Source organism: Magnolia sinica, chromosome 9 (genome assembly GCF_029962835.1).
Source record: "Magnolia sinica isolate HGM2019 chromosome 9, MsV1, whole genome shotgun sequence".
Lineage (NCBI taxonomy): Eukaryota > Viridiplantae > Streptophyta > Magnoliopsida > Magnoliales > Magnoliaceae > Magnolia > Magnolia sinica.
In genome coordinates, this window is record NC_080581.1 from 7,043,844 (window position 1) to 7,115,932 (window position 72,089).

Here is a 72,089-nt window from a genome sequence, read left to right on the forward strand (position 1 = left end):
TGTGAGACCGTCCAACTGATGACGGGCATTCGACTGCTCGATTCTAGCGAGCAACGTTCGCACATGTGCCAAAGCGTGGCAGATCCTAGCCTCTCATCTGTTTGCCTTTCGTATATTTGTCTTTCTTGAGGTGGGCCGGATGGGGATTTGAAAACATTGACAGATAAAATGAAGCTGATCAGTCCACGTTCAAGAAAGACGCACAGCCCACATTAGACGAGGCGTGATTTTTGGGCCATCATACATATACGGCGAGGCCCACCTGGTGAAAGGGATTGATGGATGGTAACCCATCTTCGAGCGAGTGCCCCTCAACCTTAAAATAAAAATACAAAAAAATTTTAAAGGACCGTCTGTTTGTTGAACACTAATTGAACGGTCAGGACCAACCCACAAGAGACGCCTTTGGCATGAACAATCTAACATGCTTGCATGAGATCAACGCTTTGGATCGTTGCTGGTGAGACATTCCCATCTGATCTTTGATACACGTGACAATCTTGCACACGTGTGCAAGATCCATGATACTCATGAGAAAATGGATGGTTAGGATACTCATGATACACGTGACAATCTTGCACAGGATACTCATGAGAAAATGGTTGCCCCGGATCCTTCACACGTGAATTCAAGAAAATCAAGAAACGGAGAAATCAAGAAAAACAACCAAACACGCCTAGATGAATAAAAAATAAAAATAAAAATAAAAAGAAAGGAAGAAAACCATACTTGGAGAGTGATCGAAGAGAACCCTCTCGACACTGGCATGAAGGGCGACCCTGATATTCGACATTGCGGCGTAACCAAGAAGATCGGCAGCGCTGTGCCGCCGCCCGCTCGGGTCGAATGTAGTGGCCCCGATCTTCGTCCCCACCACGTGTTCGACGGTGAAACCATTGTAGGGTGTGAAGTTGGCCTCGAGGAGCCCGTCACGGACGGCAGACTGCCAGATCCCAACGTTGGGTTGGAATGCTACGGCCCGCTCGACCCACTCGTAGGAGGCATTGACGAGAGACATGTCCCAGTTGATGGGGCCAGATCCGGCAAGGAAGAAGGTGGAGTCGGCGCGGCTGTAGAAGCCGGCGTTGATGGAGCTGCTGCCGCCAAGGATGCGGCCTCGGGCGTTGGGGACGCCGTCTTCGGAGATGAAGGACTGGGCGGGGGAGGAGTAGAGGTCGGTCTGCAGGAGGGTGGGGAGGAAGCCTTGTTGGGTGAGGACGGTGGGGAAGGAGGTGCTGCCGCCGCCGCGTTCGAGGAGCAAGACGCGGTGGTCTTCGGAGAGGGTGGCGGCGAGGGGGCAGCCAGCGGTGCCGCCGCCGACAACGATGTAGTCGTATTCCTCCTCGGGAGGGAATTCGGTGGCATTGAAGATGTAGTTGGTGGACTCTGCGAAGAATCAAAGAAGAGATGTGAGAAAGAAAGAACCGAAGGAACAAAGAAAGAAAGATGAGAGAGAGAGAGAGAGAGAGAGAGAGAGAGAGAGAGAGTATACCTAGATGAGGGGATTGGGAGGAGATAGGGAGGAAGAGGAGGGTTAGGAGGAGGAGAGATTGGACAGTGGTGATTGCCATTTGCGTGAGAGAGAGAGAGAGAGAGAGAGAGAGAGAGAGAGAGAGGGAGGGAGGGAGGGAGGGATGGATGAAAAGCTGTTGTTGTTAAGGAGAGAAGAGAAGCGGGTGAAACAGGCTTGGGCTTTGGTTTTGTTGGTTTGAATATATCAAGAAATGACGCCAGTGCCCTTTATGCAGTGTTGAGAGAGAGAGAGAGAGAGAGAGAGTTTGCTAATTCCACACGTTTGCACGCTTGCAGGTATGAAATACGTGTGAGAGACCTGAGCTTTCTATATGTTTGGAAATAAATGCTTAGATGGGCGACAACAGTACGTATCCAAGGAGTGGATCAGCTTGGACGCGGTTTGGCTGGTGACCCCACACCAGCCGGCTAGCTTGTGTCAAAGCCCCATGAGCCTCACCATTATGTATATGTTTTTATCTACGCCGTCCATCTAATTTTCCAGCTCATTTTAGGCCGTTAACTTAAAATTGAGGGATATCCAAAGACCAAGTGAACCACACCACAGAGAACAGTAGCGATAACGACGTCAACCTTTCAATTGACGGTATGCAAAAAGACTCGCAGGAAAAGAAATGCAGCAAGGGCGTAAGATTTGTGCAAATGGACACCATGGTCTGATGATCTAGACTGTCCATAAATGGGCCTCATTTCGATAGTCCGTGGAATTGCACAATCTACGAGAAATTTTACCAGAGACGCCCATCAGGCGAGGACATTTAGGATTTCAAGGGCATTTTTGTGGTATAGTTGGGAAAATAAGTTGGATATACCAAAAAATGAAAAATAATTCAATAAGCTGAATGAATCACGTGAAAATATATGCTTTCCTTAGAGTATGATGCACCCCTTATCAATTGCTGATGGGTTACTGGCGAATTGATTCTAGGATAAGGGCCCGTTTGACTGGGTGGATTGGAAGGGATTGGATGGTATTGGAAGTTAAATCCTGGGATTGGTCGGGCGTGCCAAACAAATTGGGTGATCTAATCCCAAGAAATAGCAATCCCATAGATCTTAAGACAATCCATTGATAACACCGTCATTACCTTTAAATCTCATACAATCCACCCTATTCCGTTCAAATTTGCCTGGGACATGTTTGGTTCGAGGGATTGGAAGGGATAGGAAGGTTTAATCTCAGGATTGGCCGGGCGTGCCAAACAGACTCGATATAGCAATCCTATGGATCCGAAGACAATCCACTGACAACACCACCATTACCTTGAAATCCATGCCATCCACCCTAATACCATTCAATCCCTTCCAATCCACCCGGCCAAACGGGCCCTAAGATAAGCCTGTTTGGATCCAGCGTGTAGCAATCACAATGGGTCTACTTAGAAACAATTCAATGCAGCAGATCTTCTAGCAGAATCATATAGTGGATGCATTTACAATATTCTATGAAGGAAATGTTATATGGAGAATTGATGAAAGGAAAAATATTTATGTTCGAGTTAATGAAATTTGGACTGGAATAGTCTAGTTTATATAGGCACAAGGGAGTGGATCATTGGTTGATGATCATCAATAGTTCAAAACATTTAAAAAATGTTTCTGAACATTGATGGTTAATTTCAGCCGTTTCTGGTCGTCGAATTGGAAGATCTGACTGTTGGATCATCATGGCCCGTCCATTTTCGGATCTTTATAGCTTTTTAGGCAGCTAACCATTTAAAAAAATGGCTTTCCGTTTCGGATTAAAAATCCAACCGTTCTCAGTCACCTATAAAGCCATGTCTCATTTCAAATCCATCGCGACTAGGCTCAACTAGCACCACTATAGCGACACTGCCCACGCCCGAGCGTCATGCATGTGTTACCACGCTCTTATTAATTTATATAAGTTAAAAAAAGCTACTTATTTGCTGGTATCCAAACGAGCCGATGAACAGCCCAGATCTTGCGGATAATTGGTGGTTTGGCAGCAGTCATGCATAAGCGTCATGATCCCTGATCCGGCTATTTGTTTTGGCCCATCATGGCCCAGACACTCTGTACTATGTTTATGACTTTGTCAACCAGACGTGGACGGACTTCAGCCCCGCCCATTGGCAGCCCTAATGATTAGGCCTGTTTGTGTGTCGGACGAGAGAAAACCTCTTCTTAAAAAAAAAAATAAATAAATAAACCATATGCGTGGCAAAATGAGAACAGATCTGGACCGTTCATCAGATGGGCCCTTTCAAGGAGTCTGTATCTCCAAAATCACGTCAATGGAACACGATCTGATGGATAATTTCCCATATGTTCACGTGTCAGCCAACGTGGACCTATCAATGATAAGCTGTAGAGCTCTTCATGGTGGGGCCCACCCAATGAATTGTAGATGTCATCAATGCGTGCCACCTGTAAGGTTTTGATCGGGAAACGGATTGGCTACTCCCCCTGCCACCAGCCGATGGCTGGTTGTCAGTGATTCGTGGGCCCCACCATGATGTATATGTTTCATCCATGCCGTCCATCTATTTTTTTTAGATCATTTTATGGTATTAGAAAAATCATTAGGTATATCCCAATATCAGGTGGACCACATTACAGAAAACAGTGTTGAATGAACGTCAATCATTAAAAACTTTTTTAAGGGCCATAAAAGATTGGATCAAGTTGATATTTATTTTTTCCCTTTATCTGGGTCTTTATGACCTAATCAACAGATTGGATTTCAAATAAACAGTACAGTGGGCCTTAGGAGGATTTAAATGATGGATATCCAATCACTATTGTTTTCCTGTGGTGTGGTCCACTGAGATTTATATCCCACTAATTTTTGGGATTTAGACCTAAAATGATCTTTAAAAATGGATGAACGGAATGGATGAAATACAAACATCATGGTGGGGCCCACAGAGCACCGACCATCAGCCACGGGGCTGGTGTCAGGGGGAGTACCCAATCCGTTTCCTTTGTAAAATGGCGGTGAACATGAACTTTTTTAAATTCAACTCCTTGCTCCCATGCTAAATCGTCGCCATTTCTCTGCAAAGCTTGTTCACCTGGCCGTGCAACTAAGGAGTTCTGTGGGGTCACCATTATTAAATCCACTCCATCCATCAATTGCAGCACATCAATTTAGTCAGTCGCACCAAAATCTGTCTAGGCCCAAAACTCAAGTTCATCACGTAGAAACAAGTATCTACATGATCCAAAACTTACACCAGCCCCAACAAGGTCTTGATGGTGGGCATTTAATTCCTACTGTTGCCTGCGCTTTCACCCAGCTGAGTATTGGATCAGCTTGTTTTTTCAGTTACTGTCCTAAACTAGTCTGGATCAACTGATGCACGGAGTGGATGTGATACAGACATCGTAGTGGGCCCACAGGCCTTTTCCTTGCACGGGTTCTCAACTGCAAGGTTGTGGGAAATTCATATCCTGCCCTATTTTAAATGCACGCGGATTAGATACTGACAGGTTGAGTAGCGAGTCCACTGCTGAAGTGACGTCACCGAGTTATGTGGGCCCCACTATGATGTATGTGTTGAATCCACACTGTCCATCCATTTTGAGATATCATTTTAGGGCATGAGCCAAAGAATGAGGTAGAAAAAATCTGTATTGGACCCCACCAGAAAACAATGGGGAGAGTGATTTCCACCGTTGAAACTGTCATAAGGCCCACCATAATGTTTATTTGAAATCCAACCTGTTCAAAAGTTAAAAAAGACATGAAAGAAGAGAAAGCACAAATATCAGATTGATCTAAAACTCTCGTGGCCTTTAGAGGTTTTTAATGGTGGGCGTCAGTCCCACTGTTTTCTGTGCTGTGGTCCACTTGATAGTTAGGTCCGTCTTAATTTTTTGTCTCAAGCCTTAGTACGAGCTCGAAAAATGGATGGACGGTTTTGATATAACAGATACCTCATGATCAGACCCACGGAACTTGCTGACGTCAATCGAGCATCTATATAGTCAGTCCGCTTTCCACCCGACCCACCGCTCTCAAGAAACTCTCGTCTCTCTCCTCAAGAATCTCTCCCTCCCTCACCACATTTTCCTTCGCTCTCAAGAAACTCTCGTCTCTCCGCTCTCAAGAAACTCCCGTCTCCTCAAGAATCTCTCCCTCCCTCACCACATTTTCCTTCGCTGTCCTCATTCCCTGCTCAGCCATGTCGTCTTCATCGGCATCGTCCATCAAAGAGGCCAACCTACAGTTTGTCAAGATCATCAGCAACAGTCAAAGAGCCATTATCCGTCAACTCCGCGACCGCTGCACTGGCGAATTCCACGCCGTCAAGGAATTCGTTGATCGCCCCATTTCAGCAATCGGCCGTCTCCAAATCTACCGCGAGAACGAGTACCTCCGCGATTCTAATAGCCCCTTCATCGTCAAGCACCGTGGTAATTTTGGAGAGGGGGACGAATTCAAAATCGTCCTCGAATACGTGGACGGCAGCAACATTGGCTCCTGCGGTCCCATCCCTGAGCCAACACTCTCCAGGTACGCCCACCAGATCCTTCAAGGGCTCAACTACCTTCACAGCAAAAGGATCGTCCACGGCGACGTCAACCCTGAGAATATCCTCATCAATGGTGAGGATCAGGTCAAGATTTGTGGTCTTGGTAATAGCAAGAAGCTGCCCGGGGAGACGGTCACCTTTGAGAGATGGAAAGGGACGTCGTATGGATACAGGTGCCCAGACAAGCTCCGCGAATACCCTTGTGATGGATATGCCAGTGACATATGGGGCTTCGGAATGACTATTCTGCATGGCCATATTGGGAGACATCCGATCATGGGCCCATATGCCAACCAAAATCCCGAGTTAATGTACCAACTGTACGTGTGGGAAGAAAAACAGAGGCCGCTGACGCGAGAAGACTCATCAGAGGATTTCAAGAAATTTATATCGCATTGCATGCATAAAGAACCGTCTGATCGGTGGAAACCAATAAAACTGTTGGAGCATGCATTCATTACTAAGCACCAGGACGGTAACAATGCCCAGCATTTGAATGATCAGAATCCACATGAAGAACCTTCTTCGTCATCTCACACTGCTCAGTGAATTTTTCTATCTGATTCCGTTTTTACCCTTTTCTTCGATCTATCCTTCTCTTTGCTGCATTTTCTTTTGTTTGTTTTTCTACCCTTTTCGTGGCTAAATTTTTCTCTCTCTTTTCTTTTTACTGATTTGCCCTTTTGCTGCTGGATTGTTGGTGTATGATAAGATGATGTGAAACGTGGATATATTGGGAAATTAGAAATGTCGAAATGGGAATTCTCTTTCTTGTTATTGTTTTCTTTGTATCTTTGACGGTTTCGTTCGTTTGGTTACCGTTATTTCTTTTTTAGAAACACTTTAATACTCTGGCGGACTATGATAGTTCATACTCATGCAGTTAGAAATTGTTGATCTGGGACTCGCTGATATCAAATGTAACCGTTCATTTTGTGGTCCCAGTCGTAAGAAGATTATTACAATGGATTGATGTGGCCAATAGGCTATTGGTGAACATTCAACTAACCGGTGCGTATTAATCAACGGTTGAGATCATCCGATTGATACGATCTTAGGATTATATACTAATCTATGGAGGGTCCCCCGGTCGAACTCCGTTGGCGTTGAGGCATTTCTTGATATGATCTTCAACAGGAGAAGATGCACACGTGTGCTCGGGCTTTTAGTTTGTACAAGTGAAGCCCATCATCCAGTGATCCAGACCATTGATCTGTTGGGAGCCACTGTGAATAAACCATTCCCTAAATATATCATCGACGAGACAATCCCAGCCCTTCCATTTGTGGGTTATACAATTGATGTAGAGAGGGTCATGAAAAGTTACATGGCCAAGATGGATCAGAAGGAAGGGGAGGGTTAGGAGGAGGAGAGATTGGACAGTGGTGATTGTCATTTGCGTGAGAGAGAGAGAGAGAGAGAGAGAGAGAGAGAGAGAGAGGGAGGGGTGAAAAGCTGTTGTTGTGAAGGAGAGAAAGAGAAGCGGGTGAAAGAGGCTGGGGCTTTGGTTTTGGTGGTTTGAATATATCAAGAAATGACGCCAATGCCCTTTATGTAGTGTTGAGAGAGAGAGAGAGAGAGAGAGAGAGAGAGAACAACCCCGTCTAATGAAAGTTTGTTAATTCCACACGTTTGCACGCTTCCAGGTATGAAATACGTGTGAGAGATCTGAGCTTTCTATATGTTTGGAAATAAATGCTTCGATGGGCCACAACAGTACATATCCATGGAGTGGATCAGCCTCGACGTGGTTTGGCTAGTGACCCAGCACCAGCCAGCTAGCTTGTGCCAAAGCTCCGTGAGCCCCACCATGATGTATATGTTTTATCCAAGCCGTCCATCTAATTTTCCAGCTCATTTTAGGGCATGAACTCAAAATTGAGGGAGATTCAAAGACCAAGCAGACCACACTACAGGAAACAGTTGGGATAATGACGTCCACCTTTCAATTGACGGGTTGCAAAAAGACTCGCAAGAAGAGAAATGCAGCAAGGGTCCACGTTCAATCTGCTAAGGGCCTAAGATTTGTGCAAGTGGACACCATGGTTTGATGATCTAGACTGTCCATAAATGGGGATCATTTCTATAGCCCGTGGAATTGCACAATCTACGAGAAATTTTATGAGAGACGCCAGTCAGGCGAGGACATTTAGGATATCGAGGGCATTTTTGTCATATGTCATGCATGGTGGGGTACACTCAATGAACAGCCCAGATCTTGCAGATAAGTGGTGGTTGGGCTGCGGCAGTGCATAAGTATCACAGGCCATGATCTGGCTTGTCATGTGTCATGCATGGTAGGGTAGGGGGTGTTTAGCCCATAAAAGTTGCTTTACATTATCTTGATTTCTACTTAATCAGGAGATCCACTACCAAGAAAAGAGGGCTTTAGCCTCTGTTCAAAACTGTGGCTAAAAATGTAAACAGGCTAGAGCCTTTAGTCTCAATTATCCAAACCGATGTTGAAACCCCCGTGGCTAAAGGCTTTCCTCAGTTTTAGCAACCGAGGCTAAAATGACTTTTATAGCCTCCGTTCTTCAAGTGATGCTAAAAGAATCTTTTTAGCTTCAGTCTTCTCAAAATGAGGCTAAATCAAAATTTTAGCCTCCATTGTTTTCGACTATGACTAAATCCAAATTTTAGCCTCAATTGCCTCCAATCGAAGCTAAATCTATTTTTAACCTCGGTTCTCAACAACCGAGGCTAAAGCCTTTAGCCATGAGAGTTGTAGTCTCAGTTTAGGTAACTAAGGCAAAACTGAAACTAAAGATAGATTTAGCCTTTGTTGGCATCAACTAATGCTAAATTCAATTTTTAACATCATTTATCAATAATCAAGGCTAAATCTAGTTTCTATCAACAAAAGCTAACAATATTATAATCAACCAATGATTGAACCTGTGCATGTTTCACCCATTTAACATCCATCAAGACAACAATCAACAAAACAATTACTGGTGTATTTAGAGTTTTCAAAACAAACAAACTGCTACATAGCCTTCCACATGAACTGTTTCAGTAAGGTCCCCTTCCACACGACTATTTTCTCTCGGATCGGATCAATCAGTGGGTTTGTAACCTGAGCAAACATCTACTTGAAATACTCAAATGTAAGTTTATCTCTGTTGGACATCACAGCCAAAGGAGCATCATTTCCCATTGAGCCAAGAGCCTCAGTACCATCTTTTGCCATGGGCAACAACAGCATCTCCAGGGCTTCTACAGTGTACCTGAATAAGGAAACTCAACATAAGCAATTTCACTCATTGTCAACAATAGAATAATGAGAAAACATTTTCCCATGATGCTAAAGCAGCTAAGAATTGTTGCTATTTTAATGAGAAGAGAGAACTAACTCACAATGTCGAGAGACCAGTTAGTTGTCCACCAAATTGGCCACCCAATTCGCCCTGAAGTTGATTGCAACTCACGTTTCTACACTCACCACCAATACCACTGCTTAATTCTCAGGTTTCCGATATAAATTCATAATAGAAGTAAACAAAAAAGGTGTCAAACTTACAATCAGTGTTCGAAGTATTAACAAATCTTCCAAGACAATTGTTTAGTCATGCTAAAATGATGTTGAAGAGAAAATACTAACAAATCTTCCTTCCAAACATAGCGATTTTCTCTATCAGTTTTGCCCGATCATATCTGCAGTAGTGCCAGTCCCTGCCCTTCTGGTACAAGAAAGATCATGAATTCATCTTTTCTAGGCCATCGCTACCTATAAATAGTAACATACAGATCAAGCACAGAAATATGTAGCCATCATACCAATCGCTACCTATAAATAGTAACATACAGATCAAGCACAGAAATATGTAGCCATCATACCAATCAACTAACTGCATTTTGCACAAACATAGAAATATCATAGAAAGTAACATTTAGGTGAATGCCAACAGAACACCCAACTGCAGTTAAATTGCGTCGTATGACATTGAACCAACCAATTTAGGTAAGAAAATATCCATTAGGCAACATGCATTCGAATTACATTTCAGCAACTGCCATTATGACAAGAAAATCCAATGAAACATTCAATCTGCCATTTGTCAATTGATAGTCACTGAGACTTTACCCTGATTTGAGTTTAACAGCTATACTTAAGTACTGATACATTCTGGTTTACTAAAATAACAGGAATGGAAAATGAAAGAAATGTTAGAAGAACTCACAATAATCTCAAAGAAACAACAACATACCTGCAAGAGAGACCCCTCAGCACTCAAACAGACATGCCTTCTTTGCAGTAACACCGCTCGGGCTAGAAGCACCCGTTCCCAGTGCCCTGCAATTCTATGCACCCTCCACCTAGGTTGTTCCGTTGCCATCCCGAAACCAGGATCACAGGGATTTTTCGCAAGCCTCTTCACCCAATCCACCATTCCCAAATCAGCTGCAAGAACTGAAATCAGCAACTCTGACCAAGACAGCAGCGTCCTGTGGACCTCAGAAGATGGAAAGGGCGTGTGGAGGAACCATCCAATTTCATTTTGCTGTTATACTCCTTCAGGAATTTTGGAAGAAACATGAGATGGTAATCATGGCACCAAACAACATCCCCATCTTCATAATGCCTGGCCACCATATCAGCAAACATTTGGTTTGCCTTTTTATATGAATCAAACTGAGGCTGGAGACTGTGGGTCGTTGCAGGCCTACAATCTTCATGTGGAAGCCCAAGGTAATTGAAAAGATGCCACAAGATATGGTTACAATAGCCGTCATAGTACAGATTAACTGTCTCCTTACCAAGGAAGATCGGAACGCATTTCTGTTTGCAATGAGTGAAACACACTTCATAAGGCAATCCAAAACCAAAAATGTTAACATTGACTCTTCACAGAGGAAAATCTATGTCAACCCATAAAACTAAGGTATCAAACTCTTAATGCTAGATCTAAAGGGAAACAGCCAATATATTTATAAATTCAAAGCCAAAAACAAGTTAATAATGAAAATTACATCTCACAAACCTTTTCTGCTAGTGCTTTGGTAAGTGATTGCTGCCCAATTTCATCCGGTACATATAGACCAGCCCATCCAATCCATTTTGCCTCAAGCTCCTTCACACCTTTGACAAAATGTGAGAAAAGTGAAGTGATGCTCTGTATTATCCCATTATGTAAAAAGGTATACTGGGAAGACTAAATTCTTCTCTTAGCATATATTCCTAATTGATCAGTTTAAAACATATCAAGAGACCATCCTTAAACACTGACAGCCAGCAGTTGGAAAAGGGGGAGTTTAGCATTAAACCTTGCCACCACGAAAAGATTTTATTTTCCAGTGCAACGCATCATTTTCAGGTTATGCTGCAGAACCCATGGAAGTCCTTATATTGGGGGTTGTTGCATCTGCAGGTACAGGTAGCTCAATCTCCACATTTGTAGCTGTGCTGTATAATGAAGCAGAGCAAAATCAGGAGAGTAACAAATCAAATTTCCCCTATTGACACTAAGAAGAAAGTGTCCAGCAGCAAAAAACCATTGGCCAGTGACAATATAAATGCACCTGCGCTCCTTGAACTGACTCCTCGCCTTTACCATGATCTCTATATGACTTCTCGAATGCCTTTCAACTTGAGCTTCGACCTAGATCAAAGGTTTGACCTGAAACCAAAGATGGAATTAGCCTCAATAAACATTATAAGTTCTGAAACTGGGTTGGCGGTAGTAGCAGCATTAGCCAATATACATTGCGGAAGCAAAACATAAACCTGAGTACTGAGTCTGTAGGTCATCAAATCAAGGATCCATCGGGCGGAATGAAGGATATTGTCCTGTCATTTTCAAAACGGGCCAAACACACACACCTAGACCAAAAGTGAGCAGTCAGAATGCAAGTTGCCACAGAACACAACAAGTAGTCTCTCATTGCGATGGTTGATAAACAATCAGAAAGAATCAAACTAAAACAACGAGTTCACAACATACTGATGAAACTTGATATCATCCAGATCAATGGCTTTTCCCTTTGTTGTTCGACCTTGAGCCTCCAAAAGGACTCTGTCATTCAGTCCAAGCTTACACTCTGGCATACCACTGTCATAAACGATGCATTAATAGTCTCCATGAACGAAAACCAAGGAAAAAATATCATATTCTCAACCCAAAAAATGAAGAATCTTGAAAGGGGAAAAAAAAAAAAGCTTCACGCAAACCCTTTACCCTAACACCAACTCCCATTGTGCATGATTTAACAAGAAATACATTACTCAATTTCTATAAGAATATTAGTATTATAGTTGCATGAAGCATGGAGCAAAGTGGCAACAGATTCTGGTACAAGAGAAGGGAAGTGTCCCTTTTAAACTGTTAGCAAGTATGAAACAGCTAGCAAGTGGGAGGAGTGTGAGTATGAAGCCTGATTCGAAGCGGGACCAGCACCTTCATAGAAGGATCGTGCATCTAAGATTAGTAGCTGCAACTCTTTCATCAAGTCAAAATGCTATGTTTTAGAATTGTGTGCTATAGAACCCGAAAGGCATTTCTCTGCTCAAAGGCCAAATCATAGAGATATGAAATAATGACATAATTTCAACATGTAGAGATTACTGGAGGATGATACATTGTTCTTGATTTTTTATTTTTTATTTTTGAATTATCTATATTTCTAATTCTCAAAAAAAGAAAAGAAGTGAACAACATCTAACTGAGTGATTGATTTTAAAAGAGACTACACAGAGAATGACAATCCACCTCAAATATGTCCTCATTTCAGCTATAATCATCCTATACTGGTGAAAAATCAGCAATCCAGACAGCCAAGATTGTATTCTTGGATTGGAGATGTGATTTTTGTGTCTTACTGTGAATTTGAACTGATAGTTGCTGAATTCTGAACAGATTCCACACGTCAGAGCTTGTAAATAGATTTAGTACAAAAACTAATGCATTATTGATGCGGACTTAGATATGTAATGCCTGGTCCAATGCAGTTCCCTAGTTGGTGCACTCCCAAAAGGGCACAACAATTAAACCATATGCCAAAAGATAATGACATTTGAATCCTTTTTCTGTTTTCTACTTCCACACTATTTCAATTTTCACATCTCCCCAAAGAAAAGAAAAGTAACTATTTCACGTCTCGCTAAAGAAAAAAATAACTTTCTCATGTCGCCTTATTGATCAGCAGCAATTCATCATTTCTTCTAAACAAGATATTTAAGAATCTAGAAGAGATGGAACACAAAATAAAAAGGTGGGACTGCTCACCTTTACTCGAAGTTCCTTCATTGGATGAGGTATCAGTAAAGCTCGGATTGTGGTAACAATAGGCCCCTAACATGGAAGAAGGGAATATATGTAACAATCTAGAAGCATTGTACAATACTTTTTCTTTCAAGAAAAGGAAAGAGAAAAAATAAAATATAATCTAAAACACATGAAGGTTTAATCGTCTACATCATGTCTAAAACAAAAATCCCCCATATAAATAGCAGATCTGAATGCAATGTAGTTTCCACGAGTACGAATTAGCCATGCAACCCATATAAATATACAATTTTGTGTTGAGTGAAAGCAGAGAAAGAAGGGATTCTGTAGTTCTTACCATTTGGGTAATCCTCTTATAGCACTAGTGCCCATGGACGACAAGTAGTCGCTCCAGAAACCGGAACTGAGCAATAGAGAAGTCACTAGGTGGTTGTTCTTGGCATTGTCATGGCCTTGGATTGATCTCAGCATGCAAAAGAGAGTCAGCTCTTGGATTCTTTTGTGTGTCAAACACATAAATACACATAAATATGACTTTGACCTGAAAAAAATAAAAATAAAAATCTTCTATGTAATTACTGAGAACCATCGTATCCGCAAGGCAGATTGAACCCAGATCATCACAGTCAAGATCATTTGCTGTGAGTATCTCCATGATGTGGTTTCTGTTGTCCCGAAACTGGATCACTTCCATGTCTTCTTCCAGTTGGGATTTCCAGTTGAGAAGGTGGGTCTCATCTTCAGGTGGCTTGATCTCAATGTTGTAAGGGAATAGAAGAGTCATCCACAACTCTATAATCATTCCCTGGATCCAACATCCTTGAACCAAGGATCAATATTGGTCCTGATAGTTTGCTCAGAATTTTCCAGAATAAAGTGTATATCCTTTGCGATCTAAATAGAAACTCTTCAACATTCCTGATGTAGAGGAGAATGAGATTGGTTTTCGATACTGAAATCAGAACCTGTACAGTGAAATCAACATTTATATGCACCCATCAACCACTCTTTGAACTGCTAAACACACCCTGGAACCTACATTTCATGAATAGTTTCTAACATCTTACATTAGAAAGTCATTCAGGCTGCATTTGGCTCATGAGCATTTCACAGGCATGGAAAAACAAATTTATGACTTTGGAATTTCTACTCTTAGGCTCTTAGTAGGTTTCTGTAAATTGTGAAATAAGAAGAAAAATCTCTTTAGTGGCAACCAAATGTACTCTAAAACTAATCACCAGTCCGTAATAAACTGCAATTCCAATCATTTAAAACAAGGTTTTCCCGAAATGTGGCATGGACCACAAATGTACTCTAAGACTAATAACCAGTCCGTAATAAAAGTTGCTTTACATTATCTTGATTTCTACTTAATCAGGAGATCAGTACGTTTGGTAATCTAAAAAGTAGAAAAGCATATTTGATTTTCAACATCACAAGTAATTACCTCGAGAGACTATTTAGTTCCCTCACATTCATCATGGAGGGTGCACCTTGGTTGTGGGCCATTCATCATTAGGAACTAACCTTTTAACCTGCACAGTTCATTAGGTATATAGGACCTACATTTGATGTTAGTCATTCATCATGTGAGGCCCACCACCAATGTTATTGTCCATCATGTGTAATCCATCTTCAATATCCACTAGCCATCATGTCAGGCCCACCTTTGATATTGACCATCCATCATGTGGGCCTGCCTCCAATGTGGGCCATCTATCATGTGGGACCCGCCTTGGATACGGGCTACTCATCATTAGGCCGACCTTTGATGTGTATTGTCCATCATGTGGGGCCTACCTTGATGTGGATCATCCATCATGTGGGGCCCACCATTATTAATTGCCTTGCCCATCATGTGGAGCTCACCCTTGATGTGGATAGCTCATCATGTGGGTCCCACGTTGTATGTGAGTTTCTCATCATGTGGGGCTTGCCTTGGATGCAAGCCATTAATCATTAGGGCAGACCTTTTTTATATGGATTGTATGTGGGACCACCTTGCCATGGGCTATCATCATGTAATGCTCACTAGATCATTTACTCATTCGTTGGATGATTTTCAATCTTATGAACTCAGAAAAAAGGGTTTGTAGTCACAAAAAGCATATTCTCTTAAATAATTTTTCACCCGCCAAAACATAAGAAATAAGTTACTTTTGAAAATTGAAAAGCAATAATTAAAATAAATTTATTTTTTTTTTTTTAAAAAAAACCTTATAAAAATAAGTTAATTTTCCTAGAAAATAATCAAAGTACACTAACTTATTTAAGAAAAGTAACTTATTAACTTATATAAGTTAAAAAAGCTACTTATTTGCTAGTATCCAAACGGACCCTTAATGAACAGCCCATATCTGGCAGATAATTGGTGGTTGGGCAGCAGTCATGCATAAGCATCATGGTCCATGCTCCGGCCATTTGTTTTGGCCCATCATGGCCTAGACACTCGGTACTATGTTTTTCACTTTGTCAGTCAGGCGTGGACGGACTTCAGCCCTGACCTTTGACAGCCTTAGGGGGTGTTTGGTGCATGGGATTAGATAGGTTTTGGTGGGATGGAATTAGCACAATGTAATAATTACATGGTGCCAGGATTTTTGTGTAATACCATGGCTTGGAGGCCATCCCACTCCATGTTTGGAAGAGAAATGAAAATGTAGATCCTGGTTTTACCAACAAACGTGTTTGGGTTAAATTGCGGGGAAGCTGTGGATCCACCGCCCCTAGCGCGTGTGGAATAGAAACAGATTAGCTACTCACCCTGCCACTAGCAGTCGTTGCTCTGTGGGCCCGATTTCTCCATAGGAACCGAGGAGAAAAGTCTACATTTTAGCCTCAGTTGCATAGGAACTGAGGCGAAAGGTCTACTTTTAAGCAGACGAAGAAGCTTGTAGACGACAAATTCACAACGCTTGGTGGCTATGGTTGCACTTAGGTTTTCTCATCCAAGTCAATCCAGACCTGGGATGTTTAAGGCAGTTACAAGGTCATGGAAAGAAAGGAATTTCTTTGAAATCTCCTCAACTAATTTTATTTTTTTTTAAATACACTAAAAAATAAGTATGATGAGGGAGATGGTAATGTGGAAAGAACTTCTAATTACCATAGCTTGTCACACTGGAAGATATCTCCAAACAAGGTAGCTGTCCCACTGTAGCTCCAGTAAATCCATACACTGAGTTCGCACTTATCTGAAAAATCAACACACATTCCAGAAGGAACAGAGCATCAGAATATCACAAGGGTAGATTCACATGAAAAGAATGGTTGAATAGAAAACAAAAGGATGGTGGTGAGTTTTACTTTCAGAGCCAGCTGACGACCATTCAGTACAGCCTTCTCAAATGGATCCTTTGCTTCCTGAAACATGATATAACTTGTAATTAACCATCTAAAGAATGCAAGATTAACACAACCAGAAAGGGTTTAATCATTGATCATCAACAATAAGCATGCAAGAAACGATGAAATAAAGACGTGTGCACAGGCGCGCGCACATATATAAAAGTAAATTGTACAGTGCTCAATAACAGCTAGAAATGTAAAATACATTCATCATAATAAAATAAACTAAAACACCTTAAGATCTGCTTTAGCCCTTTTACGAGCAGCCAATAATTCTTCGAGAATTTCTGGAAGTATGCCCTGAAAGAGAAATGACCTCTATGTCATTATCTGAGAGCATATGTATTTACATGTCCATGGCTCTGCACAAAATGTACAAGCCTTCATCTAACAGCTGGCCATGGCTTCAGAGAACGAATTGAAACATTTAGTGACAGATTAGTAACAGAACCTTCTGTAAATTTGGTTTAACAAAAGTTTCACCAGATGGAGTTTTATTGACACATTCTGGGGGCAAGTTGAACTTATGAACATCCTCAGGTGTTACCTTCACATAGACCGCAGGACGTAAACATCACATAGTATATAGGCGATACAACTGCTGTGTTGAATGTGTCAAGGGCCTGCAGTTAAATATTAGAATATTTAAATACATTTACACAGCACAATCATACAAACGCCAAGGAGAACAAATAACTAAAAGCCAAGCCCATAAAGAATAGCAGGCATTTAGGAAATAACTCTGTATTTAGTCATGTATTCAGGAAATAACTAACATTGATTTATTCCAAAAAAAATAAATCTGTTGAATGCTGGAATTTATATTTTTGGAGGTTGAATTATTGTCCTAGCTGCCGGAAAATGACATATCACTGCTGAAGACAGTTATAAGGATTCCTAGTTGCACAAAATCAATTCCCAGTTATAAAAAATTTATCTGCATTCTGGAAATTATTTAAATTGCTGGAGATTGAGAAGTTCAGGTTGCATCTCACCTCTCTTCCTGTAAGAATGCCTAGATCTTCCAAGTTTGCTCTCTATTTTCTCCAAAACCTGCATTACATCTATCATGTCCAGTCTCTAGAAACAACTAATCAAGCTATACAAGATGTACTTGGGACGCAGTCCACCAATACAATCAAAACATACAGTCCAAAAAGGTGACAAAGCAGTTTTAAATTGTTCCCACTAGATGAGATCATAACCCTGCATTTGCAAAATCATATTCTTGAAATTTAACCAAACTAAAAAGAAAGTGACGAAGCAAGATCAAAACAAACCTAACTCTGAAATTTTCTGTGCCAGCTAGAACTCCAAAAAAAACGTTTACAGCAATCATACAAATGGAATTAGATAGAATAAGATATATAATCCATAAATGGCATAGCACCATATAAGGTTATCAAGTGTAATCACACAACAGGAGGAAGGGCATCTCACCCAGAAATTCCCCATCGCGGGAACCAGGCAATAAACTGCAGCTATATTTCATAAAAAATCATCATAACATCATGCATATGGATCTGCAATTTATAGCACAGCCTTCCAGTACATTCTGGAATGTCTGTCTTTCTATCACAAGCTGAACAACTCCAAAAATCCAAATATAGAAATAAATTCTACAGAACAACCAAATATTTATCTCTACTAACGGGGTTGGCTATACAAATTGATTCCACCATCACTACAACAAAACTGCCCTTTTTAGGATAGTTAGGACCATTGATCATAGAATAGATATTACAGGCTGAAATTTTCAAATCAATTAGTTCAGAAGAAACATTGTTCGATACTGACTAATGGATAAGTTGATCATACCTCTAACATCCCTCACTAGTTCTCTTTGTTCAGTTCCTGATGCTTGATTTGAAACTCAACCATAGAGGTGAAGCCCACCACTATGCGATTGTGGGGACCTGTTCAGACTGTTTGAATTCCACGCCCTTCTCATCATTGATAATGGATCAGATCTTGCTCATGTTTTGCGAGTGTTGTGAATGGCTCTAGATCATTTTAACCTACAGCTGGTTACAGGTAATGTTAATCTTCCTGCCATCCCATGCATAAACTTTTGGAAAAACATGCAGAGGGTCAGACCAACCTGATGGATGGTTTGGATCTGGCACCTAGCTATGTGCCATGTGCCATGTTTGTGGTGTGAAAATGAGCTTCATTGAACATGCCAGGTGCACTTAGCAAAGCTCTAGAAAATATCTATTAAAAAGGAAGAGAAATAGAGCAATACCTGAATTGTGTGCAAATATAGAAAAATCTCCAGTCCAATTTCCAGCCGCATCCTCTTCAAGGAACTTGACATTCATGGGACTAAAACGGCCTGAAATGGAAAGAGGCGTAGAGATAAACAATTAGTCTATGATAAAATTAGAAAGCAGGGTAATCCCTGTTCAAGATAAATAAAAACTGGACGATAGCAAAAATATAGTGTTTACCTTTTCAAGAGGTCTTGTCGACGAACTAATAGTGAATGAATCAAACATAGAGAAAGATGGAGCAGTTATGCTCTTTCATAGGTTGTATAACCAACCATAAAACATTTGCTTATGTGCCATTTAACAACCAAGCCCAAATGGCTGGAAGGAAAACTAAGATAACAATGATGAATGAGGTAGAATATAAGTTTAAGATGGGTAAGATATACTTGAAAGGCGTAATAACAACTGTAATTACCTGATATGCAGCAATCGGTAAAGCAGAGTTCTCTCGAAGAAGTAAATATGACATGACTGGTTTCACCTGTTAGTAAGACCAAATTAAATTTTAGTATATAAAAGAAGATTAATTCAAATGCATGGCAAAATAGTGATATTTGTACTTAACCAAGGGCAAGACTGACTTTTTCTGTTGACTGCTTAAGGATCTATTAGTGTAAGCACCTCCAAGTCATGCATAAAATAAGGAGGTGGAGTTTGGGAAATAGTATAAAACCAAGAGGTTTCTATTCCATATCCCAAAAGCAAGCAGCCATGTGAAAAAAAAAAAAAACTACAAAACATACCTTCTCCTTCGTAAACTTCTTTTTCTTTTCCTTTGGCAGCACGGGTGACTTCAAAGAGGTTAGAGACACCTTCAAACTTCTTTTTTTAATTTATAATTGACTGTATATTTTGGTCCATTCAAAATTTGAATTTGTATTGTTGGAATTCCAATTAATCCTTACAATTAGTATTCTATCAATCAATTTTTTGAAAATAAATATATTCAGACCATTATATTTATAAATGCTTACTGTGTGAATGAAAAACATATACACTGAAAATTTCATATTAAAAAATTTCACATGAGATCAATTTAACATACATTAAAAAATAAATAAAATGCATCCTCCCTTTCTTTCTCATGGCTAAACCAGGGACCTCAATCACGACTAGTAATTGGATTCTTGAGAATTTCAGTGCATTATTTGTGTTTGACAACTTCAAATTTGAATCCAATCTATAAGAATTTGAGAAGTAGCCTTTTAGAAAGGATAGTAAATGGCTTAAAATCAGGAATTGAATTCCAGCCAAATTCTAAATTGCCAATAGTGAAACTTAGCTTAGGAATTAAATTATTATATATTCCAAAGACGATGCTTGGAAGAAAAAATAACTTAGATGCCCTAGAAGAGTGTCATGGATTATAATCAGGCACTTAGCTTATTTGATTATCTGACTATCAGATTGGCGGACATTTATTGGATGATTAAAAATAAAAATTATCCAACATTCTTCTCTCAACAAACAAGTGTACCTGAGTTAGAGTTTAGGACTGCTAGACCAATCAGAAATTTTAGGCTATAACTTAGAGAGACGGGTTCTGCCACATGTACTATGAAGAGGTCTCTGTATCCTATTCTGGTTCCACTAGCTCTGCATGTCAACCACCATAAAAGAAATGAAATATCGTCCAACCCGTTACTGTTGAAAATATAATTTGAAAATTAATATATCCATTGCGGGTGTTATCCACCACTGAATTGTATCTTAGATGATGATCTGAACCGAATCATGTTGTGGATTATATGCTACTAGTGCCATTTGAAGAAAATTGGTTTCGGATGATTGTGCATGAATAGGAACATGGAATATTGAAAAGTAAAATTTTTAATGAGTCATGTTCAAATCCAAGATTCAAAGGTTATAGGATTCAAAGGTTATAGGAACATCAATGATGCATGATTACAAGAAATTAGCAAACATGAACAGTTGAGATCAATATGAGAAAGTACCCTGTGTCTGTTGCAACCTGATAAAAATGCACCCATCATGTCTACTTTCTAATTTAGTATTATTATCTGATAAAAAGCAGAAGGGATGGGGGGTATTTATCAAATCAGTGGGTCTATACAAGAACAGTGATTCCTTACATGTGCGGACATACAAAACATGTGCAGGATTTGTGATGATCAATGAGCAGTAAAGATTAGGTGAATGTATTTCAGCAAAAAATGTTGTGCAAATTGCATGTGACAGATAATTGTAAAAAGAAAGAAAGAAAGAAAAAAAAAAAAAAAACCACCACTACTCACCTCAAGAATAAATCAACAAAACAGTTCGCTCGCTTAAGTTTGTAAAAGTCTGAATTCCATTTGGATTTCAATTCTGAGCTTTAAACCTGCTGCCCCATTTCACGAGAAGCTCTTCAATATCTGCATCCATTCTAGTTCCCTTCCCTCCCCATACCAACATGTGAGCCAGGTCACCCATCGACGAACTGGTAACTTCATGCACGGCCTTGAACCCAATTCTTGTGTAGAACCTAACAAGCTGTGGGACCAGAGTACAAATTGCCAAAACTAGTAAGAAACCAAAGCAGACTCCAACACCCATCTCTGAGAGTTTGAAAATAAATGAAGAGAAAGTAACCATATAGCCTGCTGTGAGAAAGGTTGTCTTCACAGCCAATCTCAACTGTTTGATTTGGTGAGACCCACTGTGGACGGGCCATTGCCTGGCAGCAACATGGGATGCAAGGACAACATCAGCCAAATATCCAGCCCGGCCAAGAAGATCAACAACGCAGCAGTTGGGTAGCAGCTGCTCGCATGGAAGAAAAGAACACCTAGCAGATAAAATCCCAACAATAAGCACCACTGCATGCAATCAAAACTCCAAATGAGACTGAAAACAGATATCATTTACTCCCAGAAGGACATTATACATTAAGAACATAAATGGGTACCTGAGAATTTCACAAATTTCAGGAGAAGAAACCTTCAAAAGAGTTACCTCACTTCTATTATAATAAATAATAAATAAAAACAGAGCTACAGTGAAGAAGAGCCCATGACATCCAACCCCTCGAATAGGTTGGCCCACTACCTCCGATTTTTTTATGTACGTGAGCGTCCTTCTGTCCAGTGAAATGGGTAGCATCTATTATTTTTCTCGTTGAAAAGAATGGTGGCAAAACCTAGCATTGTGAGGCCGTAATGATGTGTTTGTGACATCTAAATCGTCCAATCAGTGCACAGATCTATTCATCGGGTGAGCCATGTAAATTTGGAGTTTTTTTTTTCCCCAATGTTATGGCCCAATTTCCAACTAAGCAAGCCACCAGACAACTACTTCTGGGATGCTTACTGCATCAAGGTTAATTTTCCAAAGCGGTCAAGACAGGTCATCGAATTCAGTGATGTGTTTGTGACATCTAAATCTTTTGGAGCGTCTATCCTCCTTGAAAACCAAGCTTCTAATTCACTCATATGATTCTGCACTAACATGTTAACAACTGGAGGAAATAGAGTCCATATGGTCTTGTTGGTTGAAAACTGTCACCCCATGAAATGTTCATATGCTCCAGACAAGTCAATGTCCAAGATTTGAAACCTTGCTCCCAAGAGGAATTATATAAGACCCCACCATGGCCAATAACCTTTGAATTTCTTATCTACAGATTTATGGCTACGAAAAGGGATTCAGCAAAAGTCAACATTTGACTAAAGGGAGATCCAAGATTCTGGGGCTAAGATATTCCAATCAAGGAAAAAAAAAAATCATAATTGATAACCCAAGTAAGATGTGAAATTGCCTCGCGTTGAAGATCCTACAATTCCTCTGCTCTAGACCAAGGTGATGTTTCAAGATTTACAAGCAAAGCAGCAAGTTAATACTACAAACTACCTGCCTAAGATAAATCAATGCTTGTCTTTGGAAACATCTTTCTCAGGGACCTGAGATTCCAATTCCTTGGGTTTCATCTTCTCTGCAGCCCTAAAAAATAACAATCACAAGGCAATGATGAGTTCTTAAGAGATGTTTATGGTAAAATGATTAACTGATCACAACCACAAGTTCATGCGCAGCATTTGAGAGAGACATGCGCTAGCGTAGCATAGTAGCAATGCAAGGACAGAAAATTGAATCATTGCATGAAAACAATGGTTTCATGAGAATATTGATGTGTCTACAGTTCCCAAACATGGTTAAAAGACTTGGCGACTTGTTCTCAAACTATCTAACTTGAAAGTAACACGATCCAAAGTTGGAGACACTCAATATGGATGCTAAGGGGCCTTTTGATGCATGGGAATCCATGGAATAAAAAGAAGGTAAAGTGTAATCATTAATGTTTCCCCTGGTTTGACTTGAATAGAAAATCATGGATTACATGATATCACTGCACTTTCCCACTTGTACAATCCACAAGCACAAAATTTACGGTGACCATTGTGAGATAAAACAGAAATTTGACTGAATTCCCCTCCTACACATTTCATCGAACAGGTTCCAAGCATGTCATCCAAAGTTCTGTAAGTAATGACATTTGACTAAATTCCCCTCCTACGCATTTCATCGAACAGGTTCCAAGCATCACACAAAGACTTATTCGAACAACAGGCATTTATCAAAACATTGTAAGTATAGGCATTAGGAACTGTGTACCGATCAAGATGCAGATAAAATTCCTGAAAATTTTTGAATTCTCTACAACCCAAGAGTGCACTGAGAAGGAAATTGAGAGATGTGACTATTCTTTGGAAGCCAAAGGAAGGGATTTGGTCGAAGGTGAGGAGGACGGGGCCGGGCATGCAGGAGCAGCCATAGGAGGAGATGACGTGGCAGAAGAGGGATTCTTTGGGGACGAAACGGTGCTGCTACTGCTTCATCTAGAGGAGGATCTGCTCCATGTCGTGGAAGAGCTTGGAGATGATGAGGTTGAACAAGAGGGCGTTGTGGCGGAAGGATTTTGGGGAAGTAAGGTTAGGGTTTTGGATGAGGCAGAGAGCTGGGGCTGAGTTTATATGCTATCCAAACCGTAAGGTCATTCTCAATATGATGAAGTGAAAACGCCAAAAAGAAAGGCTGATACAAAACTCTTATAGCCATGAGAATGTTTCAACAGTTCTCACCGAATCCCCATGGATTCCCTCCGTGTGACCCACTCGAGATTTTTATGCTCCTCATTTTTTGTTTAATGTCCTGAAATAAGCTCGCAAAACGTATGAACGGAATGGATTTCTCATTTACATTGCAGTGGCCCCACCCAGCAATTGCGCTGTAACTGCGAAATGGCTTCGGTAGAAAATCGGCGTACATTGGGTCCTACCCCGCCAGATGATAATCGGTCTAAGAAGGGCTCTGTAGGCACACTGTGATGTAAGCATTTTATCCACACCATTCATCCCCTTTCTCAGATCATTTTACAGTACGATGCCAAAGACGAGGCAGGCCCACAACTCAAGTCGACCACACCAAAGAAAACAACGGTGATAATGACAGCCACCATTGAAAACTTTCAAGGGGCCATCGTGACGTTTATTTACCATCCAGCCTATTCATAAGGTCAAGTAGACCTGGATGAAGTGAAAACACAAATATCAACTAGATCTGAAACTTTTACAGCTCCCAAAAAGTTTTTAATGGTGGGCATTCAATCCATACTTTTGTGGCCCACTTCAACATTGGTTCTACCTCGTTTTCGGAATCATGCCATAAAATCATATAAGAAAATGAATGAACAGCGTGGATAAAACCCTTACATCATAATGGGGCTTATAAAGGGCAGGGGTAGAACGTAGCTTTTATACGAACAGTTACTGATTGGAAACGGTTTACAACCGTTTTTGAACCAAGCACATAGCCGTTCCTAATTAAGATTTTTGGTGTAGTACCCTTTTATTCAACTAAATTGCTTGTAAATGTGGGTTTTGGTAACAGTCCCCACCTTTAGGGACCTTAGCAACATCACTAAGCCTTTTAAACCACACATGAGTGACTTAACGTCAATCCGAACCATTCATTGATTAATACATTTAGGGCAAGCCATGGTACAAGAACTAGACCAATCAAATTATCCTTACCTTTAAAAAAAAAAAAAAAAAAACACACGCACTCACGCTAGTGGAATTTCACCACCTATGGATACTCGAACCCTTGACCGGGTGTTGAAACTCGTGAGAGTCTACCACTCAAGCAAGAGTAAGGATCCAATCCTTACCTTTAAATGGGGCAAATTTGTTACGACCATCCATTGTTTACGAACCATAAATTACATGGTTATAATCATTAAATCAAAGTACTATTTTAAAATAAAGAGAAATACAAAGTGAGATCTATCTACTATGTTTCCATATGATTATTGTATTCGTTTGTTTCTTCGGTTAATCTTGACTCTACATTTTTATGCTACTAATCAAAAGCTTGGGATCATCTAAATTTTGCAACATGGCTTGCTCATAGTAGTATGAATGAATGAATGATTGGAATCAACAATAGATCACCCCATGTACTTACGTTTGATGATGTTGCTAACTCTAGTGATAAGCATGCCCACATCAACAAAACCCTATAAATATATAAAATTCAAATCAGATTATCTGAAAAGCAAGTCAATCCAATTAATGTGGACCATGACATAGAATAAATTAATTACCACTCAAAAACCTTCAGGTGGAGGCTCACATGATGGTTAGATTTTGATGTAGGACGTGGCACCAATACATTCCTAACATGGTTGGACCAAAAGAAGGTAAACCGTAATTTGACCATAACTTTTGATCCGGGTACTGTTACGGCATACCAGACCTAATATCAAGAACCGAAGCAGCACGAGAACTCGAAGACAAGTTTTTTTGAAGTAGAGGGGACTTATGTAGAGTGGGTCACAGACACTTTCATGTCCAAGATGGATCAGAGAAAACCCAACAGAAGGCAGAAGTCATCAAGATTGTAAAACAGACATATCTCACAAATCGGAATGAGCTACTTGACGTACCATATATGATTTTGGTGTAGGATGGGCTACAATAGCCAACCAACTCGAACATCCCAGGTTGCCCACGTTGAATTTGCGAGATTCCATCAGATCGATGGTCAAATTCCATGTTTATTTCCATTTTTACTATTTTTAATAAGTTTTGGTTTGATTATAACTCTTCATCCATTGGGATTTAGATGTTGTGTCCAACATGAAAAGTGCTTAGAAAAATTAGGAGAATAAAGTGGTTAAATAGTAAATTTACTATTTATAATAAGTTACGAATTTTAGGGAGTTTGAGTTGGAGTCTGATGCCGAAACTTCTTTCAAGGTTTGGTATCACTATTTAAAGGGTTGTAAATTCGTTTTTATTATGAATTAATCAATTTATAAATTTTCATGAATATTATTTCTATTTTCTCGTTTTTTCCTCGTGGATTCGAAAAGTCTTTATGAGAAGTCTAGAGAAGCTTCGTGGATTCGAAGTAGTTATCCTTGAGGAAGATGGTGATCGACATCATCACGTTCATCCCTGCGTCAATTGGTATCAGGGCGAGAATTCCTCTCGGGCCAATGGCAAACAACGAATGTATGAGCCAAAATCCTGTGGATGGTGATCCAAGGATTCGTTATCTTTCGAAAAGGATGGAAACTTTCCACCAGGAGAATCAATTGATCATGCAAGGGCTGCAGGCAACCCTCAACTGTATTGCAGATGCGTTAATCTGCCCCGAGCTCAAAGCGATGCTCAACCACCCATAGTCGTTGTACGACACAACCCTGATTTTTGTAGAGCACCATCAGATGATGGTAAATCGCAGGCCACCACTTTGATCATGAGGAAGCCGTTATACATGCCGAAGGTAGAAATAGATCTACAACAAGACAACATCTTTCGAACGAGGTGCATTGTAAGCCAAGGAGTGTAATATGATCATTGATGTCAGGAAGAGTGAGAATCTCATGTCAAAAATAATGGTGGAAAAGCTGCAACTGAAAATAGAAAAGCATCCATCTCCGTATACGATTGGATGGATTAAGGAGGTCAAGAAAACAGAGGTAACCGAATAATGCACTGTCTCATTTTCAATTGGTAAAAATTATAATAATCAAGTACTTTGTTACATAATCAACATGGAAGTTTGTCATATGTTACTTGGTCGACCATGGCAAAATAATATTGATGTTATTACTACGCCTATAGGTCAAGATAACGTATTTAAATTTACTAACGATGATAGAAAGATTGACTTCCTCCCTATGAGAACGGAGAACCAACCCAAGACTTCTAAAGTTGAGGAACAATCTCTCATACCCAAACAGGATTTCATAAAATAATTTGAGAAAACATGAGATGGAAGTGCATTAGTAGAAAAGGAAAAATATATGGAGCCTATGAACATCCCGGAGGATTTAGAACCAATGTTGCAAGAGTTCAAGGTAGTTGTGCTTGATGAACTCCCTAACAAATTGCCTCTCATGCAATATATAAAAAACCACATTGATCTTGTCTCAAGGGCAAGTCTATCTAAATGCCCACATTATTAAAAAGAATATGAGATCTTAAAGGCATAAGTGAAGGAACTAATCGATACTAGTCAAGGAAAGCATGAGTACATGTATTATGTCAACTCAATGCCAAGTACAAGAAAATGGCTAATAAACATCGGCATCAAAGTTATCTTAGAATCATGAGCCAAGTTCCTCGAGTAACTTGAGGACAAGTTTTTTTCAAGTTGAGGGGTTTGATGTAGAACGTTTCATAGATACATTCCTAGCATGGTTGGACCAAAAGAAGGCGGACCGTAAATTGATCATAACTTTTGATCCAGGTATCGTTACGGCGCACCGGACCGAGTATCAAGAACCGAAGCAGCATGAGAACTCGAGGATGAGTTCTTTCGAAGTGGAGGGGACTAATATACAGTAGGTCGCAAACACTTTCATGTCCAAGATGGATCAAAGAAGGCCCAATTAGAGGCAGAAGTTATCAAGACTGTCAGAACCTTAAAACAGACATATCTCGCAAACCGGAATGAGTTACTCGACGTACCATTTATGATTTTGGGGTACAACGAGCTAATTTAGCTAACAAACCTGGCTATATTCCACGTTACCCACGCCAAATTTGCGAGATTCCATCATATTGATGGTCAAATTCTTTGTTTATTTCCGTTTTTACTATTTTTAGTAAGTTTTAATTTGATTATAACTCTTCATCCGTTAGGTTTTAGGAGTTGTGTCCAACATGAAAAGTGTTTATAAAAATTAAGAGAATAACGTGATTAAGCCACATAGGAAACTTAATATAAATAGTAAATTTACTATTTATAGTAAGTTACAAATTTTAGGGAGTTTTAGTTATAGTTTAATTCCTAAACTTATTCCAAATCTTGGTATCCCTATTTAAAGGGTTGTAGACTCATTTATTTCAGTTATTAATATTCAATAAATTTATTTTGAACTTTCTAGAATTATTTCTAGTTTCTATTTTTTCTCATGGATTCAAGAAGTCTCTATGAGGAGTCCAGAGAAGCTTTGTGGATTCGAAGTAGTTACCCCCTAGGAAGATGGTGATCGACCTCATCACATTCATTCCTACATCAGATTTAAAGCAATTGATATAAAAGCTTTATGCTTAAACATTATTGCCAATGTAGGGCCTATAAGACTGAAATTGTATAATGTACGATCGTCAATGCATCAATCATAGATATCATAAAAATGAATCTTAAACGCATACCTAAATAGGGGTAGATTTTTTGGATGTGAATCAATGAACTTGGCCTTTTGCACCTTACACCATTTTAAAAACTCTTTCCAATGGTACTTAGGAGCTTTTTGTACATGCGAGGGAAGGGATACCTATATTCCTCCCTCAAGAGTCTCCACACTGGGTAGAGTTCATGTTCAATTAAAGTATTATGTATATATAATACAGTATGGGCATACTACCCCATTACATATCTAAACCAATCACAACTATTGTGAGGTTACCAGTACGCTTAATCTAAATATCCAATGGTCGAATTATTTAAGTCATTGATCATATATATGAAGCCCACCTAATAGAATTGACCATACTGATCAATTAAAGAAAATAAAATATTAAAAAAACAATTATTTAAAACTTATGAATACTCACTAGATTTTACAAAACACTATCATTGAATAATATGATTAACACTTCTTACATCCCGTCCATCGAGACCATTAATGTTTGATTATGATAGTCATCACAATATTTAGTGTTTTTTTTATTTTTATTTTTATTTTTATGAGAGACAAATTACAGTCACTAATACCAACAACTTTAATGACATATATCATGAACATAAAAGTATAGTAGAAAGATTATATGCCTAATAGAAGTCTAATAAGGCTTACCCTAAAAATCATGCATGTCGAATTGTTAGATTGGTCAATTTAGTATCACATAGAGAAATGACTCTTAGATTTCAAAATTTGTGTTGTGGCTCAAATTTATCTTCCTTATTAGTTACCCATGGGGCTATGGAACCAAATTTAATTAAGGAATGATGTCATCTTACCACCTAATGCCACATGCATTTTACTTTGAGCAAACTTCTTACGCCCATCTCCATGAATTGCAATTTCATGTTTTAATGCTACACATGTATACTAAGTCCTGAATGCCCATCGCATATATAGATCCCAGCATGTGGATGTCCTTATTTAAATATTAGATCAAAATGACATCAAATGGAATTTCCACCATTCATTAAATGAAGTTGCATAGGGTTAATAGTGGTTAACGGGCTACATCCATAAGGGGCAGAGTTAGGGGAGAGACAATCAATACTAGAGTTAGGGGAGAGAGAAAGTCAGCAGCGCTCAAGATTTCTATAAATAAAAATAAGTTATTCATGGACTTTTGTCAGTGAAACTTAAGCCACATTTTAAATTCTTAAAATATGCCTTTTAACTTTAAATGTCTAAACATGTACTTAAATGTTAAGGTGCACCCATTTGGTGTATGCTCTGTAACTTGCTGGAATTTCGGATCCTGTCACATTAGAAACTCATGGTTGCCTAGTCCTCCTACATGTTATTCTACACATCACTATATCTCCTCTTAATCCCCTTTCCTTTTTAGGCTATCTCTGGACGTATACTCTGTGGCTTGCTGAAATTTTTTATCCTATTACATAAAAGTTCAAGTATGGCTAGTTCTATTTTTCATCTTCTAGAAAATCATTAACCACATGAAGTAGAGGTTGTACACCAGTATAGGCAGAAAGGGTGCCTAACACCTTCCCTTTTTGTAACCGAGGTCACTTACTTGGAATCCTAAGTCATATATTAGGAGTCACTTTTAAGTGAGAGTCTCTAGATTCTTTAGCTTGCATATATTTTGCAGGGTATAACCAACTGCGGAATTTTGAGCTAATTGGCTAGTGACGACTCCAAATTAACTACACCACTAATACGAGTTAGCCCACATGCCTAAAAGTAAAGAAAAAACGCATAGGCGCTATTTCCAGCATTCACAAGAACCAACTTGGAGTTGGTTGTGCCTTTTCCCTTACCATATGCAGGAGTGTAATTGTGTCATAGATATGGGATCTTAATATAAGTCCTTAAACACTCATATTGGTGATCGAAGTTCAAGTCAATAATCTAGGAGCCCACTAGCCAAGACCGTGATCATGTGATTAGAGACTTGAGTGCACACATTAATTGATCAATTCTTAGACCTTAGGATGTGAGGGTCTTGGATCTTTACTAGACAATTTTGGCTTATTTTACAAGATTTTATAGATGCTATTGAAAGTGGGTGATGTTAGGTACGCCCATCAAGGTTAATTGATTCTTACATTGACAAAAAAGAATCCAATGGTTTTACCATCATACTTATTTAGGGTTGGAACTAGTTGGATAAGAAAGTCATGCATGAAGTAATTTTTTTGGTAGGCTCAACACTTAAAAGGTTTTAATTGAGTTTTAAAAGTTTTTCAACTATTAAAGGTTTATTTTAACCGTTAAAATACTTTGATTACACTAGATGATAATCTGATGGCCTAGATTTGATAGTCCACTTGATGATCAGTATGTGATTTAAATCATAGGTGGATGGCCTTGATAGTAGAGGGATTAGATAATGACTATGTGCATGACAAATGCAATTTTACAAATTTCCTTCACATTAGGGTAAATTGAACTGTGTAAGCTAGAAGAACACCATAATAAGGGCCTATTTGTTAAATTTGTAGTTTGAAGCTTGAACATGAAATCTGAATCCGAAGTCTGAATCTGAAGTTTGAAAACCTGTTTGGTAACTATCTAAAAGAACTGCAAAAGTCTGAAAATTAAGTATAGAATTTGAAACAATCAGTTTGTTAACAAACGTCTAAAATGTCTAAAATATGTTAATTTAACATATTTGACCCTTTCTAATGCTTGGAGAGGTGGGAGGGATCTATGACTGTGGGGCCCACCATGATTTATGTGCCTTATATTCACATCGTCCATCCATTTTGAAAACTCATTTTAGGGTATGATCCAAAAAATGAAGCACATCCAAATGTCAAGTGGACCATAATACAGGAAACAATGTTTGTGGGAAATTTACCCCGTTCAATAGTTTTGTATGCTCATTTTAGGACAAGAAATTAAATAATAATAATAATAATTGATGTAGGTCCAAAACTCAAGTGAGCCTTATCACAGGAAATAGTGGGAATTGGGTGCCTATGTTGAAAACTTCTTTGGACTGGGGAAGGCTCTAATCAAACTGATAAATGTGTTTTCCCTTTATCTAGTTTGTGTGGCCCTATGAAGAGGTTGGATGGCAAATAAACTTCACAGTGGACCGTAGGAAAGTTTCAACGATAGTCATTCAATTCCCGTTACTTTTTCTAAGTTTGTCCACATGAGCTTTGAATGTGTTTATTTTTTGGGCTCATGCTCTGAAATTAATGATTTGGAAAATTTGATGGATGGTGTGGATCTATCACATAAATCATTATGGGACTACGATAAGTTTTTACATGTTTGGGTCATGTATTGCCCAATTAGAAAGAGAAAATCTACGACAAATTAGGTAATTTTGGAAGTAAAGTTATTTTAAGAGTAATATGCATGGGACAATTCCTTAACGGCAAAAATAAAAAATAAAAAATTCTTAAATTATTAAGAAGCGTCCTGGTGTCGGGCGTTTTTAAGTGTTAACAAACAAGACCTACGTCTCGTGGTAGACTGGGTGAAAGATACTTCGTTTCAAAACTGTGGTCGCACCGTATCCCTAGCAGGGATGGCTAACAGTGAAGTGTGATCTGACCGTGGGTGTACTAGCAAGCTAACAAAAAAACAAAAAAAAAGGTCTCTACCAACCTCCTTGGGGAAAAAGAAAACGAAACTGATCATATCTAATCGAACCAAGTAGATCATGCCATGTGTCAACTGGGAGACCGGGCCACGTCCAGAAAGAATACAGAGATCTTGGAGATACTCCATGTGTCGTTTTCTACCACCTACTCTTTACTGGGAAATAAATCTTCGAAAATTTGAAAATCTCGTGATAGAACCAAACAATAGCATCGCAATAATATCTCGAGATTTTTAAAAATCTCTTATGTTTTAATTTTTCCCCATTTTACTTTTTTTTTTAAAAAAAAAAACAAAAATCATTTAAAAGGCTAAATAAATCATTTACATTTTTATATAAAATTAAATGATTTATTAATTGATAGAGAATATCTTTAGAATTTAATTTGGACTGGTTTTTCTGATAATATCACGAGAAAACATCAAATCTAAAATCACCCGTAAATCACCGACACTACATTAGTACAGTGACTTTTGAAACTCTCCGGTCTCCACCCAACGAACTTTCTTGGAGAAAGGGATTGGTACTCTGGCCAGTTTTATGGTTGATACTCAGGCACTTAGAAATTACTTTAAAAATTACATACGTGGAATAAAAATAATTCAAATCCAAAATAGACAGCGTTTAGATACATCATGAACAAAAGATTAGGCTTATTTGATAACTGAGTGTCCGATCGGTGGACATTTTATTGGACGGTTAAACATGAAAGTCATCAACATTCTGTTTCTAGGATCATTCAACAATCTGATGTTAGGATTGTGACTAAGTAAAAGTGAATCCCACAATTAGTAGGTTGTAAGCTAACCGACGACTTTTCTCGTATCTACAAGATAATCGAGAGTCATGTACTATCATATTATCAAATAAATTGTCCTTTTATGGCAGAATCTTACTGTGACTCTCTCCAATCAAATCTAAATTATGAACAGAGAATTTAGATATATCATGAACCAAAAATTAGGTTTATTTGATAATTGAATATTAGATTGGTGGACATTTTACTCGCAGTTAAAAATTGATGTAGAGCGGGTCACGGATAGTTTCCCGCCAAGATGGACCAAAAGAGGCTTGATTGCAAGCGGAAGTGATTCGGACCAGGACCTTAAATCAGGCGTATCTCGCAAATCAAAATGAGTTATTCGACATATCATATTTGATTATGGGGTAAGACGAGCTAATTTAGCCACCCAACCTAACTATTTTGGATTGCCTACATTGAATTTGCGAAATACCACCAGACCGATAGTCAAAATCTTGTTTTAATTTCATTTTTACTATTTCTAATAAGTTGTCATTTGAATATAACTCTTTATCCATTAAGCTTTAGGAGTTGTGCCCAACATGAAAAATGCTTAAAATAATTAGGGGAATGTCATTATTCGGTCAAATATGACACTTACTATTTTGGCCAAAAATCATACGCACTGTAGAGATCGTGACCACCTATAAATAGTAAGTTTACTATTTATAGCAAGTTGTAAATTGTAGGAGTTGTAGTTTGATTCCCAAACTTCTCCCATGACTTAATATTCCTATTTAAAGGGTTGTCAACTAATTTATTTCATTCATCAATCAAATTATAAATTTCCTCTAAGGAAAATGGTGCTCGACACCATGTCCTTCCTGTGCGGAAAATGAAAGTGACTGATGTTTATGTTTCAAAAAACAAGTGTCCACAAATATAGGACCATTTAGGTTAGCTACCCCCCGAGGGATCGATACCAAGACCTCAAGTGTTGAAACGAGATCTCCACTCAGTCTGCCAGTTGAGCTATTTGGGTGTACATGAATCTTAATGTGCCTCTATTAAGCTAGGAAGAATTTGAATGAAGTTAGTAAGATTCTGTCAAATCCAATCGTCTGCGGTCATCACTGCCATTCTGGTGATGCATGTAAGATATTTTGAAAATCACATTGATTGAGAAATCGTTCTCATTTAATTGGGTTTGCAAGGGCAAATTGGATGATTATTATTATCTTTTTTATTTTAATTTTGAACTATGCAGCATCTACAATTGGATCAACGATTTGATATGGTTCAGATTCCCGTGAAGCAATTCATGTATGGTTTAAAATGGTGGTGAAATATGGACCCATCTTCCTTTAAAAAACGTGACGACATTGATGCTAGTTCACCACCACTTTCAAGATGCGGCTTATGCTCCCTAATTGTGCAAGTATGTATTGTTATCCGGACCATCCAAATTGTGGCATGCACTTCGGATGAGGACCATCTAAAATGCATGATTAAATGGTATTGAATCATTGATTGCATTAGGTTCCCAATGTTTATGCGTCTAGAAATACCGTGGTATTTTGGTCATTCAATCCCATGCTCCGGACTAGAAATACCATGGAAATTTGTGCCTGGTGAGCCATTAAATTGTAATCAACATATCATATTTCACAACTGATGCCCCTTTCCTGTATGCATATGCAATTCAATTGTCATGTGTAAATGGTGCATAGATGAATATACAAATTTTGACCTTATCGATTAAATCGACTCTAATCGAAATTAAGTCAAATCAACATGAGTTAGATTCGATCTATTTTTAACAAATCGAATCGAAAAATTGATTTTTTTAAAATAATTAATAATTTAATGTCCAATTAAGTCTTTTGGACAAGTCTCAACCAATCATTGGCTATCTCCTGATCAATAAGGGAAAGATGTCCATTGATTAGTTGATCTAATCACCCGTGATCCACTTATTCAAAACTACGTAAATTTTGGATAAATGCCATCATCCAATCAGTGCGGCCCACCAGACGGTCATATCGATCTAATAACCTGAATATCAATGTAGTCTGATCCCAAAAATTGGATAAATGGTCTAGATCAGATCGAATCTCACACCTTTGGGTGCTCCAACATGATAGACATTACATGATTCGTTATCTATAATTTCCTTAAATCGATATGACCCATATAATTGTCCGATCGACCTGAAATTTTGAGTCCCAAAATATTTAGTCCTTAGAAATACGATGATCGGTGTGGATCTAATCACACGCATTAGGATAGCCTGGTACGATTTTATGTGCCAAGGCACACTTGTGCTTGCGCAAAGAATTGTAACTTTCTGGTATATAATTTAATCACACCAATTCAATGAATGAAGGATTAGCCTGATCTTCATTATATCAATATGGTAGAAACAACTTCAATTACTAAAAATAAAAGAAGATCCATCAATCCACCAGTCATCAATGTGATTTATCAGATGATCGGATTTGACTCAATCCTTCGGATCCTTGCACATTTCAATCTCAAAAAAAGGATGGACTGTAAGGATCACCTACCTTAAGTTATTAAGGACCAACGTAATTCTCTACCCAAATTCGCAAAAGTAATTGCATAGAGAAGTAGTGCTTATGTATTATATATGTCGAATAGATTGATGCAACGAATGTGCGGCTAATCTAACCCATTCATTGCATAGATCCATCAAAACAACCTTAATTTAGGATAAAAGCAAGGTAAAGAGAATTGATCTACCAACTTGATTAGCTAGGCTTAAGGTTTCATCAAAGATTCTCTCTCTCTCTCTCTCTCTCTCTCTCTCTCTCTCTTAATTTGTAGGATGTTTGTTTTGTTTCTTTGAGTTAGAGTAGAACTCTCTACAAATGTCTCCTTAAGAAGGAAAGTCATTAGAAAATAAGAGATACAAGGGAGGGATGAGAGATAAGAGGGAGAGTTTCGACCTCCAAAATTTAATTTGAATTTAAATTAAATTCCAATTTTATTTATTTATATTTCTAAATGTGTGGTTCTCACTAACTTGATGTATGTGCCTTACATGCACGTCATCCATCAGTTTTCACAACTCATTATAGAGCATGATGCCAAAAATGAAGTGGACCCAAATCTTAATGGGATGAAACAGTGATGACTGACCATTAAAAACTTCCTACCTACCACAAAAGTTTTGGACCAAGCTGATATTTGGGGATAATGATACCCACAGTTGCAACCTTTCTAAACCACTATAATATGTTTATTTGTCAATTGGGAAAAGCACTAATGTCAGCCCAATTCAAAAATTTTGTGGCCTCTAAGAAGTTTTCAATAGTGGGCGTTCAATCACCACAATTACCTGTGGTGTCTGGTGTGGTCCACTTGAGCTTCAAATCTGCTTCATTTCTTGCATCCCATAAATATAAGTCGAAAAAAATGGGATGGATTGCATCGTTGATATAAAGGTACACTGGTTTTATATTTCATGAGTTTTTCACATTCATCACCCTTCCTTTTACCATAAGGCCAAACAACACTCTCTCTTTTTGAATATTACCAAATAACTTGTTCCCTTTTGTATTTAAACATACAGCACCCTGTGCTTAACTTCCATGAGGTTGGAGAAACCAATGACTATTAGATCTTTCTAATAGCATAAACTATTTTTTTCCTTTCATTCTTACTCATAAAGATAAGAGAGAGATTTTCATTTTGCCCTATAAAATTAAAAAATTATGAAAAAGGTTATCCGTGGCATATTGATGATTTTGATCCACTATTTTGACGGTCTAGATCAAATGTCATTGATGGACCACCATTAAATGGTGCAAATCTTATACTCATGATGGAGCTGTTGTAATTAAATAATTTAAATTTTAACTAAAATAAAATTTTATTATTTTATTTGGTTAATTTCAAATTTAATAATCAATGGTCTTTTTTAACGGTTAACTCTAATAAATTAAGTACATAACACATTTGTAACAGAGGAAATGAGCTAACCAACCAGACTCTTGGCCTAGGCACGCGGTCCACATTAATCCGATAAGCTTAGCAATCTTTGCTTGTCCATAGAATTTGGCCCACCTGCTAGAACCGTCCAATTATGCCACCAAGAGCACTCCTAATTAGGGTATACATTGTGAATAGACCTATGGGTAGCAAGTAGGGCTATCATTGGGCTGGACCTATGTTTTTCCAAGCCTGGTCCACATTGTAAATCCTAGGGATGAGCCTGGCCTGGGCCCATGATGGGCAAAGTAATAGACCCAAGCAGGCTCAAGTCATTATGTAGGATCTGAGCGGTTCATTAGTTGTGCCCCCATCATGGACAACAAATGTCAAAATTACCCTTGAAACCCTAAACAGGCTTAATGAACTGGGCTTGGGCTGGAATGAAGAGCTCCTGATGAAATTGGGCCGGGCCATGGGCTTATGTTTTACACCCATCTGTATGTTACTGGTCTAGATCGAAAAGCCCGATGCCCTAGTGGCATCAAGCAGCCTGAGTGTTCTACGGCCAGATTGCGAACTACTTGGGCCGGGCCCATTGCTAGCTCTAGCCATGGATGACATGCCACTAGGAACATATTTGCTCGCAAGCCTCTTCCATAGAGGCTCCTTCTGCCCCACCTTGTAACGATCCAATCCGTTCATGTAACTGTCCCCACCATAAATTGTTCATATGGAAAGAACCCCACTTATCAGAGATCATCACCTTTGATGCCCAGGTGTGTGACGTGTTTCCATATGGACCATATGCTATAAGATCTAGTTGAACGGTCTAGATCATCGGATACTGGAGCAAAAAGTTCATCTGCTGTCGATTTTTCATCTTTCCAAACATAAACACACACAGGTGTTTATCCCGCACGTGTACAAAATCAGGGGCGTTCAAATGGTGCAGACTTGTCTTGGATAGGGAGTCACACCAAATTTCAGGCCAATGACATATGATTTAGACATGCAACCCATCCATTGTGTGTGTCCCACTTGGATGGGGGGTCAGACCAAATTTCAGGTTCCAAAAACTTAGATGTTTTAGGCATTGTTTTCCTTAGTTTTAGATGGTGTGGCCCACTGAGTTTCGGATAGGGTTGATTTTTGGTACATACATAACCTACAGATGACCTACCAAATGTAAGGCATGGATGTCCATCAAAGATCACGGTGGGGCCCATAGAGCTGGACCTCATGGGAAGCTTCCATGAGGTTGACCTGGTATAGTACATTTTCATATATATGATCATGATTGCATGGAAAATAATTTTTGTGATTAGAATTGTCCATGTCACGGGCTCTCTGCCATCTACAGTTTTTTATTAGATTATCAATGCACGGGGAATAGTGTTCATTATCAGATCGGACCTAGGCCCACGTGATGAGTGGTCTAATATCTTTTGACTGGTCTCTCCAAACATCACTAATTAATTAATTATTCATTTATTAATGATGATTGTATATTTTAATTTGCTATTGGTATTTTAACAATCAGAAGTATTATTTTAATGTTGTTATTTAGAGCTGGGCATGGGACGACTTGTCTGGGCAAACTCGACTCGTTCAACTTGTTCAGATATGACTCGATCCAAATTGAGTGAGTAAGTCGATCCGAATCGAGTTGACTTCGTCCAGTCTAAACTTAAACCGATTCGAGTTTGAGTCACCCAATAACTCGACTCGACTCGACTTGAATTCCAACTCGGTACTAAATTGACTCGATTCGAAACTTGACTCATATGTGTGTGTGTGTGTGTGTGTGTGTGTGTGTGTGTGTAACTTAGATATGACGTTTTAGATCTGAGATGTGTAACTGATAAAGAGGCTACAATTTTGGCAAGTGAATCTAAGTTTTGAGTTGTGATTGAAGCATGTGGATACCCACTGCACCCGACTGGACTCGGTGCCGACTTGACCCGACTCGGTACTTGTGACCGGGTTGGATTTGGTCTGGATTAATCCAGGCCAGACCCGGACTCAGATCGAGTCAGGCATGAAGGACTCGGTACCGAGTTCGGCCATGACTATTTCAAAACTGGATAATTCGGTACGACTCGACTCGATGCCCAACTCCATTATTATTATTATTTTTTTTTATGGCTGAATGTTTAATTTTATGTATTAATTTATTGACCAAATGAATTATGTGAACTCAACTCATATTATTTTAGAGTATTCAGAAACTTGGGTTGAATCTAAGATTGGGCATAAGCCTAACCTAACCTCCCGAAGTTGCACCCTACTTACAAGTTACAACTATCTTCTATCAAAAGAGTAATTTAAATGCTTCATCTCCTGCATGCGCCGCATTTGCGGGTTTGTGTGCTTTGATGTGCAATGTTGCTAATGGCAAATCCTTAGCCCACAGATGCTTGTTGGAGAAGGATGGAGTGCGTACTCGACCTAATAATCTCTTGAAAGTTAGTGGGCTCTCTCTGACAAGCCTTTGCAAGCCAATAAAATAATGCCACGTAGGTTCCTCACTAAATTCAGTGTCACTGGGAAACACCTAATCAGCTCGCCTCGTTCCCTCCAAAATTATGGTCCCGTCGTTCTTGTGACATGCTAGAGAAAGAGCCCTCACCTATTTCTGAAGGAGCCCATGATTCACCGCCTCATAGATACGTGAGAATGAATGGCACACATCCAAAATTCAATCAGATCATAGTAAGTTTTATGGCAAGAAATCAGGCCTCTTAAGTGAATGCTTTGAGAGGATCCTTACTCTTGCGCCGGTGGTAGACTCTCAGGAGTTTCAACCCCCGGTCAAGGGTTCGAGTATCCATATGTGGTGAAATTCCACTGGTGTGAGCGTGTGGGGTGTATGTGCGTGTGTAAAAAAAAAAAAGTTAATGCTTTGAGATAATCTTAGCCATTGGTACAAGTTCTAACATGTGACGTTGGTTGGCAGAGAAAAACTAATGAGGCCCATTTTATTATGGCACCTAAAACACACGGCTCTCACATATATTTCCATGATTAACCTGAATATTTGCAATTTAATTCGATTGTGTTATCCAAACACGGCCTTAAGAAGCAAAACATGATCTAGATACACACCACATCAGTATCCTGAGAGCTGCTCTGAGAGCAAAGTGGGGCCGAGCTTGGGTGGGTCCCACCTTGATGTGTATGTGAAATCTGCTCGATGCATCACCTATTTTAGGCATAGGGACAAAAATAGGCTGGTCTGTGATTCAGGTGGGACATATGAGTTGAAATAGTGTATAAGGGACACCCACCCTCCATACCATTGCCTTTGGCGCTGCTTACTGAATTACAGGCCACTCTGATTTTTGGGCCCAGGGCCTAAGTGTGATGACACACCAGATGGCTAGAGTGAATTTCACATACACATCAGAATGGCCCATCAGGTGGGCTCATATTTTAAACCAGTAGAAACGAAATTTTCAGGTTGGGCAAGATGCCCGGTTGTAGAATATTTTCCTGCTCATGAAAACCATGACTACAGTAGTTCTAGCCATAGAACACAAACATCCCATGAAATGTAGGAAACCTCAACAGAACTGTTCTAATACAAACCGGCCTCAAAACTCCTGTTCAAGATTACAACTGGGAACAGACCAGTGGCTTTAAGTACAAACAGATAAAGATAAGAAGCTCAAATCCAAGCCAATGCCCAAAAAAAAAAAAAAAAAAAAGAAAAAAGAAAAAAAAGACAGTAATACATTGAAGAATTATCGATTACAGAAGCACCAACATAATAGAACAACAACATCAGTAAACTTGCAGGGCAATGCCGTCTGCTATAGAACAACAAAATGAACTTCCTCACCTTCTCTACTCTCCAGCATTGATGCGAGCACACCAAACAGCTTCCTAGCTGCATTTTATTGCAACTCACTCGGTTTTTCCCGAATGAATGCAAAAGGAGAATCCTCTTCTTAGTGATTCTTCTACCTCTCGTTATAGCTTGAGGAATGCAAACTCTTCAATGGCCGGTATCTCACCAATCTTCTTGAGGGTCTCCTTGTCAGGTTCCTCATCAACACCAATGGCCATAATAGCTTGCTCCCACCGCGCCGTCCGACCCACACTCATGAAGTTCACATTCACATTCTTCTCTGCAAGGATGTTCCCGACTCGCCCGATCAAGCCGGGCTGGTCGAACTGTCTGCAAAGTATCACATTCCCTTCAAGGCTCACGTCCACACTGAAAGGCCCCACACGGGTGAGGTGCGGAACCCTGTCCTTCACCTTGCCCTCCACTCTGATTTAACCGGATTCGGATAAGGCGCTGGCGAACTTCGACTCCACGTTTGCAATGAGGACCTGGATGGAGTCGAGAGGATACTCGGGAGACCCGTCAACAACTGTCCGCTCCTCGCTGATCCGAAGACCCCTCTCCTTTGCTGTGAAGTCGGCATTGACCAGCTTGACAAACACGCTCGATATCGGTTATAATCCGTAGCCATAGGGATCCCCCAGCTTTATTAAAAAGCCGAAAAACAGGGGCATTTTCGACCTTTGGCAAGTCGTCCGTACAGCTGGGGCTTATTCTTGTAAGGGAAAATGAGGTGGGATTCATCTCGTAAATGGGCCATGAATGGGTCGTACAGTCGTAAATTTCTCTTCTTCGAGAAAGGGATTGGTACTCTGGCCAGTTTTATGGTTGATACTCATGCACTTAAAAATAACTTTAAAAATTACATACGTGGAATAAAAATAATGTAAATCCAAAATAGACAGCGTTTAGATATATCATGAACAAGAGATTAGGCTTATTTGATAACTGAGTATCCGATTGGTGGACATTTTATTGGACGGTTAAACATGAAAGTCATCAACATTCTGTTTCTAGGATCATTCAACAATCTGATGTTAGGATTGTGACTAAGTAACAATGAATCCCACAATTAGTAGGTTGTAAGTTAACGGACGACTTTTCTTGTATTTACAAGAGCCTAAGTATCGGGAGTCGTGCACTATCAGATTATCAAATAAATTGTCCTTTTATGGCACGTGAATCTTAACGTGACTATCTCCAATCAAATCTAAATTATGAACCGAGATTTTAGATATATCATTAACCAAAAATTAGGTTTATTTGATAATTGAATATCAGATTGGTGGACATTTTACTAGCCGTTAAAAATTAATGTAGATTAGGTCACAGATAATTTCCTGGCCAAGATGGACTAGAAGAGGCTTGATTGCAAGCAAAAGTGATTCAGACTAGGACCTTAAATTAGGCGTATCTCGCAAACTGAAATGAGTTATTCGACATGCCATATATGATTATGGGATAGGACGAGCTAATTTAGCTACTCAACCTAGCTATTTTGGGTTGCGTACATTGAATTTGCGAAATACCATTAAACTGATAGTCAAAATCTTGTTTTAATTTTGTTTTTACTATTTATAATAAGTTTTTGTTTAAATATAACTCTTCATCCGCTGAGCTTTAGGAGTTGTGCCCAACATGAAAAGTGCTTAAAGTAATTAGGAAAATGTCATTATTCGGTTAAATATGACACTTACTATTTTTGGCCAAAAATCATATGCACTGGTAGAGATCACGACCATCTATAAATAGTAAGTTTACCATTAATGGTAAGTCGTGATTTCTAGGAGTTGTAGTTTGATTATGAAACTTCTCCCGTGACTTAATATTCCAATTTAAAGGGTTATCAACTAGTTTATTTCATTCATCAATCAAACTATGAATTTTCTAAAATTTATTTTTATTTTTTTCATCAAAGATTTGAGATTTCTCCTTGAGAAGTTTGGAGAAATTTCTTGGAATTGGAACATTTATCCCCCGAGGAAAGGGTGCTCGACCCCATGTCCTTCCTGTGCCAAAAATGAAAGTGACCAATGTTTATGTTTCAAAAAACAAGTGTCCACGAATATAGGATTATTCAATGGTCTGATCTTTGCATTGTGACTAAGTAACAGTGACTCCCACAATTTAGGTGGTTTAGTGTAAGTTTACGGATAACTTTTGTTGTAATTTTGAGTGAGTATAATATCATTTTTATACACCCCAGGTTAGCTACCCCCGCTAGGGATTGATACCAAGAACTCTAAGCGTTGAAACGAGGAATCTCCACTCAGTCCACCAGTTGAGCTATGCATGTGGGTGTACAGGAATCTTAATGTGCCTCTATTAATCTAGGAAGAATTTGAATGGCGTTAGTAAGATTCTGTCAAATCCAATCCTCTGCGGTCATCACCGCCGTTCAGGTGATGGATGTAAGATATTTTGAAAATCAAATTGATTGAGAAATCGTTCTCATTTAATTGGGTGTGCAAGGGCAAATTGGATGATTATTATTAACTTCTTATTTTAATTTTGAATTATGCAGCATCTACAATTGGGTCAACGATTTGAATGGTTCAGATTCACGTGGAGCAATTCATGTATGGTTTAAAATGGTGGTGAAATATGGACCCATCTTCCTTTAAAAAACGTGACGACATTGATGCTAGTTCACCACCACTTTCAAGATGCGGCTTATGCTCCCTAATTGTGCAAGAATGTATTGTTATCCAGACCATCCAAAATGTGGCATGCACTTCGGATGAGGACCATCTAAAATGCATGATTAAATGGTATCGATTGCATTAGGTGCACAATGTTTCTGCGTCTAGAAATACCATGGCATTTTGGTCATTCAATCCCATGCTTAGGTCTAGAAATACCATGGAAATTTGTGTTTGGTGAACCATGAAATTGTAATCAACATATCATATTTCACAACTGATGCCCATCACCTGTATGCATATGCAATTCAATTGTCATGTGTAAATGCCGCATGGATGTGTATATATATATATATATATATATATATATATATATATATATATATATATATATATATATATATATATATATGACCGGCTGACATAGCAGATTTTGAAATTCAAAAAAAAAAAAAAAACGGGGTAGGTTTTATGGGACATGATGATATGATACTTAATTCAATCCTTTTTATCTTTTCCAAACTCTAGGTGAAATTTACATTGGATCAATTGTAATTTTATGCCATCTAATAGCTAATCTCATGCTCTAAATAAGCTCTTAGGATTTTAAATCAGTCCCATTCATTCTCAATTTCATACCTTTATTTACTACCATTTAAACGCATCTCCCAATTCCTCCCAATTGCCCGCATTTACTCCCATATAAATGACCCTTAAGTGCACTTGTGTGTACAACAGGGTTCATGTACAGCCCACACATGTTAGTATGGTACCCTAGTGCAAGATGAGTTTAACGTTGCAGAAGCTACTATGCAAAGATAATTAGGTGGTCCATTTTAGTTGGTGATCCATATTATTCAAAATAATTTGATGGGTTGGTAAACTTGGGATGATTTTTTTTTTTTTTTTCACTACCGGTTCAAGTAACTGGGGCCCAACTTCTTATTAGAGTGTCCTGATTCTTGGGATAGGAAATCTCCATGGTGGCAGCCTTATTTGATATTGCAATTATTTACCTAGCTAGCATATGTGGTGGTGTGTGTATTAGCTGACTTGTACATTCTTATGAGTTACCCAAAATAAGTCCTTCGCTGCATATAAAACAACATGCTATGGATTTATGCAGGTCATGGATGGCCCATGGGCCAAAGATGCCTAGATGGTTGCATTCTAGCTATATGTTGAAATTTTTGCCATATCTTAGATGATTCGGACTATTAGTTATTCTTGCCCACCAATTGACGGATTGAATTCCTTTTCATTTAATCATTATCATCATGTGAATCCTTACTCATGCCTTGGTGGTAGACTCACAAGAGTTTCAACCCAAGGTCATGGGTTGTTAGTACCAATTGTGTTGAAAAACAAAAAAGAAAATCATCATCATCATCTTAACCTTATTCTAGTTTTGAGTTGGCTACACAAATCTTTTTCTACTATTTCACTTTATCAAAGGCCATAACTTCAATTAAGCTATAAGCCATCAATTATTTTCTCACAATCATTCGTTCTTACTTAATCAAGAACTATTTTTTTGGATGGGGATGGGGTAGTACACCCCCTATCCTAAGGTCCACACAAGCTAAGACTTTGAGAGGCCTACCATTATGTACGGGACTCTTAAAGGAGGTGGATTGTGTCCCATGTTTGTCCGACCAAAGCTGCCACAGATTGAAGCAGATTGGCTAGTGTATCGTACACCAGCTATACAGCTGATGTAGGTACGTGTCGTGCGAAGACCAGCACTGATGTTCCTCGAGCTTTGAGTTGTATGAACAGTTCAAAGGAGATCAAAGTTACATGGCCCCCAAAGTGATGTGTTTATTATATCTACACCGTTAATCTATTTAAGGTCATAAAGACTTGAATGAAGAAGAAAAACAAATTTCATATTGATCTAAAACTTTTGTAACCCCAAAAAGGGTTTCAGTTGTAGAGGTTCAATCCTCCACTGCTTTTTGCAGTGTGGTTCAATTAATGGTTAGATCTATCTTATTTTTTGTCTCAAGACTTAAGACGAGCTTGTCAAATGAATGGACAGTGTGGATATAACACAAACTTCATGATCAAACCCACAAAACTTCCTAACACCAATGCAAGGGCTATATAGCTTAGCTGGTGTGAGGTACACTAGCCTATCTGCTTCCCCGTGGGTCACACCATCATGCATTTGTTTACCGATGTCTTCTATTTATTTTCTCATAATATTTTAAGGTATGAGTTGTACAATGTAGTAGTTGGAACTTTCAAGTGGACCACATCAAGTAGTAAACTTAATTTGCATTAAAAGTAAGATGCGTATTAAATGCAAGAGTCATATATTGTTTTATACATCTGAGCATTGAACCTACTTTATTTTAAAGCTTACACCTTAAAATGATAAGAGAAAAAATGAATAAATGGCAGTAATTAGATATATCTCGGTGGACCCTGCAGGAGCTTTGGTAAGATGACTTATTGTCCAAACACAATCCGATTGGATTCTAAAAGAACTTAAGGCAGTAATATTTAATTAGCTACAACTAAACAAAGCATGTTTGAAAGTTGTTGCTGTAATACATTAGCTGAAGTAGTAATAATACGAACCAAATGTCTTGCACCAAACTCAATAATGTTATCTGTCCTCATCCAATCCGCTTGGGTACTTGATCCACCCAACACGTGAGCTGGACCAATCAAATCTTTCAAATTGGATGGACGCTGAAAATAATGGAAGAGATCAGAGCCATTCATTTAGTAGGTCCAATAGTGAATGGACCATATAAGTAAAACAACATTGTTTTCGTGATCCAAGTCCTTTAATCTCTGCTTACATATCAGCAATATCTTACATTCTGTGAAAAAAGTTCATTGGATGGTGAGGATCCTCTGTTTTGTAGCCAGCCAATGGTTGAGCCTTTGGGACGCACGGTTTGGATCGTCACACACGTATGCAACATTTACGGGAAAACGATTTGAGAGCACGAAAATTCCATGTCTCCAGAGGTGCACGATCTCTTTCCTTGGGTCACTGGGTAAAAGGCAGGTAGTCCTCGGACTACTAAAGTCCTGGTCCGAAGTTTTTCCAGCTTACACGTGGGTCAGTATAAAACCGATCTCAGAAGGTGGGCCTTATGCCCTTATCGTTGATCAATGACGGCTCACCCTTTTCCACGACTACGATCCTAACCGTTGAAAAGGCTGTTCTATAATATACGGTACATGGATCGAATGGATGATATTGTTTGTGGCAACTCACAGTTTTCCCTAGCTGTTCGTGGTGGGACCCACTTCTTTAATGGACCAGATCGTCCGTACTCACGTCCAACAAGCGGACTGTGAATTCATTTTAGTAATCCGCGGACCACGAGATCGGGATTCTGTCTTGGTTGGTGGTTTGTGGAAGAGAAAAACCTTGTTACTCTGGCAGAGTGCGCTGCATGATACACAGTCACTTGGAAATTGGCATACTTTGCATATAAGTAGGTTAAATTACGCCTTCCAATTTACTTATCAGTTTAGATGTATCATGAAAAGAAATAAAAACGTATTTTATTATCCTAATAACAGATTTGTGACATTGATTTGAACGGTGAAAATAGGATGATCTTGTTTAAACAAACGAGTGTCGAAGAATCAATGGTATGGATTGTTTAAACAATCTGATTTTGGTATTGTAACTTAGACACAGAAAATTACACAAATTAGTTGGTTTGATTTGATTTAATATGTACCACGTGTACAAGTTCTCAGTGCCTGCGTATCAAGCGTCGTACGATGCCTCGGTATCATTTAACTCTGCTTGCAAGCAGAAGTCGAACCACTCCCACCTTCGCGGCTACGTTCATTCGCTTGCATTCGCGGTCCCGTACATTTAATTCTATCATACGCACGGTGCGTAGTACGCCTCCACTTGCCAGTGTTCAGTGGCTCGCCGGACTACTTAAATTCCGGGATGGGCTACGTTCATATAACTATTTGTCTGCGTGCGTGTGTGTGGGCCCAGCAGATCTTCTTTACTCCCATAGAGAATGTTGAAAATCATGGTTTAAAAAATAATAAAAATGAAAATTCAAAATTTTGAGATTTTCCCACCAAAATACTTTTTTGAATTTTTAAATTAAAAAGTGCGGTATGTGTGCTTTATCCCACATCGAAAATGTAAAGAAAAGTTTTGTGATTTATATGATATGTTGAGAAGGGTATTCTTACTTGGAGCTTTTTGGAGGAGATGTTCGCACTGGAACACATGCATGCGCGCGCTCGGGCATGGGCACAGGCACAGGCGTGGGCAGTGAGGCAGTGTGGCTGTAGTGGCGCTAGATAGCGCACTTTGCACTTCGTGATTCAGCCTAGTCATAATTTTTATTTTTTCTATTTTTTATTTTCGGTGTATCCAAATGAAGTTTTTTTCTAACAATCTTAAAGCATGATTATGGACACCGAAAGTATTGCATCAATCAAACTGATGAACCAGGATCTGATCCGATTGGACCGATTCGATGGTTCAAATTTCACTAGATGGCAGGACAAGCTGAAATTCCTACTGACCGCTCTGAAGATCTTCCACATCCTGGACCCAACTCTCCAGCCTCTGCCTGAAGCAAAGGACACTGACACACCTGAACAGATCGCTGCTAGGATTAAGCGACAAGAAGATGAACTGCTGTGTTGTAGCCACATCCTCAATGCTCTCTCTGATCGATTGTATGATTTGTACACGGGGACCACATCAGCGAAAGAAATTTGGAGCGCACTGGAATACAAATACAAGGTTGAAGAGGAAGGTATACAGAAATTTCTAATTGCCAGGTATTTCGACTTCACGATGGTAGACAATCTACCGCTGCTTGCCCAAATTCAAGAACTGCAGCTTATTGTAAATAAAATAAAAGCTATAAAAATTGATCTTCCTGAATCCTTTCAAGTCGGAGCTATAATCGCAAACTTGCCTCCGAGCTGGAAAGACTACAGGAAGAAACTACTACATAAATTCGAAGAGTTCACCCTAGAACAAATTCAGAAACATCTTCGCATTGAAGAAGAATCTCGTAACCGAGACAAAAAGGATGACGTTAATGGTGCATCCTCATCCAAGGTGAACGCAGTAGAAAAGACATCCCAAAATAATACCTATGAAAAGGCTGATTCCCTTAAGCCTAACAAAGATCAAGGGAAATTTTAAAAAATCCAAAAGAAGAAAAACGACAAACCTAAGGGAGCTTGCTATGTATGCGGCAAGACCGGGCATTTCGCCTGAGTCTGTAGGGAGCGAAAAAAGCCTAAGAAAGAAGCTAATGCGGTAGACGATGAAATCGTAGCCATGGTCATAGAAGTGAACCTAGTTTAAGAGAAAATCTCTGGTTGTTGATATGATACAGGTGCCACAGTCCATGTATGCAATGATCGATCTGCTTTCAAAACCTATGAAGATGAGACCAATGGTCAAGAGGTTCAAATGGGAAATGAAGGACGATCGAAAGTTGTAGGCAAAAGAACCGTGGAATTACTCTTTACCTCTGGAAAGAAAGTAATTCTGACCAACGTACTGCATGTCCCAGACATAAGAAGGATCTTGTCTCAAGGGATCTCTTAAGCAAGACTGGGATTAGGATTGTGTTTAAATCAGGCAAGCTAATCTTGTCTAAAAATGAAAACTTTGTGGGTAAGGGATACGCTTGTAATGGGATGATCAAACTCTCTTTAAATGAAAAGAATTCTTCTGCTTACATGATTGAGTCTGTAACGCTATGGCATGGTAGACTAGCCCATATCGGCTACAGTACCATAAAACTCATGGTTAAAAACGGCCTAATATCATACAATGATAGTGACAAAGATAAATGTGAAGTATGCATACGGTCTAAAATAATCAAGAAACCATTCCCTAGCATTGAGAGATCATCTCAAATATTAGACCTAGTGCATACTGACATATGTGAACTAAATGACGTTCTTACCCGTAGAGGTAAAAGGTACTTTATAACATTTATAAATGATTGTTCGAGATATGTATATATATATATATATATATATCTGTTAAAATCAAAAGATGAAGCATTTAATGCATTCAAGATCTATAAAATTGAAGTAGAAAATCAATTAGATAAAAATATTAAAATCCTTCGTAGTGACCGAGGAAGAGAATATTTCTCTAATAAATTTTCTAATTATTGTGAAGAACACGGCATAATACATCAGTGCACAACACCTTATACACCACAATAAAATGGTGTAGCAGAGAGAAAAAATAGGACGTTAGTAGAAATGGTCAACTCAATGCTAATACAAGTACAGTTGCCATTAAACTTATGGGGAGAAGCACTGTTGGCTGCATGTCATGTTTTAAACCGAATTCCATCTAAAAAAATCAAGACCTCTCCATACGAAATATGGAAAGGAAGAAAACCACACATAGGGTATCTTAAAGTGTGGGGATGTCTTGTATATTGCAGAACTCTAAAACCTAAAAGAACTAAATTAGGACCAAGAACTATCAAGTGCATCCTTGTAGGATATGCACAACATAGACTTAAACTCCTAGACTTAGACTCCAATGTAATCATAGAGTCTAGAGATGTAGAGTTCTTTGAGAATTCTGTATTCACGGAGAAAAAGAATGCTGAGATTCAATCTCCTAATGAAAATATAAAAGAAATACAAATAGAAGAGAAAACTCCTAGTAAACCTCGTAGGAGTCAAAGAGCAAGAGTAGAAAAGAGTCTTGATCCTGATCAAATAGACTCTCAACGACTCTCTTTTCATCTAGTTGAGGGTGATAGAGAGAAGGTGATTAGGAAAATACCTATGGTTTTGACTATATAAGATAAACCTAAAACCTTCAGTGAAGTTATGTCTTCAAGAGACTCCATTTTTTGGAAAGAAGCCATTAATGATGAAATAGATTCCATAATATCTAACCAAACATGAAAATTGGTAGATCTACCTCTAGGTTCTAAACCAATAGGTTGTAAGTGGGTATTTAAGAAAAAATATCACACAGATGGTACAATTCAAACCTTTAAAGCAAGGTTAGTTGCTAAGGGTTTCCGACAGAAAGAAGGAATTGATTATTTTGACACTTATTCACCAGTAGCTCGAATAACATCGATTAGGATCTTATTCGCTCTTGCATCCATACATCATCTTCATATCCATCAAATGGACGTGAAGACAACATTCCTGAATGGTGATCTCGATGAGGAGGTTTACATGGAGCAACCAGAAGGGTTTGTTCTACCAGGAAATGAAAGAAAAGTATGTAGACTTGTTAAGTCTTTGTATGGATTAAAGCAAGCACCAAAACAGTGGCATGATAAATTTGATTCTAAAGTTCTGTCTTATGGTTTTGAACACAATATTGCTGATAAATGCATATATTCAAAAGTATGTAATGATTATGTTGTAATCATATGCTTGTATATAGATGATATGTTAATAATCAGTAATCAAATAGAAGGTGTAACTGAAACTAAAAAGTTTCTCTCTTCAATTTTCAAAATGAAAGATCTTGGACAAGTGGATACCATATTAGGTATCAAAGTTAAAAAATATAGTGGGAGTTTTGCATTATGCCAGTCTCATTATATTGAGAAAATAATAAACAAGTTTAATCACTTGAAAATTAAAGAGGCAAAGACCCCGTTTGATCCAAGTATCAAGTTAAAAGAAAACAGTGGAAGAGCAGTTGCACAACTAGAGTATGCTAGTGCTATAGGTAGTCTTATGTATGCAATGTAATGCACAAGACCGGATATAGCATACGCTATGAGTAAACTAAGTAGGTTTACAAGTAATCCAAGTATTGAACACTGAAAAACAATTAGTAGAGTTCTAGGTTATCTTAAAGAAACCAAAAAACTAGGGTTATTTTACTCAGAATTTCCAGCAGTGTTGGAAGGATATACCGATGCAAGTTGGATATCGAGTGCAGGGAACAACAAGTCTACTAAAAGGTGGATATTCATCCTAGGAGGTGTAGCTATATCTTGGGGATCCAAGAAATAAACTTACATAACACACTCAACTATGGAATCTGAGTTCATAGCTTTAGCTGCTACAGGCAAAGAGGCTGAGTGATTAATGGATCTTTTTTTAGAAATTCCATTTTATGCGAAGCCTATATTGGTTGTTTCACTTCATTGTGATAGTGAAGCTACTCTAGCAAGAGCCTATAGTGGTACCTATAATGGGAAGTCCAGGCACATAAGTTTGCGACATGACTATGTAAGACAATTAATTCAAGATGAAATCATTATAATCTTATATATAAAATCAAGTAATAACTTGGCTGATCCTTTTACTAAACCTCTAACGAGAGAGGTAGTAAGGACAACATCTAGATGGATGGGGTTGAAACTCTTTACTTAAAGTTTCACCAGTGAAAGAAATCCAACCCTAAATTAGAAAATCTCTAAATATTGGGTTTAATGGGTAACAACGATTCACTGATAAGTAAAAAGTTTCAGCACTAAATAAATTGATAACCTCATCCAGGATGATAGTACTGGCCGTTATAAAGAGGGATGAGTATTGAACTCTTAATGAAATCCAGTCAAACAGGACAAGTGTTTTAAACAGAAACACTGGAAGGATTTCACCTATGTGAACGTAGAAGTGGTGCCGCTTCTTATGAGACTTAGAGTTATCTCGGGATTGTTCATGAAACAGGATAAGCACATGGCCATTAAAAGTGCTAAGCAAGATTATAAAGGAACACCTAACGCATAAGCTATTATGTGTATAGTATTTTTGGTTATATCATAAAGGAATAACTGGTTCAATGCAACAGCAATAAAAAATTTCAAAATAACTTTAAAATGCTTACACTAAGAAAAGATTCAAATCGCAAGATATCTTTCTTTATGCATAATAACTGTTATTATTCTGGCAGAGTTTTCATTATTTTAAAAACCAGGGGGGGATTGTTGAAAATCAGTGGTTTTAAAAATAATAAAAATGAAAATTCAAAATTTTCAAAATTTCAGAATTTTTCCGCTAAAATACTTTTTGAATTTTTTGAATTAAAAAGTGCGGTGTGTGTGCTTTGTCCCACATCAGAAATCCAAAGAATAGTTTTGTGGTTTATATGAGATGTTGAGAAAGGTATTCTTACTTGGAGCTTTTTGGAGGAGATGAAACACGGGTTACGTGTTCCAGTGCGAAGCATTAGAACACACGCACGCACACATGCGTGCGCGCACTCGCGCTCGGGCTCAAGCACGGGCATGGGCGTGGGCGAGGGCGAGGGCGTGGGCAGTGAGGTAGTGTGGCTGTAGTGGCGCTAGATGGCGCACTTTGCACTTCGCACACGCACATCATGTCGCAGAGTGGTCACTCCCTCGCGACCTTATGCGAACTAGCGCGAGACGGTGCGATGGGTCTGGTCAGAGCCTTAGGGCGGTGTGGATTTGAAAAGTTGGAAATGAGCCTGAGTTTTATAGGTGACTGAGAACAGTCGGATCTTAAATCCGAAATGTCCAGCCATTTCTATAAATGAATAGCTACCTTAAAAGCCACAACAGTCTAAAAACGCAGAGGCCAAAATGATCCAACGGTCAGATCTACAGATTTAATGACCAGAAACGTCTGGAATTAATGGAAAATGGCCAGAAATGTTTTTCAAACGTTCTGTACCATTGAATACCACACAGCAACGGGTCTAAACCTGAGGCCTATATAAACTGGACCATTCCAGTCCGATTTCATCATCTCAATACACCATCTCTCCCATCAAATCAGATACAGTCCATAGCTTCATTTTAGAATACTGTTATCATCTTCATTGTCTAAGTTTGCCAGAATAAATCTACTGCGTTAAAATTGTTCCATAGTGCACCTATCGTGATTGCTGCACGCTGGATCCAGATAAGGCTTGTCTTATCCTGAAAGCAATTCGCCTGTAACCCATTAGCAGTTGATAAGGGGGCGAATCACGCTTTAAGGATAGCGTATTTTATATGTGATTCAGCCAATGATAATCTTTATTTTTCTATTTTTTATTTTCGGTGTATCCAAAAAAAGTTTTTTCTAACAGAGAAGAATCACTATCTGATTTGCAAGTGTCCCTAATCCAGAATGTGATCTATGGCCCACCTGGCCACACGATCAGATGATTCAAACTATAGATGGACCATACTGAGTCGTAGTCCTATAGGCCTAAAGGACAAACTGGAGCTCGTCGGCCCAGTTGCTTTTGACTTTCTCCAGCTTTGTCTTGAGATGATGCTTGATAACTTTATTCACAGCTTCAACTTGTTCATTGAACTGTGGATGACGAGATGACGAGTATGCGTTGGAAATGCTAAGCCCCCGACATATGGCCCTAAACCTGTCATTGTCGAATTGCTTCCCATTATTGGACACGATAGTGCCCGGGATTCCGAACCGGCATGCGATGTTCTTTCACACAAAGTCCGTCACCTTCCACTCGATGATCTTCGCCACTGTCTTGACTTCAGTCCATTAATTTGGTAAAGTAGTTCACTGCCACTATTGCGAATTTGGTTTGCCCCTTTCTGCGAGGCAGAGGCCTGATGATGCCAATCCCACACTGAGCGAATGGCCATGGTCCGCTCATAGGGGTCAGCTCTTCCACTTGCTGCCTTGAGACGGCAGTGAATCTCTGGCATTTATCGCACCTTTGGACAAATTTTTTGGAGTCTTCCCGAATCGTTGGCCAGAAATACCCTTTGCGAAGTACTTTTTGAGCCAAGTCATGACCCCCGGAATTATTCCCACAAATTCCTTCATGGATTTCTTGGATCACGTACTCTGCTTCGTCCGGTCGGAGACATCGAAGGTAGGGCTAGGAGTATCCTTTCTTGTACAATGTGTCGTTCAGGATCACGTATCGCGCTGCCATGACCTTCAAACGCTGAGTCTCCAACCAGTCTTGAGGGACACGCCGGTGGTGAGGTATCTGACGATAGGATTCATGCAACTCGTAGTTGTTTGCACAGGGTTGATCATTTCTGGCTCGACTCGATCGATACTCGGATTTTCAAGGAACTCTGCCAAAACGATCCTCGGGATCTTCCCCTCAGTTGCTGAGGAAAGCTTTGCAAGGGCGTTGGCCCAAGAGTTCTCAGTCCTTGGTATTTGACTGATGACGCAGTCCCTAAATTTCTCTGATAACTTCTGTAACACCCCGTACTGTACTCGGGTGTTACCATGAAAACCTAACTTAATGAATACACAAACCCGACTCATTTGGGTGTTCACTTCATTTTAACATAAATCAAATCATTATGAACCATCTCCATCCTTAAACTGAGCCATCTAACCGTTAATTTACAAGAAGAACTATCACATCATCAAAGAATTCACACCGAAGCACAAAAGACCTAATTCTAGGAACCCAATAGAGATAAAACATCAATTGAAACTTTGATAGATTGACGAAGCCATGTGAACTTAATTTTGGGAACCAGATCGTCAGATCCACCATCCATTAGTTAGTGACATCTGAGCAGATAAAATCCCCACCCTAATGTAACAAATGGACTATTCAATCCCATATTAGCCATTAAATTCTGTATAATTAGTCCTAAATCCTAAATCATCGAGAAATTTGTTTTATTAAACGAATCGACCATAGGAGTTTCACGAGTTGTGGATTAACCATAAACTTAGGGATCGTGACTATCTAGCTCTGAACTGAACTGTTAAAAACTCGTCAAGATAGAATTTAGAATCCCTAAGACCATTAATAATCAAATGAAGCTAATCCGACCGTCAGATTGATGGAAATCAACACGGCAGGACCACAATTCCTTGATATGGCCTACCCGACTTTCTGATTTTCCTCATCATGGGTCAGATACCATTTCAGGGACTGAAAAACCCACTGGACGGAGTAGATTTCTCAAAACATCTACGTGGGCCCCACACTTAAGGGTGCGTGTGCACAAACTGTGCACAATAGCAGTGCACCGAACTAGGGAACCCGGTCAAAGTTGCTTTGACCCGACAACTTTCAAAAGAAAGAGAAAACTCTCTTTTTTTCACGTTTTTCCCGCTCGTGGGCATTTAAATGAGCAGCAGCCGCTGACATCATCCATGGCCCACACCAGGTCTCAGATCGATGATTCGAACCGCCCATCTCCTTTGTTTGGGACCGCTAGCTGAAACCATGACCAAATTTCCAGTTACAGAGCACACACGTGCACACGAATGAAGGAACAACCCACTTATTTGAAGGCTCGTAAAACTCCACACATCCCTGCTTCACTGGCAAATCCAATCGGCCAGGATTTTTTGAAATTCCAGCCACATGGAGTGTATAGTCCAACTCACCATCCCATTTAGGGAAATACTTCCGCCATCAACCAAAGTGCAGAAGGAATCTTTCCTTTCCGAGAGCTGGCGAAATCCTAGCCATTCCCCAACTTCTAGAAACCTCTCACAGGCAGATCTCGGACGTTGACGTTAGGGCTGCTAGAGATCTCGTAACTTGCTGAGAAGTTGATGATAAAATGATGAGAAGTTGAAGCGGCACAACGATTTTCGGATACGGCAAGTTTTCTTAATCAACGACTCCCCTTACACCGTTAGCTGGACCACACATGCTTCCTTGACAACATCCAAACCTGTTGAACGTACCAAATTGATAGATCAACTGACCATTGTAAAAATGACATGATCAGCTGATCATCCTCTCCAATATGGCCAGAAACCCACCTTCTATAGAACCAACCCTTTCACACATCCAAGCCATTCATCATATGGCCCACCACACCTAAAGTCCATCAGGGAAAATCACGACCCCATGCGTATGATCTGATCGTTGCAAAGACCTGATGATGATTTTTCCCTTGGCATCCTTATGACTAAACAGGCGCTAATCACCACGATTTCCCATAGAAAGATCTAGAAATAGAGAGGCTATAAATAGCCAGGAATTAGGGCACCTTTCAAGGAGACTAAAGAAAGAAAGGGGAGAGAGAGAGAGAGAGAGAGAGAGAGAGGGAAATGGCCGCTGGAACGAGTTCCAGCAGTGACCCAACTCAGTCCCAACGAAAGTCAGGCCAGAATCGGATTTGGCCATCCATTTGCCGAGAAGAAGGATGGAGGGAGAGGAAAGGAAAGAGAAGGATAGAAGATGAAGGAGAAAACGAGAGAAGAGAAGGTGAGGATGCACCTCTGTTGCACCGTGTATGCGGACTCACTGACGAATCAAACCGAGTTCGGCTGATTCCTACTACTGAACTCCCAACGGTAGAATACAGGAGAAGATGGGAAGAAAAAAAGGAAGGAGAGTTAGGAAAAAAGAGGAAGGGAAAGAAGAAAGTTGGGTAGTGATGTCCACCGCACTAGCTCAACTCGAGCATGTTGCAGAACTGAGTCCATGACCGAGTCCCGTGACCTGGTCGAGCCCTGAATGAGTGAAAACTCGTCTCACCTTTTCCAGCAGTCAAGAACACCCCTGTTCAGACCTCCGACTCAGTTGTAACTGAAAGCGAGCCTCGAATCAACCTCCTACAAGTGACTCAGTCGAGTGCCGAGTCATGGCCCTTAGACTCAACCTGAACTGATCAGGACCTGACCCTCGTGGTGCTTTCAAAAAGGACTAACACCAGTGCAGGTATCATAATCAAACTCATCTCTGTTGTAAGTTTGCAACTAACTCACTAACGGGTTAATTCCATAGGTACCTAACTGAGTTAACTCAGTAATAAACCCCTGAAATAACACAACCAGGGCATATCCTTTACTAGCGATCTGGATTATCACCACAGATCCAAAAAAAATCCCAATAGTCGATTACCACAACAGGTAGTTTTCCTGAATTGAAACACAATTAGTTGTGGGTTGAGAAATCCAACCGAGTCAACTTAGTCGTGACTCACTAGATTTAGTAACGTCTCATTCAGGTGTTGATTTCAACTGTCCACCTTGGAAGACAATTCCCATCAATCAATTCCAAGAACAAGATGCTTGAACTCATCAAGGTCAACACCCATTTAAGGTGAGGAATATCCCACATTGCTTCCTTCATGTCATTGAATTCCAAATTGGTTTTAAGCCTAAAGAGTAGAGAATTTTAGAATAGTGTAAATATTGATTTTCACTTTATTTAAGCTCTAGTTGATATTGATAATCATGAATTAATGTTTAAACCATATTGCTCTAATTTAATTTACAAGAATTTGCATTATACTCCTTGAAAAGGCCAAGCTATATGTCCTAGAGGGGGGGTGAATAGGACAATGCCAAATAAAAACTTATAACAGCGGAATAATAAAGAAAATGATAGCCAAATTAAATAATAATGCAGGAAAGAAAAATAACCTCAAAATTCAGATCTTGAGAGGTTGATACAAACGTTATTCTAAGGACAACCTTACACCAAAAACAGAGTTTATGGTAGGACAACCTTATTTCTAGAAAGGTCTTTGTATCAAGTCTCAAATCGAAGAGGAATACAAAAACAAATATGAACTGAATTGAAATAACTTGTAATTAAAGATGTATTGTTCTAGGGACAGCCATACACCATAAAAATGGCAGGGCAACCTTGCTGGAACAACTTTCAAAATGAAATTGAAAAACAAGCTTATAAAGGAATAGCAAAAAGTAAATTCTAAGCTATTACAACATTCTCACAAAGCTTGAAATAATTACAACATTCACCACCATACATACATCCCACAAAAAGAATAAAAATTAGAAGAGTAAATCAATCAACCACAACTCAAAGGATTTATAGTGGTTCGCCTGTGTGTTCACCAACTGTTATCCAACAGCCACACAAAAAGCTACTCCACTCCTAATATCCTCACACAGGGGATATTAGCGTTCACTAAAGATAGGTTTTCCCAGTTCACCCAAAACCCTTACAATTGTGTCTTTGTATGTGGGCTTACACAATTAAAAACCCCCACTTCTGAGTTTTCCTGGCTTTCCTCAGATAACCAAAATAACAAGATTTTTCTGGCAAATCTTGAAAGAAACCAAAATAATAGAAAGGAATTTACAATATGTAAAATACCTGAATATCTTCTTCGTTGTAGCAGCCCGGTAGAACCAAATCAAAGTAGATGATTGAATGTCCAAGTTCAATGTCCAGTACTCGATTACAATGGTTCTAGTTCTAATAGATTTTAAATTAAACCAAATAGGGCTTGCCTTAATTGATTTTGATTCCAAAGAAAGGGAATAACAATTCCTCTTTTCAAATCAGATTGGAATAGCAGAAACAAAATCAATTAAAATAAAGCTAAGGAAAGAAGATATTAAATAAGCACACTTAGCTTAAATGGAGCGCAGAATTATCTCTCAGAAGTTCGACGAAGATTGGCTTGAATACTATAATTAAATCGATGATTTCTTCTGAGATTCGTGCACTATTTATAGGTGAGAAGATCAGGTCTTCGACTGGTCTAGAGTGCTCTACGACTAGTCGAAGCCATAACAGATATTTGAAAGATTAGGCGGGATAAGCGCAGACCGTTCTACGACTGGTCGTAGCCCTCCTACGACTGGTCGTAGGTCCTGAAAATCTTCGCTGGACTTCGAGTCGTAGATTCTACGACTGGTCGAAGATGCAGAAACACTGTTCCTACGACTGGTCGAACAGATTCCAGGACTAGTCGAAGGCTAACAGATTTTATCCGGAATTTGTAACAAACTTACGACTGGTCGAGGATTTTCTTAGACTGGTCGAAGCAAGTCTAGGACTAGTCGAAGCAAGTCTAGGACTAGTCGAAGAATAGACCAATCACATGTAAAATAGCATTCGACTTATGTATCCGAAATGACCTACTTCTAAGGTCATCCTATGGTCAAACAAACCTCAATCATGAAGTATGGACATTGAAACAAGAGACCATGAAGAATGAGCCTTGAAGTCTTGATGTAGACTAAACCTTGAAGTAGCTCAATCATGAAAGTGGCTTGAGTTTCAGCTTGAGTCTTGAGTTCAGCTTGACTTTCAACTTGAGTCTTGAGTTCAGCTTGAGTCTTGCCTTGTACTTTCTTTTTCTTTTCAGCTTGAGTCTTGTGAGCAGTTCTTGCATTCAAGAGTCTTGTCTTGTGATCAGTTCTTTCATTCAAGATCCTGAGTCTTGTACTTGAGAGCTTTGCTTGATGTGAGCTTAGCTTGTTCATGTATGTTGATCCTTGAGAGAGCTTCACTTAAGCAGGTTATATATAACATAACAGTGATTTTGGCACCACAAATTTGACAACAAACAGGGATATAAACTATAGCACTTACAATCTCCCCCTTTGTCAAATTAGTGACAAAACACATAACCAAACAAAAGTAAAACAACTAGTTAATACATGCAAATCAATAATCAACATTTAACATTCAACCAGTTTCAACATTCAACAAGATTAAACATATATTCTTCTTGACACCCCACTCCCCCTGAGTAACATAACCAATGCTACTCCTCTCACAATCACATTAACAACAAACCATTCTCCCCCTTTTTGTCACAAGATGACAAAGGAGAACTAAATAAAGGAATGAGAGTAAACATGAGGAGGAAATAGAGTATAGCAAAAGAGACATAGAGATACTCAAGATAGCATCAAAGATATCCAGCATAAATATTACATTAAGAACAAATATCCAGCATAGAATCCAACTCAAACTCAATCAAACAAGAGCAAAGTAATAAAGTTATTACATACCAAAAGTCTCATAGAAACTAGTCAGAATTAGAACTTGAAGATGGAGCAGGAATAGAAGGATCAAGTTGGTGCATGCCTTTGTTCAAGCGCCTAAGATATTTGCGCATGTATTTGAATTGCAAATCATGAGCAACAGACATGTTCTCCAACTTAACATTAATATTCTCAACTCTACCTTCTAATGCACTCAAACGTGCATCAACATCAGATGGTACAAAATCTAGATCATTAGCTGAGTCAGAATCCAGTTCCTCAAAAATATCATCCATATTAATATCAACACCAGCTTCTTCAGGACCACCACCACCACCACCTTGTTCAGGAAGCAGATCCAACTTCATCTTATTAATATTTGTATTGTTGAAGATCAGATGATGGATTGGTGCTTCATCAATAGGCATATCGACTAACATATGAGTAGCCAATACAGTCATAAAGTATGCAAATGGAATGTCACTATGACCAGGATGGAGTCGAAACTGAAGAATGAAATGACAGATTAAGGAAGGTAAACAAATCTGAGTACCATTTGAGATAGCATAGATACCATTTGAAGTGAAACCCGTGCTCCACGACTGGTCGTGGGTATCTACGACCGGTCGTAGTACGACTGGTCGTGTATACTCACGACTGGTCGTACAAACCCCAAAAATTCAATTTTACTTGCAATTTAAATAAAAAATAGGAATTCAATCTAGCAAATATATACAATATTATACAAGAAGGCATAAATTATCAATTTAAAATGCACATGCCAAGATCAAATTTCATCTTTTTGAACCTGCTTTTATCAAGAGGTTTTGTGAAAATATCAGCACGTTGATCTTCAGTAGGAATATATTCTAGAGATATAACTTTTTCTTCTACTAATTCCCTTATATAATGAAATCTAATGTCAATATGCTTAGTACGAGAATGCTGAATAGGATTTTTTGAAATATTTATCGCACTGGAATTATCACAATGTAATAACATAGAATCTTGTTTAATTCCATAATCACTTAGCATTCGTTGCATCCAAACAAGCTGTGTACATGCATTACCAGCTGCAATATACTCAGCTTCAGCTGTTGAAAGTGATATAGAATTTTGTTTCTTACTAAACCAGGAAACTAGACAATTTCCAATAAAAAAACAACCACCACTGGTTGATTTTCTATCATCTAGATTACCAGCCCAGTCAGCATCCGAGTACCCAACTAATTGAACATTGGTTTCATGAGGATACCAGAGACCGAGATTTACAGTACTTGCGACATATCTAATAATTCGCTTGACAGCAATCAAGTGAGATTCTTTTGGATCAGATTGATATCTTGCGCAAATACCAACACTTAGAGAAATATCAGGTCTACTAGCAGTTAGATATAACAAACTACCAATCATACTCCGATAAAGTTTTGAGTCAACATTTTTACCATTAGAGTCTTTTGATAGTTTCAGGGTAATACTCATAGGAGTATCGAAATGCTTGCCATTCTCAAATCCAAATCTCTTGATTAGATTCAAGGCATACTTAGATTGAGAAATGAATATTCCTTCAGATTGTTGCTTTACTTGCAATCCAAGGAAATAAGTCAATTCCCCAACCATGCTCATTTCAAACTGTGATTTCATCAAATCTGCAAACTCAGTAGTCAAGTCAGTACAAGTTGATCCATAAATGATATCATCAACATAAATCTGTACTATTAAGATATGATCATTTTGTTTTTTAACAAACAGAGTTTTATCAACAGATCCCATTTGAAAATTATGAGTTAAAAGAAATTTCGTTAGTTTCTCATACCATGCCCTAGGTGCTTGTTTTAATCCATAAAGTGCCTTTTTAAGCCGATACACATGATCAATATTTTTGGAATCTTCAAATCCCATTGGCTGTTCAACATAGACTTCTTCATGTAAATCGCCATTTAGAAAAGCACTTTTTACATCCATCTGATAGATCTTTATATTTTTAAAACATGCAATGGATATAAATAGTCTGATAGATTCAAGACGTGATACTGGTGCAAAGGTTTCATCGAAATCAATCCCTTCAATTTGAGTATAACCTTGTACCACCAGTCTAGCCTTGTTTCTAATTATATTTCCACGTTCATCAGACTTATTTTTGAAAATCCATTTTGTTCCAATGATGTGTTTATCTTTAGGTCTTGGTATGAGATACCAAACATCATTTCTTATGAATTGGTTGAGTTCATCTTGCATCGCAACAATCCAGTTCTCATCAGTAAGCGCTTCTTTTACGTTAGATGGTTCAATTTGGGATATAAAACATACATAATTACATATATCCTCAAGTTGTCTACGGGTGCGAACACCGGTGAGAGGGTTTCCAAGAATTTGTGTTGTTGGATGATCTTTAACAGTCCTTAACTCAGAATCAGTCTGATTCGATGAAGTATCGGGTTTATCAATGATTAGTACTTCATCATTATCTGAATTAGAAGTTGGTGTGTTTAAATGATCATCAATGACAACATTGACGGATTCTTGAATCACACCAGTCCTTTTGTTCAGGACTCTATAAGCTCGACTGTTTAAAGAGTATCCTAGAAAAATACCTTCATCACTCTTCGTATCGAACTTTCCCAAAATTTCACGATCACGTAAAATATAGCACTTGCTGCCAAAAACTCGAAAGTATTTAACAGTAGGCTTTTTATTGAACCACAATTCGTAAGCCGTCTTATTATTATCTTTTTTTGTGTAGACTCGGTTAATAATATAGAAATTTGTGTTTATGGCTTTGACCCAAAGATTTTTAGAGAGCTTCATGCTATTCAACATGACATTAGCCATTTCTTGAAGCACCCTATTCTTCCTTTCTACAATTCCATTTTGTTGTGGAGTTTTGGGAGCAGAGAATTCATGTAATATTCCTTGGTCGGTACAGAACTTCTCAAAATTGCTATTCTCAAATTCAGATCCATGATCACTACGAATTTTACTGATTTGAGAGGATTTTTCAGTTTGAATCCTTTTGAGAACTTTTCTTACTTCTTCAAGGGTTTCAGATTTATCCCTTAAGAAGACTACCCAAGTGAATCTGGTAAAGTCATCAACTATTACCAAGATGTACTTTTTCCCACCTCGACTTTCTGTTCTGGTAGGTCCTATCAGATCCATGTGGAGAAGTTCGAGTGGTCTTGATGTGGTATTTGCATTCACCATTTTGTGTGAGTTCTTTGTTTGTTTGCCTATCTGGCACTCACCACATATTTTATCTAATTTCTGAAGTTTGGGTAAACCTCTTACAAGTTCTCGTTTGCTCAATCGATATAGATTTCGATAATGTACATGTCCAAGACGTTTGTGCCATAAATCAGTCTCGTCTGTATGGACCATGTAACATGTTTGATTAGATGAGCTGGATTCACTAATAATATAGCAATTTTCAGACGTTCTACGTCCAGTTAATATTACAGAACCCTTATTATTTAGTATTTCACAGCTTTGATTAGAAAACCGAACATTATGGTTATTATCACATATTTGTGATATACTAAGCAAGTTGTGCTTTAGGCCTTCAACATATAAAACATTTTTAAACACAGGAAGATTAAAAAGTTGAACCGTACCTTGGCCTATTATCTTGCAGTTGCTACCATCACCAAATGTGACTGACCCATCAGTCATATCTTTCAGATCGGTGAATAAAGCTTTGTCACCTGTCATATGCCTAGAGCATCCACTATCTAGGTACCACTTTGAATGACTTGTTGCTTTGAAAGCGGTGTGAGCAACCAAGCAGGTGACTTTAGGAACCCATTTCATAATTGTTTTGGGTTTAGGAACATAGTTTGTCTTCTTTTGTGTATACTTGTAGGAATGACCTATAGAGTTAGATTTTAATAGCTCCTTGAGTAAATCAACTATCTTTTCAGCTAGTGGATTTCGATTCTGATTAAAGTTGACATGGCTGTTTCTAGGTTTTTGAAAAGTTTTTGAATTTTTAGAAAAATCTTGATAAGTACTTTTCCCTTTTGAGTTTGAGGACTCTCCTTTAACAAACATAGGAGGAGTATACTTTTGTTTAGGAGGTTGATTTTTATCATAGCCCAACCCGGATCGATCGCCACATTTTCTTGATCCGGATAACAATTTTTCTAACTTTGGATCACCTTGGGCATATTTCCATGTGTCCTTTAAACTCGAAGAGAGGAAACTTCAGTTTTAAGTTTCTCAATTTCAGATTTTAAATCAACAATTTGAGAGTTTTTAAATTCCAAATCGCATTTTGATTTTTCAAAATTATCGGAAATTTGTGATTTTTCTAAGACAAGCGATTCAAAACAATTTTTGAGTTTAGAAAACTTTTCTTTTTGAAGTTTAAGTTTGTAACAATTTTACAACTTTCCTTATATAGGGCATTGTAAGCATCTTGAAGATCATCTTCATTTTCACATTCACTATTGATTTTCTTCACTTGTAGAGTCATTATCTGAAAATGTGAATTTGGCTAGAGTCATAAGAGCTTTGACCTCATTGCCCGACTCGGTTTCAGAATCTTGATTCAGAAGAACCTTCAGAATCGGATGATTCATCCCATGTAGCCAACATACCCTTCTTCTTGGGTTTGTCCCTTTTAGGACATCTATTTGCTAAGTGCCCATATTCTAGACGGTTGTAACATTGACTATCTTTCAAAGATTTTTGAAATTTGGGTCTAAACTTCCTTTTGTCATTTGATTTTTGAAAATCAACTCTTTTCTTGCTTTTGAAAATTTTGTAAAATTTTTAGCTAAAAGAGCCATGTCATCTTCTGAATCAATTTTCTTTTGAACTACATTTAGAAGATTTTAGAGCGATAGATTTACCTTTAGGAGCTTTAAAGTTTAACTCGTAGGTTTGTAGAGAACCAACTAGTTCTTCAACCCTCATATTATCCGTATCACGAAGTTCTTGGATTGCGGTTACTTTAGAATTGAACCGTTCGAAGTGAGCGTAATATTTTTGCACATACTTTACTTTCTGGGATTTTATCGCCAAGACCCCACATTGAGTTTACAATGTCATTCAATCTAGTGTAAAAGTCCATAAACATCTCATTTTCCTCCATATGAATTTCTTCAAATCTGGTTGTGAGGAGTTGGACTTTAGATTTTTTGACAATTGTAGTACCCTCGTGTGTCATTTCTAATGTATCCCAAGCTTGCTTTGCAGTATCACAGGAAATGATTCTCTTGAACTCATCCGGTGATAGTGCGCAAGTAATTGCATTTAGTGCTTTAGCATTTGCACTACTCTCACTTTTCTGAAGGGTGGTCCATTGGTAATATGGTGTGGTTTTCATAGACTTTGAACCATCAACCCCAGTAACTTCCATGATAGGAGGATTCCATTCAGTCACTGTGGCTTGCCACACATTTTCATCCATTGATTTGAGGAAGATCCTCATTCTGGCTTTCCAATAAGCATAGTTGGAGCCATCAAAGGGTGGAGGACTAGTGACTGAAAGGCTATCAAAATTTGACATCTGAATAGCTTAAATCGTTAGCTCAGGAATTAAATCCAAGAATTAAAAGGAGCTATTAGGCTCTGATACCACTTGAAAAGGCCAAGCTATATGTCCTAAAGGGGGGGTGAATAGGACAATGCCAAATAAAAACTTATAACAGCTGAATAATAAAGAAAATGATAGCCAAATTAAATAATAATGCAGGAAAGAAAAACAACCTCAAAATTCAGATCTTGAGAGGTTGATACAAACGTTATTCTAAGGACAACCTTACACCAAAAACAGAGTTTATGGTAGGACAACCTTATTTCTAGAAAGGTCTTTGTATCAAGTCTCAAATCGAAGAGGAATACAAAAACAAATATGAACTGAATTGAAATAACTTGTAATTAAAGATGTATTGTTCTAGGGACAGCCATACACCATAAAAATGGCAGGGCAACCTTGCTGGAACAACTTTCAAAATGAAATTGAAAAACAAGCTTATAAAGGAATAGCAGAAAGTAAATTCTAAGCTATTACAACATTCTCACAAAGCTTGAAATAATTACAACATTCACCACCATACATACATCCCACAAAAAGAATAAAAATTAGAAGAGTAAATCAATCAACCACAACTCAAAGGATTTATAGTGGTTCGCCTGTGTGTTCACCAACTGTTATCCAACAGCCACACAAAAAGCTACTCCACTCCTAATATCCTCACACAGGGGATATTAGCGTTCACTAAAGATAGGTTTTCCCAGGTTCACCCAAAACCCTTACAATTGTGTCTTTGTATGTGGGCTTACACAATTAAAAAACCCCCACTTCTGAGTTTTCCTGGCTTTCCTCAGATAACCAAAATAACAAGATTTTTCTGGCAAATCTTGAAAGAAACCAAAATAATAGAAAGGAATTTACAATATGTAAAATACCTGAATATCTTCTTCGTTGTAGCAGCCCGGTAGAACCAAATCAAAGTAGATGATTGAATGTCCAAGTTCAATGTCCAGTACTCGATTACAATGGTTCTAATTCTAATAGATTTTAAATTAAACCAAACAGGGCTTGCCTTAATTGATTTTGATTCCAAAGAAAGGGAATAACAATTCCTCTTTTCAAATCAGATTGGAATAGCAGAAACAAAATCAATTAAAATAAAGCTAAGGAAAGAAGATATTAAATAAGCACACTTAGCTTAAATGGAGCACAAAATTATCTCTCAGAAGTTCGACGAAGATTGGCTTGAATACTATAATTAAATCGATGATTTCTTCTGAGATTCGTGCTCTATTTATAGGTGAGAAGATCAGGTCTTCGACTGGTCTAGAGTGCTCTTCGACTAGTCGAAGCCATAACAGATATTTGAAAGATTAGGCGGGATAAGCGCAGACCGTTCTACGACTGGTCGTAGGTTTCCTTCGACTGGTCGTAGGTCCTGCAAAAGTTCGCTGGACTTCGAGTCGTAGATTCTACGACTGGTCGAAGATCAGTCGACACTGTTCCTACGACTGGTCGAACAGATTCCTGGACTAGTCGAAGGCTAACAGATTTTATCCGGAATTTGTAACAAACTTACGACTGGTCGAGGATTTTCTTAGACTGGTCGAAGCAAGTCTAGGACTAGTCGAAGCAGACCTAAGACTGGTCGAAGAACAGACCAATCACATGTAAAATAGCATTCGACTTATGTATCCGAAATGACCTACTTCTAAGGTCATCCTATGGTCAAACAAACCTCAATCATGAAGTATGGACATTGAAACAAGAGACCATGAAGAATGAGCCTTGAAGTCTTGATGTAGACTAAACCTTGAAGTAGCTCAATCATGAAAGTGGCTTGAGTTTCAGCTTGAGTCTTGAGTTCAGCTTGACTTTCAACTTGAGTCTTGAGTTCAGCTTGAGTCTTGCCTTGTACTTTCTTTTTCTTTTCAGCTTGAGTCTTGTGAGCAGTTCTTGCATTCAAGAGTCTTGTCTTGTGATCAGTTCTTTCATTCAAGATCCTGAGTCTTGTACTTGAGAGCTTTGCTTGATGTGAGCTTAGCTTGTTCATGTATGTTGATCCTTGAGAGAGCTTCACTTAAGCAGGTTATGTATAACAGAGTATAATAGTGATTTTGGCACTACAAATTTGACAACAAACAGGGATATAAACTATAGCACTTACACTCCTTATGCCTCATTTGTAAATACTTGATTACATGTACTAGTTATGCTTACACAATTCAAAAAAACTCTACACTTTGAGTTTTTTGGATCACCTTAGACAAACCAAAACAGAGAATTTTCTAGTACAATCTCAAAAACCAAAACAGAAATTTACAATAATGTAAAATACCTGGATATTCTCTTTTTGATGCCACCCGGAAGAACCAAATCGGAGTAGAATTTCAGCGTAAAAGTTCAATATCCAAACTCACTTATGAAATGGTTCTAGGTTCTAAATTGATTTTAAATTAAATCAAGTTGGGCTAGCTCTATTTGATTTTGATTCCAAGAAAAGGGTAATCCTCAATCCCTTCTTCAAATATGATTGAAATAAAGAATACAAAATCAAATATAGAAAAGCTAAATTAAGAGAATATTAAATAAGCATAATATAGCTTAAAAAGAACACTAACTTATCTCTCAGAGTTGCGTATTGATTTATCTTGAATTAAATGAAAAACTCTAAAATTCGTGCTCTATTTATAGGTGAAGAAATTACGTTCACGACTGGTCATGAGGACACCACGACTAGCCGTAGGACCAACTGATTTTTAAAATTTTGAGCGCGATAAGATAAAGCCGTTCCACAACTGGTCGTATGCCCTCCACAACCGGTTGAGGGACCTTCACGACTGGTCGTGTGGAACTTGAAATAGTTGCTAAACTTTGAATCGTAACTATAGGACTGGTTGTGAACGAGTCAAGTACTGTTCACACGACCGATCGAGCAGTCTCCAGGATTGTCGTGGCTTAACAAAAAATTTTAAAAATTTGCAACAAACTTAGGACTGGTCGTGGAATATCTTAGACTGGTCGAGCCAGTGCTAGGACTAGTTGAACAGAGTTCAAGACTAGTCGAAAAACAGACTATTCACTTATAAAATGAGTCAATTGACTTATGTATACAAAATTGTCACAAATTGTCTCTTTCATCTCCATTTTGTTGTTTAGCCGTAGGTTATATACATTTCAAAAAAATAAAAATAAAAAAAAACTAAAAACCTATTTTTTGCTATACAATTCCGTTTCCTAGACTCATGCTACACTACCTTATTTACAGGACGTTACAATTTTCAAATGCCTAAAATCTCTCTTGGTTCTTTACAATGATAGCTCACACCAACAACTCTCATGGTTGTTTACAATAACAGCTACGCCAACACTCCCCCTCAAGTTGATGCATAGAGGTCTCGCATGCCCAACTTGTCAAGTGAGTTGTAAAAGTCCTTACTAGATAGAGCTTTTGTAAGGGTGTCTGCCAACTGATCTTCGAATTTCACAAACGAAAACCTAATTATTTTTGCTTCAAGATTCTCTTTGATGAAGTGTCGATCTACCTCCACATGTTTAGTGTGATCATGTTGAATAGGATTATGAGAAATGGCAATTGCAGCTTTATTTTCACACAAGAGATCCATCTCGGAAGTGGGGGCAAACCCGATTTCAGTGAGTAGCTTTCTTAGCCAAAGGAGTTCATAAAGACCTTTAGCCATTCCCCTAAACTCAGCTTCAGCACTTGACAAAGCTACCACTTTTTATTTCTTGCTTCTCCAGGTTACAAGATTTCCCCCAACAAATGTAAAATATCCTGAGGTGGACTTTCTGTCAGTGATATTACCTACCCAATCCACATCCGTATATCCATAAACCATCAACTGATTATTATGTTTTGAGAACATAAGCCCCTTGCCCGAGGATGACTTCAAGTATCGAAGTATTCGAATCACTCCTTCCATATGACTCTTACTTGGATTATGCATAAATTGACTTACAACACTTACAACGTATGCAATATTTGGACGAGTATGGGAGAGATAAATGAGTTTACCAACTAACCTCTGGTATCTTCCTTTATCTGTTGGTACTTGGTCTGGGTATTCTCCAAGCTTGTGATTTTGAACCATAGGGGTGTCTACAGGTTTACACTCCAACATCCCTACTTCGGTTAGTAAGTCTAATATGTATTTCCATTGGGAGAGAAATATACCTTGCTTAAACCTGACAACTTCAATTCCCAAGAAATACTTGAGTCCTCCCAGATTTTTCATCTTAAATTCAGTTACTAATTGCTTTTGAAGCAGAGAGATTTCTTCTTCATCATTTCCTGTAATAATCATGTCATCTACATAGACTATCAAAGCAGTTACCTTGCCCAACTGATGCTTTAAGAACAAAGTATGGTCAGAGTTACTTTTTTGGAAGCCATATTTCTTCATTGCCAAGCTAAACCTTTCAAACCATGCTTGTGGTGATTACTTCAGTCCGTACAATGCTCGCTGCAATTTACACACTACTCCATTCTTTGAAGATACTGTATAACCTGGAAGAACATCCATATAAACCTCTTCTTGGAGATCACCATTGAGAAAAGCATTCTTTACATCAAATTGATGCAAAGGCCAATCAAGATTTGCTACAAGAGACAATAACACTCTAACTCTATTCAACTTGGCTACAGGTGCTAAAGTCTCCTGATAATCGATACCATACGTCTGCGTATATCCCTTCGCTACCAGTCTTGCTTTGTACCGTTCAATAAATCCATCTGCTTTGTGTTTAATGGAGAACACCCATTTGCACCCCACGGTTTGTTTTCCTTCAGGTAATGGAATAAGAGTCCATGTATCATTTTTAAGTAGTGCCTCCATTTCTTCCTCTATAGCTCGAGTTCATCTTGGATTTGCCAATGCCTCATGAACATTGATAGGAATCCGACATATGAAGAGTTCCTGTGTAAATTTCTTGAGAGGTTCAGAGAGTTCCTTGGTAGATACATAATTAGCAATTGAATACCTCGACCTTCATTTTTCAATATCTGGAGAGTATCTATTAGGTGGCTTGCCACGATTGTACCTGTGAGGTAAGACATATCTCGCAGAAGCATCTATATCATCAGTATGTAAGGGTGTAATAACAGTACTTACCTCAAGAGTATTCTCAGAAGATGATTCGGCTGACACTTCAGAGGGAGGGGATATAGGTTCGGTCTCAGATGTTGCATGCTCTACATTAGGATATATCTCGGCTTCACAGTTCACAACGCCTGAGTTATCATTCGGCCCATTATGCTCCTGCAGCTTCTCATAATTCTGCCCCTCATTTTCATATGGATATATCTCGGCTTCACAGTTCACAACGCCTGAGTTATCATTTGGCCCATCATGCTCTTGCGGCTTCTCATGATTCTGCACCTCATGTTCACGTGGCCCCTCATGTCTGAACCAATTAAACTCATTCGGCATCTCATGTTGGAACAAATTTAACTTTTCATTATGTATCTCCCCCTGAAGAGAAGTAGGTGCCGAAGAGGAAAAAAACATATCAGTCTCCAAGAATTGGACATCCATAGTCACATAGAGTTTGCGAGTGGTAGGATCATAGCACCGGTACCCTTTTTGATGGACGCCATAGCCCAAAAACAAACACCAACATGCACACGGATCAAGTTTAGTGCACTGGTTCTTGTGGAGATACACATAGACAACACACCCAAAGACGCGAGGAGGAAGCATCAGTGCGGTAGGTAGTGACACATAAGTAGAAAGACATTGGAGTGGTGTCTTAAAAGATAAAACCTTGGAAGGCATTCGATTGAGAAGATGGACAACAGTTGAGACGGCATCGGTCCAAAACTGTTTGGGCATATGAGCACCAAGAAGCAAAGCACAAGAAGTCTCAAAAACATGTTTATTCTTCCTCCGACGACACCGTTCTGTTGAGGTGTTTGTGAGCATGAAGTTTCATGAATTAAACCATGTTCAGTAAAGTATGCTTTAAGGAGCTGATTGACATATTCACCACCATTATCAGAGCGGAGAACCTTCATGGTGGCACCGTACTGAGTACCAACCATAGCATGAAATGTTTCAAAGGCACTGAGAACCTCATCTTTGTGTTTCATCAAGTAGAGTCATGTCATACGGGTACAATCATCCACAAAAATAACAAACCAATGAAAGCCAGACATATTAGTAACAGGTGAGGGCTCCCATACATCAGAGTGAATTAATGCAAATGGAGTGTCACTTTTAGTCATGCTTAATGGATAAGTAGCGCGATGGCTCTTAGCCAAAATACAAGTGTCACATTTTAAATCATATGTCTGTAAATGCTTAAACAGATCAGGAAAAATATGTTTCAAATAAGAAAAAGATGGGTGTCCCAAGCGTCGATGCCACAACCAAAGTTGTGTCTCTTTATCAGTATGCGGATGATTCATGTTATTGCCCTAGCCGATATTGATATCTTCCACATAATATAATCCCTCCTCCCCCCTTTTAGTACCATGTCCAATTATCTCCTTGGTGAGAATATCCTGAATAAGACAGAAATTTGGATAAATAAGTACAACACACCCAAGGTCTGCAGTAAGCTGACTTACAGACAACAATTTATGGGATAGAGACGGAACAAGTAAAGTATTAGATAAATGCAAAGATGGAGATAAGGTCATAGAGCCAGC

The 72,089-nt window shown here is 38.7% G+C and overlaps 2 protein-coding genes, 2 long non-coding RNA genes and 1 pseudogene across 4 annotated transcripts in view; 1 reads left to right on the forward strand and 4 right to left on the reverse strand.

Moving 5' to 3' along the window:
- LOC131256359 ((R)-mandelonitrile lyase-like) overlaps positions 1-1,571 on the reverse strand; it is a 3,736-nt gene extending 2,165 nt beyond the window's left edge. Inside the window, exons 1-3 of the mRNA XM_058257300.1 lie at positions 1,493-1,571; positions 730-1,386; positions 395-403 (exon numbers count right to left, since the gene is read on the reverse strand). Of these exons, the coding sequence (XP_058113283.1) occupies positions 395-403; positions 730-1,386; positions 1,493-1,571 (745 nt within the window). The remainder of the gene's footprint in view (positions 1-394; positions 404-729; positions 1,387-1,492) is intronic.
- Positions 1,572-5,684: 4,113 nt separating this feature from the next.
- Positions 5,685-6,584, forward strand: LOC131256362 (mitogen-activated protein kinase kinase 7-like). The gene has a single exon (XM_058257301.1). It carries the CDS (start codon positions 5,685-5,687, stop codon positions 6,582-6,584), a length of 900 nt encoding a protein of 299 aa, XP_058113284.1.
- A 2,301-nt stretch (positions 6,585-8,885) lies between these two features.
- LOC131256784 (uncharacterized) lies at positions 8,886-17,257 on the reverse strand. The gene is made up of 14 exons (XR_009176943.1): positions 17,061-17,257; positions 16,844-16,909; positions 16,568-16,624; positions 16,368-16,455; positions 13,262-13,327; positions 11,981-12,088; positions 11,764-11,859; positions 11,559-11,656; positions 11,304-11,442; positions 11,021-11,118; positions 10,247-10,818; positions 9,559-9,710; positions 9,396-9,470; positions 8,886-9,265 (listed from the first exon to the last, which is right to left on the reverse strand). It is a non-coding gene; the product is annotated as an uncharacterized LOC131256784 (long non-coding RNA).
- A 5,025-nt stretch (positions 17,258-22,282) lies between these two features.
- LOC131256785 (uncharacterized) lies at positions 22,283-23,947 on the reverse strand. The gene is made up of 2 exons (XR_009176944.1): positions 23,494-23,947; positions 22,283-22,821 (listed from the first exon to the last, which is right to left on the reverse strand). It is a non-coding gene; the product is annotated as an uncharacterized LOC131256785 (long non-coding RNA).
- Positions 23,948-40,455: 16,508 nt separating this feature from the next.
- Positions 40,456-41,316, reverse strand: LOC131256367 (D-3-phosphoglycerate dehydrogenase 1, chloroplastic-like; annotated as a pseudogene).
- Positions 41,317-72,089: the final 30,773 nt, after the last annotated feature.

Coding starts and splice junctions, on each gene's coding strand:
- LOC131256362 (XM_058257301.1), top strand. CDS start 5,685: ATGTCGTCTTCATCGGCATCGTCCATCAAAGAGGCCAACCTACAGTTT.